A 72,089-nucleotide genomic window follows, 5' to 3' on the forward strand; every position below is an offset into this window, starting at 1 on the left:
ACGTTACTGTGGCATCGTTTCTGTTTTGCCGCCATGGTTCCCTTTCATTCGCCATGGCAACACATGATTCATATCCTTCTTGCCAGTGTTTTTCATAAAATTGCATGCATGTTGCATTCACGGCATAATATCTTTTGTTGCACGTATTTGGTAGACCGTAGGTCCATTCAATATTCTTATGTGTTAACCGACTCGAATGACGTGTAGAATCACATGCTTCACCCCTTCCATGTCTAACAACAGTTAATATTGTCGTGTACCTAACGGGAGTGAACTAAATAATTCAATTGTGGAGTTTCGTCAATATGCAACTCTTTGTATATTGAGCTTCACTTAATGTGTAGTGTTTGATTGTTGTGAAATGCCATGCCATGCCTTGCATAATTGAAATGCACATGCATCATATTAGGTTGTGCATCATATCATGCATGTGTTGTGGTGAGTGTTTCATGTTTATTCTTGTTTCTGGTTTGCTTCTTCTCGATAGAGTTCCACAAGCGTGTCAGAGTGTGAGGATCCGTTCGACTACGTTGGTTCGTCTGCTTCACAGATTCTTTCTTCTTCCAAGCAGAATCTCAGGCAAGATGACCATTTCCCTAGATACCATTACTATCAATGCCATACTAGTTGTCTCTTTTCTTTTGTTATGTCTCGTTGCCTACCACATGTTATATGTCAACCTCTCAACATTGCCATGAAACCTTCAACATTTCTACAACCTAGCAAACCACTGATTGGCTAAGTTACCGCTTGCTCAACCATTGGATAGCGTTGATAGTTGTAGGTGCAGATGCTTCCATGTGAAAACATGGGTTCCTTCTTATATCACCAAATAATTTCTACTTAATTTAATGCACCTATATACTTGGTAAAAGGTGGAGAGCCTGGCCTTCTAGCTTGGTGTTTTGTTCCACCTTTGTCGCCTTAGTTTCGGCTACCGGTGTTATGTTCCATAAATGAGCACTCCTAACACGATCGGGGTTGTTATGGGGATCCCCTTGATAATTCGTCTTAGTTTAAAGCTGGTCTGGCAAGGCCCAACTTTGGTACTATTTGCCTAATAACTAATGAACCACATAGGGAGTAATTAACCCGAGGAAACTTAATCAACCCCCGGGCTAGTGCTCCTCATGAGTGTTGGTCCAAACTAGAACATCATGCGGGGCCAACCGAGAGAAACTCAGGAGATGTCTATCAGGCCGCCGTATGCTTCGCTTATCTGCCGTGTCATGAGAACGAGATACGCGGCTCCTATCGGGTTTGTCGACACGTCGAGCGGCCTTGCTGGATTAGTTTTACCTTTGACGAAATATCTTGTTCATCAGGATTTTAGTGATGCTTTGGGCTATCTCAGAGTTGAGGTTTTCCACTAAGGAACCCGACGAGATCAGGAGTTTCGTGATCGAGGCTTTCTATGCGTCTTGTGGTAATTTGTGATGGCTAGTTGTAGCACGCGTGTAGGGTTAAATCTTTCAGAAAGCCGTGCTCGCGGTTATGTGGCAACTTGGAAACTTTGTTTAACATCCGACTCTAGATAACTTGACGTAAACTTAACTAAAACTTGCCAATTGAGTGTTTAACCGTGATTGTCTATTTCATGAGCTCTTTCTCCGATTGACGACACGGTGGGGTTATGTCTGGTGTAAGTATGTGTTCCGAATCATTAATTTGATCATCAGTAGTTCACGTCCGCTATGCGTAGATCTTCCCCCTTATTTATGAAAGGATCGATATGGTTGACTAGAGGGGGGGGGTGAATAGGCAACAACCACTTTTTAATTAAACTTAGCAAGTTAGGGTAAACAACATACGGGTTCACAAATATTACGGCAATGGGGTGAACCCTAATGAAGCTAACAACAAGAACAACTAAGACAAGTAAGAGATAGACAACAACATAAGCATACACAAAGTAAAGGTTAGAGATAACCACAAGTGGAACCGATGGAGATGAGGATGTGTTACCGAAGTTCCTTCCCTTTGACAGGAAGTACGTCTCCGTTGGAGCGGTGTGGAGGCACAATGCTCCCCAATAAGCCACTAAGGCCACCGTATTCTCCTCACGCCCTCGCACGATGCAAGGTACCGTGATTCCACTATAGGTGCCCTTGAAGGCGGCGACCGAACCTTTACAAACAAGGTTGGGGCAAACTCCACACAAAGCTTGGAGGCTCCCAACAAGACCACGAAGCTTCACCACAATGAAATATGGCTTCGAGGTGACCTCAACTGTCTAGGATGCTCAAACACCCAAGAGTAACAAGATCCACAAGGGATTGGTGGGGGAATCAACTTTTCTCTTGGTGGAAGTGTGGATCTAGGCCTTCTCAACCAATCCCTAAAGAATCAACAAGTTTGATTGGCTAGGGAGAGAGCTCGGGCACTTTTGAGCTTAAGGAGCAACAATGGAGCTTGGGAGGATAAGAGATGAGGTTCCACAGCTAGAAGAACCCTTTATATAGTGGGGGGGAAATCCAACCGTTTTCCCACTCACAGCCCGTGTCTAGCGGTACTACCGCTGGCACTCCAGCGGTACTACCGCTGGCTGCAGCGGTACTACCGCTGGGCCCGTGGTAGTGCAAGCACTACCACCGCCAAGAAAGTCTTCGCAAAAAGGTCCGTCCACGCACAACCGCTAGGCAGGCGGTACTAATCTCCTGGAGCGGTACTACCGCTGACCAGGGGCGGTACTACCGCCAGCTAGCGGTATTACCACTCGCTGCAGCGGTACTACCGCTAGCACTCGAGCGGTACTACCGCTAGGCCCAGCGGTAGTACCGCTGGGGGACCATTTGCAAAGACGAAGGAAACACAAAGGCGGGAGCCACTCCAAAGTTGCCGGCAAGGGGAAAATATGTGAAGAGTGCATGTGCAAAGATTGATTCCACCCAAACCTTTCCACTACGGTTCCCCTCTTAATAGTATGGCTTTCCTATGACTCAAATAAAGAGAATCGTAGAGAACGCCATGCTTCTGTTCCACGAATGAGGAGGCGAGTCGTCTTGTGCCGTTGACGTGTGTTATCTGAAATCTTAACACACACGGTTAGTCCTTTGCGGTACTGTCATCAATCACCAAAATTACTTAGGCATAAACTATGCCCCAACAATCTCCCCCTTTTTGGTGGATTGATGACAATACCGGATTTGCACAGAGAATAATATGAGAACAAAAAGATAGAGATATACGACAATACGGGGCATATGACTCACAGCATATGATGGAAATAAATCTCACATAAGTTCATGTCTCACAAAAGATAGCAAAATAGAAGCAAACCAAGTTCGAAGCAAAACACGAAAGATAAGCAAAGCAAAGCAAAGTTCGACTCTCAAAGCAAATCCAGCTCCTAGACTCTCTCCCCCTTTGGCACAAGACACCAAAAAGGGGCACACCTAACGCCACAGGTGGTTACTCCTCATCCTCAGCATCGCCAGACTCGTCTGTACCCTCCGGATCGTCCTGCTCCTCCTCTTCCTCCTCAGCGCCAGACCACTGGTAACCTTGAGCCTGCATCCAAGTAGCCTCTGGAGTGATGTCGTCCTCTGATCCGCTGGAGATGTCAACATTAAGAGTCCTTAGGACACACTTGTGCCTCTAACGGTTCTCCTTCTGAGCCACGTGCGTCTGGTACTGGCCCTTAGCCTGCATACAGAAGAGAGTCTTCATCTTATCCTGCAGTTTGATGGCCCAAGATGGCATGGCAGAAGAGCGGGACTGAGAGGCGGTTCCTCTATCAGCACCAGTCTCTGTGTCAGTATCCATGTGCTGAGAGGAAGTTGATGGGTTGGCCCATTTATCCTTGACGCGAAGCTTGACAGGATCGTGCACAATGTAGTCAGCCTGAATGTATAACTTCTCCTGCGGATAGGTGTCCTGCCACTTCTGACGGATATAAGCAAACAGATAGGTCCCATAGATGGGAACCTTGCGCATCATGATGCAGTTCCAGAGTTCAGTGAACATAACATCAGAAATATCAAGAGGGGAAGACTCCTTAGTCATAGCCTCCTCACAGAGTAGTAGCATCTCAGCCAGAGAGCCATGTACCTCGTCGAAGTTGCCAATGCGAGGAAAGAGGGTGTTGCGTAAGATCCGATGCATAATGTCCAGATGCCTGGGGAGCACACCTTTCTTGACATAGAGTTGCTGCAATCTGTCCTTGACGGAAGCCCTATCAGTGGTAGCTGCGGCATGAGGACGCAAGCCAAGTGGAGTGTCAGCACCTTGGAAATCAACCTTGAGGAATGCCATGAACTCATGTCAGGTACCGGTCATCCTCTGAGTCCCAGTCATCCACACCATGGAGCGTTCGTCATCAGGAGAGAAGTAACACATGACATAGAACTGGGCAACAACATTGGGGTCAAAGTCTGTCTTGAAGGAGATGATCTCCTTGATGCCCAGTTTGTCAATCAGAGAGAGAGCATCAACAAAATAGTCCATGTTCCACTGAAGATGAGCCAGGTCAATCCACTGTACGGGGACAAAATTCTTCTTGAAATTGTTGACAATATCACGGTAGATCCTGCAGTGATCCCTTGCCCAAACATGCTCAACATTCTTGATCACAGCCCGCTCTTGGAGGTAATGGTTTTGAGTGCGGAACCGCAGAAAGTCCTTAGGAAGCATTGTGCAGACATTGATCCCCTTGTCCTTGTGAGCGGTCTTCTTGAAGGCCTGCTTTTTGGGTTGCAGACCTGAAGTGGCGGAGCCCTCTAGAGCCTCTGGGTTGCGATAATGCTTTGACTGCATGTCCCGTGAGGGGTTCGAGCGGAGAGCACCACCTGTGACACAAAACACACACCGAAAAGGAGCGACAAAAAGAGTCAAGGCAATGAACTAGAAAAGGCAGAAAAGTAAACACTCATTGCCAAGCACATGAAAAGAATACACAGAGAATCCTCCTGGCGGTAGTACCGCTACCCGTGGCGGTAGTACCGCTGGGGGTCCTAGCGGTAGTACCGCTACCCCTGGCGGTAGTACCGCTGGGGTTTGATTCTGAAAGATAAAATAGACCCCATAGATATGGCTATACGAATTTTACGAGGGGCATGGGCTGTGTATGAACACTAAGAACTCCACCACATCCCTAATCACATGAGGATCACAAGTACCACCTAAATAAGCATATGCCTAGTGAAGAGAGAGCAAGTTTTAGATCTAATCCAAACATATTTCAAGTGCTTGATCTAAAACATGTAAATCCTAGGGCATGGCAAAATAAACAACAAAGATTCACAGGACCTACACTCCCCTCAAATATCTCCTTCATGCCATCCAAGAACAAGGCACAATATCAAAGACATGGATCCAAACCACCAATGCTCCTAACCCTAGAACAAGAACATCAACCAAGAGAAGAAGGGGAGGAGCTTTATCGGGGTTCATGGCACTTGGAGGAGGAAGGAGAAGTGGAGCAAACCCTCCAATCCAACGGAGAGAAGGGGCTCCACGAATAGAGATCAAAATAGGGGGATTTCGGGGTTGGGGAGGGAGGAGCCGCGAGGAAGAAGAAAGAGGCAGGAAAAAACGGGCTCCCCCTCCTTTATATAGCCCAAGGGGTACAGGCCAGCGGTAGTACCGCTGTGGTCCTGGCGGTAGTACCGCTACCTGGCGGTAGTACCGCTGGGGTCCTGGCGGTAGTACCGCTCCCCCTGGCGGTAGTACCGCTCCCCTTGAGACAGCCCTAAAAATTCCTAGTTAGGTCGTGGTAGATTGGGATCCTGGTGGTAGTACCGCTATCCCTAGCGGTAGTACCGCTGGGGTCCTGGTGGTAGTACCGCTACCCCTGGCAGTAGTACCACTGGGGTCCTGGCGGTAGTACCGCTGCAAATGTCACAACGGGACCTAGGAGACGAGAAGAGCGTGGGCAAATGACAAGTAAGTGGAACACGAGGATAGCACCAGAAATATATACTGACTTGTCATTTTATATCCTTTCTTCGATATGAGAGAGGGCGGTGGCCGAGGCCACCTATGTTTGAAACAAAGGTATGACACGGCGAAGAATTATCCTTGGGTTCATGACCAATGCTCGTCTTTGAAGCACAAGTGCCATTTGACAATGGCTAAAGTGAAAGACTAGATCGATTTATGCATAATGGGGGGAGGAAAAGTTCATTGAGAGAACAACACTCCCCCTATGTCCATGCCTACATCTAGACCAAGATAGAATGCATAGTGAGGTGCAACATGCCTAGTTTCAATACACATTACTAGAATCAATGATATTTAGCTCATGCCTTAACTCACGGAACCTTGCTTCATCTAGAGGCTTAGTGAAAACATCTGCAAGTTACTATTCAGTGTGGATGAAGTGAACCTCAATATCACCTAGCTTGATATGTTCACGAATGAAGTGATGACGAATATCAATATGCTTGGTTTTGCTATGTTGCACTGGGTTGAGGGAAATCTTGATAGCACTTTGATTGTCACATAGAAGAGGCACTTTGTCACAAGTGACACCATAATCCTTTAAAGTTTGCCTCATCCATAGAAATTGTGCACAACAACTTGCAGCTGCCACATACTCAGCTTCGGTGGATGATAAAGAGACGCAATTCTGCTTCTTTGACGACCAACTTACCAATGAGCGACCTAGGAATTGGCATCCTCCAGAAGTTGACTTCCTCTCCACACAATCTCCTGCCCAATCTGAGTCAGAATAGCCAACTAGATTGAAGTTTGCTCCTTTGGAGTACCAAAGGCCAAAGTTTGGGGTATGAGCCAAATATCGAAAGATTCGCTTAACAGCCATATAATGACTTTCTTTTGGTGTGGATTGAAACCGTGCACATATCCCTACACTCAGCATAATATCCGGTCCAGATGCACAAAGGTAAAGGAGGGATCCAATCATGGAGCGATATACCTTTTGATCCACTACTTTACCATTGGGATCACTGTCAAGCTTGCATCTTGTTGGCATGGGGAACTTGACCGGTTTGACATCTTCGAGCTCGAACCGTTTGAGCATGTCTTGAGTGTACTTGGCTTGTTTGATGAAGGTCCCTTCTAGGCCTTGTTTAATCTCGAACCCGAGGAAGAACTTCAACTCTCCCATCATGGACATCTCAAATTTCTCAATCATTAGTGCAGCAAATTTTTCATTGAAGGAAATGTTAGGAGAGCCAAAGATAATATCATCAACATATAGTTGGCATATGAACAAATCCCCTTTAACCCTCTTAGTAAAAAGAGTGGGATCTATCTTCCCAATTTCAAACCCACGATCTTGTAACAACTCAGTAAGATACTCATACCACGCATGTGGGGCTTGTTTAAGGCCATAGAGTGCCTTATTAAGTTTGTACACATGATTGGGGAGCTTGGGATGTTCGAATCCTGGGGGTTGTTTGACATAGACCAGCTCATTTAAAGGACCATTAAGAAAGGCACTTTTCACATCCATTTGTTGTAATTTGAAGTTATGATGAGAAGCAAATGCAAGCAACATGCGAATAGATTCTAGATGAGCAACAGGGGCAAAGGTTTCACCATACTCGATACCCTCGACTTGGGAGTAGCCTTGAGCCACCAATCTTGCCTTGTTTCGAATCACAATCCCATTGGCATCTTGCTTGTTCTTGAATATCCATTTGGTCCCGATGACATTATGTTCCTCCGTTGGCCTAGGCACTAAATCCCAGACTTGGTTGCGCTCGAAGTTGTTAAGTTCTTCATGCATGGCCATAAGCCAATCCTCATCATCGAGCGCTTCCTGTACCTGTTGAGGTTCACAATACGAAACAAACGCGTGATGCTCACAATAATTCCAAATCTGTTGACGGGTGGATACTCCCCTTTTCAAACTGCCAAGTACATTCTTCATAAGATGTGACTTGACTCTCAGCTTGTTCGCAATCTTGGCTGCTCGACGCTCCAAGAGTTCTTCATTAGATAACTGGGGAGCATCGACTTGTTTACTTTGCTTGCCCTTGCGTCTTGAGCCAGCTGTTGGTGCTGGAGAAGGGAATTGTGAGACAGTATCCTGATCATCTTGTCCTTCGACTTGTGCAGGTCCACTAGTTTGTTCTTGCATTTGTGGTTGCTCTTGATCTTGATCTTGTGCTTCTACTTGGTCTGGATCTCATGGTTGCACTTGATCTTGATCATGAGCAGGTTCGGAGTCTTGGGAGAGTGCCTGAATATCATGAGACACATCATCATTGTGGGCAATTTATCTTGATCTTGAGCTTGTTCATTTTGTTGAGAGTCTTCTCTTTGTTCATCGGAAGCGTGTGGGGCTTGTGGAGGTGATGGCTCCACTTGAGTAGAGCATTGTCCTTCTCCTTCGACCACAAGGGTTTCCTTAATGGGGAGTATTTGACCGATCCCCATTCTTCTTATGGCTTGGGGAGGAATTTCATCACCTACATCACAAAGACCACTTTTCTCCACTTGGGAGCCATTATTTTCATCAAACTCCACGTTACACGTCTCCTCAATGAGTCCGGTGGACTTGTTGAGGACACGGTAAGCATGAGAGTTTGTAGCATAACTAACAAAGATGCCCTCATGAGCTCTAGAATCAAATTTACCTAAACGTGCACCTTTCTTGAGAAGGAAACACTTACAACCGAATACCCGGAAGTACTTGAGATTGGGTTTGTTTCCAGTTAGAATCTCATACGGAGTCTTGTTCAAGCCTTTGCGGATATAAAGCCGATTGGATGCATGACATGCTGTGTTGATGGCCTCTGCCCAGAAGTCATATGGAGATTTGAATTCTGCCATCATTGTCCTTGCAGCGTCTATCAAAGTCCGGTTCTTCCTTTCTGCCACGCCGTTTTGTTGAGGGGTATATGGTGCAGAATATTGGTGTTTTATTCCCTCATCACCTACAAACTCATCCAAGGTGTAGTTCTTGAACTCGGTGCCGTTGTCACTTCTAATCATCAAGATCTTTGCTTCATGTTGACGTTGCGCTTCATTAGCAAAGTTGATGACAGTTTGTTGGGTTTCACTCTTCTTTTTAAAGAAATATACCCACGTATATCTTGAGTAGTCGTCAACAATAACCAAGCAATACTTTCTGCCTCCAAGACTATCAAATGATGGAGGGCCAAACAGATCCATATGGAGAAGCTCCAATGGCCTCTAGTGTAGATAAGAGTCATTGGACGATGAGCAGTTTCATGAATCTTTCCTTCAATGCACGCACTGCAAACACGATCTTTAGCGAAACTCACATTTGTTAGTCCACGAATATGGTCCCTTGTCAGAAGGCTTTGCAAAGATCTCATATTGACATGAGCTAAACGGCGATGCGAAAGCCAGCCCACATCAACTTTAGCCATTAAACATGTCGCGGTCTTAGTGGGTCGCTTTGAGAAGTTCACCACATAAAGACCATTTTCGACATATCCAACATAGGATACTTTAAGAGTCTTGCTCCTCAGGAGGACCACAGTATCAAGATTAAAGAATGTGGAAAAACCCATAATTGCAAGTTGACGAACCGAAAGTAAATTGTAGGCAAGTGACTCAACAAGCATGACCTTCTCAATAAATAACTCTTGAGAGATGACCACCTTACCAAATCTCAATACCTTTGACGAGGATGCATCGGCGAATTGGACATGGGTGGGCATAGATGGAGAAGGATGCACATCCACCAATAAGTCCTTGCTTCCGGTCATATGATTTGTTGCTCCACTATCGAGCAACCATGACACCCCACCGGAAGCAAACTCCTGCAATAGATCAAGGCTTGGTTTTAGGTACCCATTTTTAATGGGTCCTTTCATGTTAGAGACAAGGGTCTTAGGAACCCAGATAGCCCATTCAATATACTCATCATAGGAACCAACAAATCTGGCATAAACATGCCCATCACTAGCACGATATAAGACATAAGAAGAATTAAGTTTGTCGGCTGTGTTAGTAGGAATGGTTTTGTCCTTCTTGAGGTTTCCATAGTCCACCTTGTTCCTGTTCTCCTTCTGAGTCCCCTCACCCTCTTTGACAAAGATGTCCATGAGGGTAGGAGATCGATTGTTCCTGTTCCTCCTTTTACCTTTTGACTTGGAGGTAAGTCCAAGTCCCTCCTTTCCTACAACACCTTTTTGAGTGCTCAAGAGGTCGTTCAGGCTCTTCTCACCTTGTATGCATGCCACAAGGACCTTCTCAAGTTTCTCCTTCAACTTGGCATTTTCCTCCACAAGATGTACATGCTCACAACAGGGATTAGTTGCACAAGCATTATCAATTAACACAAAGGGAGGACAAGTAGAGATCTCCTTGGTAAGCTTTGCTTGGAGTTGATCATGAGACTCTTTCAAAGAGAAATGAACACCTTTCAAGGCCTTGTGGGCCTTTTCAAGTGTGTCAAACTCCTCTTTGAGTCTGTCATGGCCAACCCCAAGAGCATACTTTTCAGACTTAAGCATACGAGTAAGAACAACATCATGATCTAGTTTCTTTTGCATTTTAGCGCAGTCATCGTTATATGACTCCTCAAGAGCCAAACGAAGAGTGCACTCCTTTTCTAGAGCAAGAGATAATTCATCAATTTCATTGGCATAGTCACGACTGTGTCCCTGAAGCTCGGAGATGGTCTCCTCATGAGACTCAATGAGGTCAGTGGCCTCACCCAGTTGTTCCAAGAGAGCAACAAAGTGCTTCTTGGATTCTCCCTTAATAGTGCACAGAAACTTGTGAAGATCATGCTCATTAAGTTCCACAACATCATTATCATCAACACAGTTTAATAATGAAGGAGCAGTAGCAATGTTGGTCTTAATGATGGGAGTTACCTGATTGATACCTTTTGCCATGAGGCACTTGGTGATGTGGTTCTCGTTGGGGGCGTTGAAGAGAGACACCTTCTGGGGAGAGGTAGTGGCAATAGCAATAGTCGTCGTTGCCACTGTATCATCATCATCATCATTGGAAGGGTACACTTCAAGGGCCACCATCCCTTTTGGGTGGGGTTTCTTCACAAAGTTGTTCTTGATTGGAAATGATTTGGTTTTGTCTTTGCGAATGAGCTTGCCCCCGTTGTCTTCCCTTTTCTCATAGGGTCATTCGGACACAAAGTGACTCACGTTACCACAGTTATAACATGTCCTTACTCGTTGTTTGGGTTTGAATCCACTCGAGTTGTTCTTGGTGAAGGTGGGTCTTGAGTTCCTCTTGTTGCCCCAGAATTGCCGTGATGCAAGAGCCATGTGCTCATGATAGGCATACTTTGTGTCTTCGGGGCAGCCCTCCTCTTCCTCATCCTCTTCTTCTTCTTCAAGCATTGCTTTTTCTTTCAACGCAAGGTTGGGTGAAGTTGTCTTTGAGCGAACACGAGCAAGTGCATTGTCGACTCTTTCGTTCATGATTGACATTGCAATGAATTCATCCAACACCTCACTGGAAGACAAGGAGTGGAAGTCTGGCCGTTGACGAATGACAGATGACATGGCTTTGTTGAAAGGCATGATGGCTTTAAGAAACTTGCGCTTGACCCATGTATCATCTGCATCCTTGCTCCCATGATCCTTGAGTGCCACAGCAATCGCAGTCACCCGCCGATAGAGATCACGAGGGTCCTCGTCTTCCTTCATCACAAACTCATCGGCCTTATCAAGTATCACTTCATAGTTGGATTGTTGAATGCTTGAGCTTCCCGTGTACAACACCATAATATGCTCCCAACAATCCTTGGCCAAAGTGAAGGGACGCAAGTGAGGAAGATCTTCAGGTGACACTGCGGACTGGAGAATAAACAAAGCGAAGTGATTGTATTGATTGTCTGCATCTTCTCTTGGAGTGAGGTTGCTTGGATCATGGGGATAATATCCTTGCTCGATGATTCTCCACAAGTTTGTTGAGTTGTGAATCAAATGAGACTTAATAGAAAATACCCAGTTAGCAAAGTCACCTTTTACAAGCTTAGGAGGAGGACCAACAGGATTAAGACGTGGTGCGGGAACGGATCCTCCATAGACCATGGGGGGTGGAACTGAGGCATATGTTCCAGTCCCATCCTTTTCATGAGATGAGGAAGGTCGCATACCTTTAGCCGCTTCCTTAGAGGAGTTGGCCTCCGAATCGGTGATGGTGGGTTTAACCACTATAGCCGGTTCGGGTGGACTTTTAAATCCCTCAATTAACTCTTTAAGCATGGTCTTGACTTCGTTCGTCAAGGACGTCTTGAGGGCGACCATAGCTGTATTCAAGTCGTCCCTTGTGACCGAAGTCAAGTCCATGGCCTCGGGTTGCCCATGATTAATTCCCTCTTCGCCTTCCATACTCTTAGGGTGGTTAAACCCTTAATAAAGAGACGTGGCTCTGATACCAATTGAAAGGATCGATATGGTTGACTAGAGGGGGGGGGGGTGAATAGGCAACGGCCACTTTTTAATTAAACTTAGCAAGTTAGGGTAAACAACATACGGGTTCACAAATATTACGGCAATGGGGTGAACCCTAATGAAGCTAACAACAAGAGCAACTAAGACAAGTAAGAGATAGACAACAACATAAGCATACACAAAGTAAAGGTTAGAGATAACCACAAGTGGAACCGATGGAGACGAGGATGTGTTACCGAAGTTCCTTCCCTTTGACTGGAAGTACGTCTCCGTTGGAGCGGTGTGGAGGCACAATGCTCCCCAATAAGCCACTAAGGCCACCATATTCTCCTCACGCCCTCGCACTATGCAAGGTACCGTGATTCCACTATAGGTGCCCTTGAAGGCGGCGACCGAACCTTTACAAACAAGGTTGGGGCAAACTCCACACAAAGCTTGGAGGCTCCCAACAAGACCACGAAGCTTCACCACAATGGAATATGGCTTCGAGGTGACCTCAACCGTCTAGGATGCTCAAACACCCAAGAGTAACAAGATCCACAAGGGATTGGTGGGGGAATCAACTTTTCTCTTGGTGGAAGTGTGGATCTAGGCCTTCTCAACCAATCCCTAAAGAATCAACAAGTTTGATTGGCTAGGGAGAGAGATCGGGAACTTTTGAGCTTAGCGAGTAACAATGGAGCTTGGGAGGATAAGAGATGAGGTTCCACAGCTAGAAGAACCCTTTATATAGTGGGGGGAATCCAACCGTTTTCCCACTCACAGCCCGTGTCTAGTGGTACTACCGCTGGATGCAACGGTACTACTGCTGGCACTCCAGAGGTACTACCGCTGGCGCTCCAGCGGTACTACCGCTGGGCCCCTGGTAGTGCAAGCACTACCACCGTCAAGAAAGTCTTCGCAAAAAGGTCTGTCCACGCACAACCGCTAGGGAGGCGGTACTAAGCTCCTGGAGCGGTACTACCGCTGACCAGGGGCGGTACTACCACTAGCTAGCGGTACTACCGCTGGCTGCAGCGGTACTACCGCTAGCTGCAGCGGTACTACCCCTAGCACTCCAACGGTACTACCGCTGGGCCCAGCGGTACTACCGCTAGGCTCAGCGGTACTACCGCTGGGGGACCATTTGCAAAGACGAAGGAAACACAAAGGCGGGAGCCACTCCAAAGTTGTCGGCAAGGGAAAAATATGTGAAGAGTGCGCGTGCAAAGATTGATTCCAACCAAACCTTTCCACTAGGTTCCCCTCTTAATAGTACGGCTTTCCTATGACTCAAATAAAGAGAATCGTAGAGAACGCCGTGCTTCTCTTCCATGAATGAGGAGGCGAGTCGTCTTGTGCCGTTGACGTGTGTTATCTGAAATCTTAACACACACGGTTAGTCCTTTGCGGTACTGTCATCAATCACCAAAATTACTTAGGCATAAACTATGCCCCAACAATTTATTCTTGTACTCGTAAGTTAGCCACCTCAAATAAATGCTTAATCCCCTGCTGCAGCCTCACCACTTAACCATACCTCACCCATTAAGCTTTGCTAGTCTTGATACCTTTGGAAATGAAATTGGTGAGTCCGTGTGGCTCACAGATTACTACAACACCAGTTGCAGGTGTAGGTAAAGTGATATTATGATGTGAGCGCGATGATTGTGCTATTTGGAGTTTCTTCTTCTTCTTCTTCGATCTAAGATGGGTTCCAGGCCGACAACTTGGGATAGCAAGGATGGACGTCGTTCTTTTGTCATTTGTTTTCATCCGTAGTCGGACCCTGCTCTTCTTCATGATGATTGTTTATTTTAATATTGATGTGAACTTGTTGTAGCTTGTGGCGAGTGTAAGACAATTACATATACTCATCTCTTCACTACATGTACTTGTAACGATATCCATTCTTGCGAAAAGTCGAGATGCGCTTCTATCCCTGTCAAGGCCCTCGTGCCAAAATAAGGATATGATTGCATCTTTGGCGTTACATTATACTCCTCAACAAAATGGTGTGGTGGAAAGGAAGAACCATACGTTGATGGATCCGACAAGAACCATGATGACGGAGTTTAAAGATCCATATAACATTTGGGCCGAAGCCGTCAACACCGCATGTCATGCATCCAATCGGCTCTACCTTCTCAAAGGATTGGACAAGACTCCATATGAAATTCTTACCGGCAACAAGCCCAACCTCAAGTACTTCCGGGTGTTTGGGTGTAAGTGTTTCATTCCTAAGAAAGTTGCTCGATTGTCTGAATTTGAACCTAGAGCTCAAGAGGGCATATTGGTTATGCTACAAACTTTCACGCTTACCGTGTCCTCAACAAGTCCTCAGGACTCATTGAGGAGACATGTATCGTGGAGTTTGATGAGAATAATGGCTCCCAAGTGGAGCGAAGTGCTCTTTGTGACGAGGTGATGAAATTCCTCCCCAAACCATAAAAACAATGGGCGTGGGACACTTCCTACCCGCTAAGGAATCCCTTGTGGTTGAAGGAGAAGGACAATGTTTGATTCATGTGGAATCATCACTGATGCAAGACCCACACGCTCCCGAAGAACATTGTGAAGGCCCTCAACCCTGTTATCTTGATCAAGGAGAAGATCAACCTTAGGATGGTTCAGCTCCAAGTTTGATCAAGCTCGCCCCTCTGAGGTTGCTCAAGATCAAGAGCAAGCTCAAGATCAAGACCTAGTCTAATATCAAGAGCAAGCTCCAGAACAAAACCCAGCCCAAGAGCAAGGGCAAACTCGCAAAAATGGTAAAGGTCTCAAACAGGTTCCTCAGCTTACCCCTGAGGAAATTCAAGAAAGACGTGCGGTCAAGAATGCCAAGACACTCAAGAATAATTCTCATGTTCTGGAGAATGTTTACGACAGCTTACAAAGAGAGGTAACCACTCGTCGTCAATTATCAAACTTTAGTGCCCATAATGTGTTTGTTTCTTACATAGAACCACTAAAGGTACAAGAGGCTCTTGAAGACATGGACTGGGTTGAAGCCATGCATGAAGAACTCAACAACTTCGAGCGCAACCAAGTGTCGCAACTGGTGCCAAGACCAAACGCAAACCACATTGTCATTGGGACAAAGTGGATTTTTAAGAACAACCAAGATGCGAACAGTGTCGTCACTCATAACAAGGCAAGACTGGTAGCACAAGGCTACTCCCAAGTCGAGGGTATCGATTACGGTGAAATTTTTGCTCCTGTCGCTCGCCTTGAATCTATTCACATGTTGCTTGCATTTGCTTCTCATCATAACTTCAAATTATGCAAAATGGATTTGAACAGTGCATTTCTTAATGGTCCTCTTAAGGAGTTGGTGTATGTCAAGCAACCCCCGGGGTTCATGGATCCGAAGTTTCCTAATCATGTTTATGTTCTTGATAAGGCATTCTATGGCCTTAAGCAAGCCCCACATGTGTGGTATGAGCACCTTATCAAGATGTTACATGACCGTGGATTTGAAATTGGGAAAATCGACCCCACTCTTTCTACTAACATGGTCAAGCAGAGTTTGTTCATTCGCCAACTATATGTTGATGACATTATCTTTGGTTCCCCTAACAAAGCTTTTAATGAAGAATTTGCCGCACTCATGGCTAAAGAGTTTGAGATGTCGATGAAGGGAGAGTTGAAGTTTTTCCTTGGATTCGGAGTCAAGCAAAGAAGTCAAGGAACCTTCATAAATCAAGCAAAATATACTCAAGACATGCTCAAAAGGTTCAAGATGGATGATCTCAAACCAGCCAAGTCCAACACTCCTATGCCGCTCAACTGCCATCTTGACCTCGATCCCAATGGCAAAGCTATGGATCAAAAGGTATATCGCTCTATGATCGGCTCCCTCCTTTACCTTTGTGCATCTAGATTAGATATTATGTTGAGTGTGGGAATTTGGCACGATTTCAATCCACACCTTAGGAAAGCCACTTTGTGACGATCAAGCGAATCTTTCAATATTTGGCTCATACCCCAAACTTTGGCTTATGGTACCCCAAAGGTGCTTCATTTGATCTCATAGGATATTTTGGCTCGCATTGGGCGGGAGACCGTGTGGATAGGAAGTCAACTTCCAGAGGCTGCCAATTCCTGGGTCGCTCTCTCATAAGTTGGTCTTCGAAGAAACAAAATTGTGTTTCTCTATCGTCCACCGAGGCCAAATATGTAGCTACTGCCAGTTGCTGTGCTCACTTGGTCTGCATGAGGCAAACTCTAAAAGATTACGGTGTCACTTGTGATAAAGTGCCTCTTTATTGTGATAATATTACTGCCATCTCAATCTCCAACAACCCGGTTCAACATTGCAAGATGAAGCACATCAATATTCATCACCACTTCGTCCAGGAGCATATCAAGTGTGGGGAGATTGACCTCATTTACCTCAACAGTAATGAACAACTTGCAGATATCTTCAGGAAGCTGTTGAATGAAGCAAAATTTCGCCAGTTAAGGCACGAGCTAAATATCATTGCTTTGAGCAATGTGGATTGAAACTAGGACACCCCACCACTCTCATCATTTTATCTTGTTTAGGTGTAGGCATGGATTTAGGGGGAGTGTTGTTCTCTCAATAAACTCTCCCTCCCCCTATTATGCATAAAATGATCCAGTCATTAACATCAGTCATCTTCGATGACACTTGTGCTTCAACAACGAGTTATGGTCTTGGGCCCAAGGTTAAAACATTCGCGGTGACATACCTACTAACTCAAAGATAGGTGGCCTCAGCCACCGCCCCCTCCTTATGACACTTGTCTCACGGGAACTTCTCACGTTTGTCTCTTTCACTCCAAGTTGTTCTCTCTCTATTTTTATTTTACAAATTGTAGTAAACTCACCCACTTGACATGTCTTTATATCTTTTTCTTCATGGTGGCTTTTTTTTTCCTGATTTTTGGGCATTTTTGGGCCATCTGGAGCAGTACTACCGCTGCCGGAGCGGTACTACTGACGATAAGAGGTAGTATCACCTGTTGCAGCGGTACTTGCACTGAGCGGTACTACCGCTGGGCAGCGATACTACCGCTTATTTTTCTCCATGGGGGGGGGGGGTTATGGGGCCGGGCAAGGGCAATTTTTTATCCCCATACCCATTCATCCCCACTCCTCCTCGTGGGTGTCTCTCTCCACGCGACCCCAAGGCTCTGGGGGCCACCTCCGATCTCCGTTTTCGGCCACCCATTCACAATTTCAACCGCAAGAATCATTCTCCACCCCCTCCTCTTGCCATGGATACCAGTATTGTCCCTGTTCTTCTTCTCTTTTGGTCTCGTTTTCAGATCTAGGTCTTGGACAATATGAGATGTAACCAGGTATTTTTGGTTTTGATTTGCGGCATGTGAGGGGTGTGGATGATAGCTAGAGTTTAGATATGTTGATCTTTTAGAAATTTTGTGGTCAAGGCATCCCGGATAGTACCGGATCTGACCTATGGTGGTTTTCACCCCCAAGGTTCCAGCCCTAAGCGGTACTATCGCTCATCCAAGTCGTACTACCTCTCATTAGTGGTAGTACGACCCTCGAAACGGTACTACCGCCCTGGGCTGGCTTTTTCACAATTTTTCTTCTTGTTCATCATTTCTTTCTCACCCATCTTTGTGTCTTGCTGGCGTGTACTCATTGTTGTTCTCTCATGCTTTCGTGTGGTTGTGTTTTTTATCTCAGGAGGTTGCAGCTCCGCTCCTTTGGAGTGTAGGATGAATCCCAGCCACAGAAGGAATTCCTACCGAGAAGGTCAGTCTATCTGAGGCTGATAGCTCAAGCCAACCACGGGTGAGTTCGTCCTGAGAGTAGCATGAAGAGGTACCGTTCATCTGAGGCTGATAGCTCAAGCCAACCACACAAGGTTGTTCCTGTCGAGAAGGTAAGTTAGTCCGCTTCCAAACCCAAGGGTAAGCGCCCTGCCATCAGGCCCTTGAAGTCCCAATCCATGGCTTCTCTGAAGGCTAACGAATTTTGGATGACCCTGCAAGCTTAATCCCTATGTGGAACCTTAGGAGCCTTCGATGCTCAACCGTCCCTTCTGGACTTAGAAGAAACTGTCCATCTACAATGACTGCTCTCTCCCTCTGTGAGAATCTGGGCATCCTAGATATTATGCAGTTCAACAAAGACTTTGATGCTGAGCTTATTGCGGTGTTCTTTGCCATGGTTCACCTGGGAAGTAATGAGGCCAGGACTCTTACATGGATGACCAATGGCAGGCTGCTTTCTGCTCCTTGGAAGTCCTTTATGGATCTTCTTAACATTGAGGCTAAGGGTCTTGAGACCCCTCTGGGATTCTGTCCTCACCATGAGTATGCTGCTACCCACAAGCAAGCCATGTACAAGTTCAGAATTGAGAAGATCTCCTCTACTACAGGCAAGTCCACTTGGGTGCTGAAACCTTTCTTAGATATCATGCACCGCATATTTCGCCACACACTATTACCCTGTGTTGGCAACTTGGATCAGGTCCACTCCTACCTGGTTGACATGCTTCTGTTCTGCGAGCAACATAAGTTCAAGTTTCAGGTGGAGCCTCTCGATATCTCTCATGCTATGTGGTCTGAGCTCCGTTCTGTGGTGTCTGAGCGTAAGTGCCCCATGTATGGCTCTCTTCTGATGCATCTGATTGAGAATACTTGGGAAACAACCTTTCCCGATGAGTTGTTTGAAGCTGGGGACTTGGTTTTGCACAAGGTTGTGCAACTTCGATGGAAGGACAAGTGGGCTACTCACAATGCTCCTGAACAAGATGTGCCTGAAGACTTTGATGAAGATTCTGCTGATCATGAGGCTGATGAGGATTTTGTGGCTGACAAGGACACTACTTCCCCTGCTGCGCCCCCCATTGGAGAACCTTCTTGGGCTCAGAAGCTCAAGGAGAAGATGAATAAGCTCTTCTGTATGCAGGCCAAGGGTTAGTACTGGGCTCACGCAACCAAAAAGGCGACTATCAGTCATCACAAGGCTCTTGTGAGGAATGTTGGCTTAACGATTGAGAGTGGTTCTAAGGATATGCTCACTAATGAGGACACCTGGATTGATCGATACTGTTCTTGGGATTCCGATGCTGAGTTACCTCGCTCTCCTTCTCATCCTGGCACCGTTCAGCACATCTCTGAGTCAGTTGAGTATTGATGTGTCACTATTACCTCACCTCCTAGATCCTTGCTATTTTCGCTGCCATTTTTGGCGTCTTGCTGCCAAAGGGGGAGACTGTTGGGATTTGTGTGTCATGAATGTTCTCTCATGGCTCATATTTTCACTCATGATCTTTTTTATCGTTTTCTTTGCTTAGAAGACTAAGTTGTGTGGTGTGGAACTTATGTTGGTTTGTGTTTTAATGTGCGTGAGACTCTTGTGAGAGTATGTCATATGGTGTGAGACATATGCTACCGTAGCTTCACCATATGTCTTTATTTTCGCAAGATGCTTAAATTGTTCCATTATGATCATGCTCACTTCACTTCTTGCAGCTATATTACTCTCAGTTGTTTCTTATATGCAAGTAGTGTGTGTCTATAAAATACAGGGGAGTGTTGATCCTAGTGTGTGCACTTTGCATTCCAAAAGAATACTTAAATAGTGCACACACGTAGGGGGAGCCGGTCTGTATTTTGTACACTGTGGGTTTGCATTCTATATAATTTTATATCCTCTATACAAATCCTGTGTTGTCATCAATCCACTAAAAAGGGGCAGATTGTAAGGGCATATTTCAACCCCAGTAGTTTTGGTGATTGATGACGACACTTTTGCGGACTAATCATGTGCAATAATCCTTTGAGGTATTTCCTTGATTTGCACAAAGACGATTCTTGCCCCTCGGTGTTTTGGTGTGAAGACTATTTTCGCTCTTACGCTTCGTTGTTGGTGGACTTGAGTCATAGGAAAAGCTGTACTATTAAGAGGGGATCCGCTTTGGAAAAGGCGGGGTGGAATCATCACGCACACTTTCTTCCTCTTTGATGGAGCATTCTACCTTGCTTAACCCTGCCATGCAAATTCCAAGCGGTAGTACTACTCCCAGGAGTGGTACTACCTCTTATCACCGATAGTAGCGCTCGACCGGCGGTAGTGCTCTGCTGGTGCGTGTGGCGTGTACCACTCTCCAAAAGTGCGAACAATTTTCTGGACGGGTTTTGCGGTAGTACTGGGTGGTAGTACCGCCCGCAGAGCGGTACTACCGCTTGTGACTACCTTCCTTGGCGGTACTAGGTGCTCTGCCTCAGTTCTGGCCTGGCCTCCCTCTGCCGGAGCGGTAGTACCACTCCCCTGAGTGGTACTGCCTCTTATCATCGGTACTACCACTCCCAGGAGCGGCAGTACCGCTCTGGCTCGTGCACAGGGGGGTGGGTAAGAGGGAGATTTCTCCCAATATATAAAGGGATTCTTCTTCCCTGAGAACCTTACGTTTTGCCCCCTAAGCTCCATTGTTGCTGGAAGTTCCATTTTAGCCCGATCTCTCTGCCTAGTCAACAAAACTTGTTGATGTTCTAGGGTTTGGTTGCGAGGGCCTCGATCTACACTTCCACCAAGAGAAATTTGATTCCCCCCACTAATCCCTCATGGATCTTGTTACTCCTGGGTGTTTGAGCACCCTAGACCAGTGAGGTCACATCGAAGCCATATTCCATTGTGGTGAAGTTTCGTGGTCTTGTCGGGGGCCTCCAATTAAGTTGTGGAGATTACCCCAACCTTGTTTGTAAAGGTTTGGTCACCATCTTTAAGGGCACAACTTAGTGGAATCACGACACCTTGCATTGTGTGGGGCATGAGGATAATACGGTGTCCTTAGTGGTATCTTGGAGAGCATTGTGCCTGCACACTACTCCAACGGAGACGTACTTCCCCTCAAAGGGGAGGAACTTCAGAAACACATCGTCGTCTTCATCGGTTCCACTTGTGATTATTTCTTACCTTTACTTGTATTTACTTCTTGCTTATTATTGTTGTTGTTAGCATCATATAGGTTGCTCACGTAGTTGCATATCTAGGCAACCTATTTGTTGCTAAATCTAATTTGTTTAAAGAAAATTTTAAAATTTGTTAGTGGCCCATTCACCCCCTCTAGTCAACCATATCGATCCTTCCACTATGTGTTCAATATCTCTCTCACTCTCATGTATTCTTGAGATGGCATGATCTTGATGTATCACATGCCTTGTTAATCTAGTTGGATCATATGATGTTATTCCCTTTCTACCTTGTTGTGATGAATTGAATCTTTCCCTTTAAGATCTCGTTATGTTGGATTGAATATTTTTATTTGAGAACACTTGATGTATGTCTTGCATGTGGATACACGTAGTGACATTGGGGTGTTAAAGTGATTCACTTGATATATGTTATGAAATCAACTTACAGATTCAAGTGACCTTGGGGATCTATGCATAGCGGTTGATTGCACGTTTTCATACTATGTTCTCCGATAGAAATCTTAGGATGCTCCTCAAAGTTATTTGTGTTGTATTGAATATGATAGATCTCAAGTTGTTTGATGCACGTCACATAGTTTACCCATGGATACTTGAGGTGACATTGGAGTATCTAGGTGACATTAGGGTTGATTGATATGTATCATGGGTGTTATTCTAGTACGAACTCTAGGGTTGTTTGCGGCGCTTATAGGAATAGCTCAAAAATTGATCAGAAAGAATAACTTTGAGGTGGTTCTACTACCTACACCAATTTCATCTTATTGTTCTCCGCTAGATAGGAACTTTGGAGTGATTCTTTGTTGCACGTTGAGGGATGATCATATGATTCTACCATGTTAGCATTGTCGAGAGATTGCACTAGTGAAAGTATGAACCCTAGGCCTTATTACCAAGCATTTATACAACATTTTGCTCAATGTTTTACACCTGCTATGTTGCTATTTTTATATTTTCAGATAACAAAAACCTATATCTATTATCCATACTACACTTGTATCACCATCTCTTCGCCGAACTAGTGCACCTATACAATTTTTCATTCTATCGGGTGTGCTCGGGACACAAGAGTTTTTTTATTTGATTGCTGGGTTGCTTGAGAGAGACCATATTCATGCTACACCTCCCACGGATTGATAAACATTAGGTCGTGCACTTGAGGGAAATTTGTTGATGTCCTACAAAACTATGCACACTCGAGAACAATGAATAATGAAAGGTTGAGCCAATGATGAAAAATAATAATTAGAAGTAGTCTTGAAAAGCAATATGGCTGATGAAAATCATTCTTACGTCATAATTGAAAAGAACTTTAGATCTCTCGAAAAGATTAAAAGATCCAGGTAAGATCCTGGGGAAGAACATGTGGGTTATGGGCCCACTCAAAGAAAAACAGAGTTGAAACAATTGCTTAGGAAGAGAGATATTGCATCGGTATAAATTAAAAACTTGATGAGGTTAAAACCTCGAAATAACAGAAAGGATTTCGAAAGAAAACGCGAATCTTCATGATATTACTTTAGCACTGCAGATAGAATAGAGAGGTGAATAAACAATAGAGGCTTGGAGAAGAATTTCAAACACATGAAAACAATTAATGAATGAAAAGGATATGATGAACACTGAAAGCTTGAGTTTAATCCACCGGGAAAGAAAGCAAGCACGAAGAATGATGAACTTAGCACTTGAGCATCTTCATAATGAATCGCCAGATACAATACGCAAGAAAAGATAGCGGAAACACATGTGAAAAGAAAAGCACTTGGAAGATAACTTAATCATTAAATAAAAAGGACATGAGGGTGGTGAAACACAAAGAAAACTTAGGATAGATGAAAAGAACTCCGGACAGAAATATGAGGATTGATCTTGCAAATATTGGAAATGGTTGAATTATCTTAAAGAGAAGCATTCTAGATGAAAAGAATTGGCATGCCAATTTGATTGAGGAAAAATATTAGCACTCCATGGAAATATGAGAACACCACTTATGAAACATACGAAATCACCACTTGACATCGAAGGAACTCGAATTTCTATACTCCAACAAAACAAACTATGAGGCTTGCAAATTAAGCTAGAAACAAATACATAACCCATTATGCACTTATTGAAAGGATAATCATAGATAACTCCTTGAATTCCCACCTGAGAACTCTTGAAATATTCCGTTTATGCAATCTGGTCCAACGGATAAATGAAGCAATTACTGAATAAATCACTCAACTCCTAGAAATAATACTAGACCTCCAGTGTATCACATCCGTCAAGACATAACTAGAGAAACCTCAGAAACTCATCAACCTCACACCCTCGTAATCACAACAATACTAATCATGGCAGTACATGTGGATATACTCCCCAATACTGGGTGATGCCAAACTCCTCTCGCCACAAATAGTATTGAACCAATTTCGAGCATTCGCATCATGAGATACTAAGGAAACTGAATGATAACGTGTGTGACAAGAATCCCCTGGAGCTCATCTCCCTGGGATACTTCTACCCCAAATTTACAAGAGCCACCAGAAATAAAATCCCGTTCACAATAACATCATAGAGGTTCCAAAATACCCGCGTGATGCTAAAAGATTTTGAGTAAGAAAAGGGGTAGAACTAAAATTCATACCTTAGGATTCCTCACTAGAGCATATAAGAGGAGTAAAACGAATCCTACTCGTTAATATATAACTAGACTCAAAATATATTTTTCTAGACTCAACTCGGCCAAGTTCGGTCAATCAAGGGGGCTCCTAGGTTGGTATTACTCTCATACCAACTTCTAACACCCAAGATGCAGTACTATCTTCATCCAGGCTCGAGGGCCTTGATAGGGATAGAAGCGCATCTTGTCGTTTCGCAAGAATGGATATCATTACAAGTACATGTAAAGAGGAGATGAGTATCTGGAATTGGATTACACTCGCCACGAGCTAAATCATGACCATCTCAATAAAATCATCCATTGCAATCATCATACATAAAAGAAGGGTCTGACGATGGATGAAGTCAAACAATAAAACAACATCCATCCTTCCTAATCCCAGGTTGCCTTCCTGGAACCCATCCTATGATCGATGAAGAAGAGGAAGAAGAACTCCAAATCAAACAAGCATCACTCTCAAGTCAAAGTATCGCATTACCTGTACCTGCAACTGTTGTTGTATTAATTTGTGAGTCACGGGGACTTAGCAATCTTGTTTCCAAGGGTATTAAGACTACCAAGCTTAATGAGTGAGGCTTGGTTAAGTGGTGAGGCTGCATCAAGCACTAAGCATTATTTGAGTCGCAAAATTACGAGTACGAGAATAAGAAGAGTGATCTACGCATAAACGTACGTGAACTAGAAATGATCAATAAGTGATCCTGAACACCTACTTACGAGTCAAACATAACCCCACCATGTTCCCTTCTTTGTTAAAACCTCACAATAAGAGACAGTCATGGTTATGCACACGGTTAGTGTATTTTAGTTAAGTTTACTTCAAGTTTGCTATGACCGAGTGTTAAAAAAATTTCCAAGTTGCCACATAACCGCGAACAGGGTTCTCAGAAAGACTTAACCCTGCACGTGTGCTCCAACTCATCCATCACAAACTAGCCACAAGCTGCGTTGGAAAAACTCAACCTCGAGATAGCCCAAGGTATCCTCGAAGTCCAAGTGCACAAGATGTTCGAGAAAGGTAAAACAAATCCAGCAAGGCCGCCCGGCATGCCGACAATCCTGATAGGAGCAGCGTATCTTGTTTGAGGGCACGACCGGAAGGGAAAGACGTCGGGTTGGCTAAAACCTTAGGTGACCATGGGGCGCGGGACATTGCTCGTTTTGGACTAGCACCATCAGCATTGGCCCACCCTGTATCATGTTGAACTAATCCGCGGGTAGCGCTAACTCTGTATGCATTACTAACGGTGTTCAGTATTATTATGTTTAGCAAATATAGTACCAATGTTGGGTCTTGTCGAAAGAGTTTTAACCCAAAACAAAAAACAAGGGGGTCCCCACAACAACCCCAAGCATGTTAGGAGCGCTCAATATGGAACATAACACCAGTACACAAGTAACGAGGGTGGCAAAGGTGGAATAAAACACCAAGAAAAAGGACAAGCCTTCCACCTTTTACCAAGTATAATGTGCATTAAATTAATAGCAAGAATATTGTGATATCCCAAAGATATCCATGTTGTTAGATGGAAACAACCTGCACCTGCAACTAACAATGCTATAAGAGGGGCTGAGCAAGCGGTAACTTAGCCAAACAGTGGTTTGCTGAGAAGGTGGACGGATTAGAGGCTTTTCATGGCATTGTTGGGAGGCTTGACATTCAACTGGTAGGCATCGAGACATAACGATAGGAACGAGACAACTAGCATGCCAACGATAGTAGTGGTATCGAGGGAAATGGTCATTTTGCGTGAGACAAACGGGCGTAGTCAAACGAATCCTCACACTCCAAATCGGTTTCAGAAATCTATTGAGAAGAAACAAACCAGAAACAAAGAATCGACGCCTGATAAACACCACAACATATTCATTATTTTATGCACAATTAAATATGATGCATGTCCACTTAATTATGCATGTCATGGCAAAGCACAACATCAAATTCTACATATTAAGTGAAGCTTGCATATTGATGAAACTCCACAATCGATTTATTTAGTGTACTCCTATTTATTCGACTCATCAATATTAAATGATGTTAAACATGGATAGTCATGGCATAAGGTGAAGATGGAATTAAGCAATTTAAATGGAGAAGGAGAGCATACACATAACAAATCATAACTCTCCATATCAAGAGAAATGCAATTAATGTTGTTTTAACTAAACAAACATTTTAAATGTTTTTAAACATGCAAAGAGGTGAAGTATAAGAAACTACATTATCTAGGCATTTTAAATGAGGCCGGAAGCAACATATATCATTTCCGAAGCGGCCCCATATGTAAAGTATGAATTTGGTCCAGATATGTTCTAAACATATTTTACATTTATTAAACAGAAAAATAAAGGGCACCATGTTATTCTATACATTTTTCTAGTCAAGTTACATATGTGAAACTTTTTAGTCGGAGCGATGGTTATTTAGTTATGAAATGCATCATTTTATCATGACAATTATGCAAATTAATGCAACCAACAAGTTTAAACATTTTAATCATGTGCGAAATTTTGAAAATTATTAATCTACACAAAATTCTGATCATTTTACATATATAAAGTTTTTACATGCGATGCACGGTTTGAGAGTTTTTATATGCATGAAGTTCGAATGGTTCTCAGCAAATGTGCAATTTCTGGTTAATTGGGCAAATTGCAAGAGCTGAAAAAATAATATGGACTAAATCTGGAACTGAGTGTGGGCAAATTAACTAAGCTACGGCTGGGGCGACCTACAGGAGCACGAGGACGGGCAGCGGTTGTGCTCATCATGAGCTTCAGCCCGGTCGATCGAGCACGCTTGAGGAGGAGGCTTGATGGGCTAGCACCCGAGCGAGATGGGCCTTGGTCATGTTGGTCCTGGCTCGGCAAGACGAAAGGTGAAGCCCAAGCGGAGGCGAGCGAGCGGGTAGGTGCTGGGTTCGGCCCAGCAGCGGGTAACGCAAGTGAGGCGCTCCCGACCTGGTGCGCCGTCAACGACGCGCTGTCTCCAAGGATCGAAGAAAAAGAAATGAGATCCATGGGCACTAGCACCCATGGACTTATATTTATAGAAGAATCCCACCCAGGTGAGCACCACAAATCCGAACCTGACGGGGTTCGAACCGTGACCGTAGGGTGAGCCACTGCCCACCCTTGCCACCAGGCTACAACCTAGTCCTCCCCAGGATCGAAGAAGAATGAAGCGGCGGACGAACTTGGCGTGCTCCCGACGAGGCGAAGGAGAGGCGGTCGGGGGCGAGGAACGGGTGCAGCACGACGAGGAACCGTCAAATCTGGAGACCTCTGGCCCGATCTGGTGGTGAGCGCGATCGGAACTAAGCTTTGAGTTCCCATGGCGACGAGCTCCCAAAGAAGAAACATGGAGAGAGGGAGACATGAGTGCGAGAGGAGAGAACTAGAGGAGGAGAGGGATGTGGGGTCGGTGAGGTGGCCTTGGGCTACGACACTCCTATGAGGCCGCGGTGGCCGGCGGGGTTGAGGACAGTAGGCTAGCCAGCTCAATAATCCAGGGTGGTCCAGTAGTAAAATTTTTATTTATATTTAATTATACATATTAAATTTTACTCATTTTTGCTATAATATATAGGCTGTAGATAAATTTTAGGGTGGTCCATGGACCACCCAGACCCCCCTAGCTACGCCACTCGTTGAGGAGGAAGAAGGGCCACGGGGGAGATCGGGAGCCTCGGCTCCATCACACGGCAGGAGGGAGCGCGGGCTCCCTCGCGGCTGCGGGCGGCGGCGCAACTCTGGAGCAGGCCTCCACATGGGCTTTGTGAGCCCACAACATTGTAGGTGGAAGGAGACACGGGCTAGGTGGCGTCTGGCTATTGGGATGGCGTGTATTTTGAGGAGGCTAGGCTAGGGTTCCAAAAATGACACGTCGAGGTGGCTTAAATAGGAAAGAGGGTTTGAGTTTTTTTGAGGTGGGGGGGGGGTCGATCTACGAGCACGATCCGATGGCTTTAGTTGGATGGGGCTAAGCTGGGCTAATTAGCTGTCTATAGGGGGTTGGGCCAAGAAGAAACAGAGCTTTGATGACCCGTGACAGGTTTTAGAAATACTAAAACATGTGCGATTTGACTGGCTATAGTGCCGCTATAGTTATTCATTGGGGTATCAAATGACCTTCGAATGCGACGAAATTTGGCACACGGTCTACCTACAATAAAAAAAGAACCTGCACCAATTTTCAACTCATTCTGAGAAAGTTTTATACACACTTTTAAAAACAATACTTTAATGATGTCGTGGGTGCGTGCGTGTGTAGTTGGTCATGAAACGACCAACAACAAGAACGAAGAGAACCGACAACTATGAACAGATGCAAGTTACAAAAAATGATGTAAATGGAGTGCCAATGCAATGAGAATGATGCGATGATGAATGCGACAACCAAATAAATCACACTGCAACACTCGAAATAAATGGAAGGCGCCTGGAGCATCGGTCTCAGGCTGTTACAGTAGGTGCGTTGTGGTGTACTCCAAAAGCTATCAAATTGTATATTTTGTCACCTATAGGTATTCCTGTCAGAATCAAGGAAGGTATTGTTGATCTGGAATTCCCTGGCGCTGAAGACAAGAGCAATGCTAGTCCGAATTATCGTAGACTTGTAAGCATAGGCGTAGGATTCATAACTTGTGTGCGGCGAAAAATGTTGAATTCATATTGCAGACCTATTCTGTTGGTGGCAGAACAAGCTTGGGGCATTTTTTGGCACCATCTCTCGTGCCCTATTGCGAGCCATGACAATATTATCACCATTGTCGTTATTCGATGGCATAGAAGGCACAAGAGATAGAGCATTGGCATCGCCATCAGTAGTTGGTGGTTCTAGACATGCAAAGTATCATCAACAACAATGTCTTCAGCTGCTTTGGCTTTGATCTCAGGTTGTTCACGAGCAACATCTTCAAGCATGAGAAATACATCAACTGATGCAACCGGAGTCACATGCACTTCATCTTCAGGAATTCTTTGCATCGAATATTTGGCTCGCCTTGGTCCTTTGCGAAGCCTTTTGAGAGGAGTCACATGTTTAGTTGTTTCAACATCCATGGGAACAAATGGAGATTTAGGAGATCTTGTCACTCGAGTTGGGAACAGACAAGGCGGAGTTCTTGGGTTGTCTTCACACATAATTGGCCTTGATGGGGTGCCAATATCCACATATTCACTGCCTTCATGCAATGGCGATGAAACCAATGGTGCGTCAAGTTGAGGCACGTCATCTGTTTCTCTTTCAACATTGTCTTTGGCAGACGCAATGTTTTCAGTAGAGTTAGCAGCATTGTCTTCAGCCGTCGTAGTTTCAGCAACAAGTACATCTTCTGTTGTGTGAGTCTCTATGGTAGCAGACTCATGCAGAAAAACTTGCCTCTCAACATTTTTTGAGGCAGGAGGATCCATGGAGATAGGCGTCACAAGCAGGAGCTCCTCACGTGTAGGTGGTGTAGCAGACGAAACTTGAGGGGACTTAGGCACTCGGGTCGAACCCGAAGATTTTGTCTTCTTTGTCTTCAGCCTCTTGATAGGCTGAGCTTCAGCTTCAGAAGCATGTGCAGACTTGCGTATCCTATCTTCAGCCTAAGCTTCTTGGCCTTCTTGTTGGTTACAGTAGAGGAAGGAGGGGGTGTTCTTGTGCTATAAAAGCTAGTTGGGAAGACAATGCATGGCATGTGTTACTGTGTAGATGCAGGCTGACTCAAAGACAAAAAGCCTTACCTTGACCGTTCAATCATTCCGGGGTCAAGAGTAGGTTGTCTAACCATTTTTCTCTTTAGAATCTTGTTGTGAGCTTGTACCATTTACGCGGATTTCTTGTTGAGGCACTCAAGGGTGCCTTTGACACCTTCAAAGCTCTTCTCAAATTCAGCCTTCAAATCTTTCATAGAGAGCTGATATCCTTGAATCTATGTGGCTGTGAGCTTGTGTACATTGCTCTTAGAGAGAATTCTCATGGAAAATCTTCTCACGCTGCTGCACAACCTTTTGAGCAACAGTGAGTTCTTCGTTCACCCGCCCTTGCAACATGACGCCCACTCCAATTGGAATTTGTAGGGCATCGATGCTGAGAGAGGGGTCTGCAAACCATTCGTCGATGAATTTGTTGATGATGTTTTCATCAGTATTGCAAGTCTTAGAGATGTTCGGCCTCTTCCTCCTTTTACTGAATTAGCTTTTCCATGGCTTCATCATCAAACTCATCATGAGAGAGTTCAATCATATTAGCAACATCCTTCAAGGAGACTGATGGCTTCGGTCCACGGGCAACAACATGTTTTTGGTTCAGTCTCCTATTGATGCGAGACTCATCCTCAGTTGTACCTTATTCAGCTAGTTTGGATCTTGAGGCTTGTAGTGAAGCTCTTGGACTTGAAGCCTTTGAAGCCTTAGGCCTTGAAGCCTATGTTTTTTCTTCCATTGGCTTCAGATCTGCAACAGGAGGCTGATCTTCTTCATCAGATGTGTCATCTCCCATAGTGCAACCACGAATACTTGACTGATCAGGTTAGTGTGGCATTGGAGGCCGTACCATGCACGGGAAGAAGCAAATCTTGATGGCTTCGACCTTTCTCTTTGGATGCATATTTTTATAGATGATGTCAGTCCATGGAGCCTTGTGAGCATTCTTCTTGGTGTACTCATGTGTGATGAAGCAATAGTTGAACCATTCTTCAACCCAATATCTTCAGATCCATTGGATCCGGTTCTTGCGCTATTGGTAACTCTCATCGGGATGAGACTTGTATCTACCACATAGGTCGGGTGGAAGATCTTTGGCTGTATTCAGACATCTTTGTCTTCCACCTTTATTTGGAGTCTTATCTCTAGCCATAGTCTTCAACTTGGTCAAATGCTTCACAGGTTGATTCAGGTGAGAGCTCGCTCCTGGTGAGTCGAGATGTATCTCCAAGTAGTGTGCAAACGAATACACACTACGGGATCCAAGTGATTCTGCCGTGGACATGTACATGTGAAAGAATTAGAGATACTAGGGAATAGACGAGGTCGTATGCATTCTCAAGAGATTTTTGAATATAAAACATGGTCTGAAGATATTGACCTCATTCATCGAAGGCTTTCACTTTTTCTCAGTGATACTTGTGATATATGTTGGGTTTTCTATGAAGAGGAACGGATAATTGCAGCACAATACGGTAAGTATTTCCCTCAGTTAAGAAACCAAGGTTTGTCGAACTAATAGGAATAACAATCCTCAACCGCCTTCAACGGCTGCACACAAAAGAGCAAACAACTTGCACCCAACGCAGACATGAGGGGTGTCAATATCTTTGATCTCGTTATTTGCAAGGGAATGAGGTGTGTAGACAATTGTAGAGAATTGTAAATTAGAAAATAAAAAAAAGACAAATAAGAACAGCGAGTTAAAGATAATTTTTGTGAATATATAAGTGAATAGACCCGGGGCCATAGTGTCCTCTAGTGGCACCTCTCATGAAAGCAACATACGGCAGGTAAACAAATTACTGTTGGTCAATTGACACAAAATCGGATAGTTATACGATTTTCACGGCAATTATCATGTGTATATAGTCATTGTTGGAAATATGCCCTAGAGGCAATGATAAATAGTTATTATTGTTAGGGAACGTTGCATGGGAATCAAAAAAATTCCTACGCACACGAAGACCAATCATGGTGATGTCCATCTACGAGAGGACATTTGGATCTACGTACCCTTGTAGATTGCACAGCAGGAAGCGTTAAGAAACACGGTTGATGCAGTGGAACATCCTCACGTCCCTCGATCTGCCCCACGATCCGTCCCACGATCCATTCCGATCTAGTGCCGAACGGACGGCACCTCCGCGTTCAGCACACGTACAGCTCGACAATGATCTTGGCCTTCTTGATCCAACAAGCAAGACGGGGAAGTAGATGAGTTCTCCGGCAGCGTGACGGCGCTCCGGTGGTGGTGATGATCTACTCCTGTAGGGCTCCTGTAACAACCCAGATATGTCCCTTTCCATATTTGTACTCCTTTCCTATTTTGTGGAGACATGGTTGAATCATGTGTGGATGTTAAATAGAGGTTATCATTTCATGTGGCTTCATTTTATGTCATCATCTTGCATCATGACATTCATTTGCATTAATGGCAATCCTATTCTTATGTTGCTAGTGTTTGATCCATCATGGGAGTGCTAGTGATTATAAGTGTGTGGGTTGTATGTGGTATTTTCAAAACAATGCTATTCAAAACAGTGCAAAAACCCTCACCCCCATTAATTATTTAACTTGTGTGTTATACTTGGCTTGAACCTGTTATAAAGATGTTAATTCTTTAGAGGATATATTTGTGGATGAGGGGGTAGTTCTCACTGTTAGTTTGGAGTTTGATTGGTGAGAGTTTTAAAAACAAAACAACATTTAAATTCCTGTTTTAGGTGTATTTTATTTTGTCCTAAAAATCTCGTTTATATTTTTGTTAAATAGGGCATATTTCCCTCATGCCCTATCTATTTTTAATTATTTTCAAGTCCCTTTGCTTGCCTCTGTTTGAATTGTTTAGGTTTGAAACTTATTTAAAAAGAAAACCAATTCTTTTCCCTGTCTTAACCGTGCGCTAGAGAGGGCCAGGTGAGCTGGCTCCCTCCTCTCCTCCTGGGCCCGTCGGCCTCTGTCGCCAGCGAAGGCCCGCAACGCGTCCCTCTCTTCTTCCTCGGGACGTCATGCTGTACGACGTAGTTGCAGCCACCGATCTCCTCTCCTCTCCGATCCAGTGGCCGAAGCGCGCGCCCCCAAGTCCATTTAAGCAGCCGGCGTCCCCCCTGCACCCTAGGGTTTCCGTTTTTCCCCTCCTCTCACTCTCTGGCACCGTCGGGGGCGATCCCGAGCTGCCCCGTGGCCATGGCCGACACCTAGTAAGCTCGGCGCTGGCGGATCGACGCCATCTCTTCTTCCCCGATCGGACCAGGCGCAAGCGGAGCACGGCGGGGTTCCATTCCCGTGGTCAGCTTGCGGAGAGACCGCTTCCGGCGCCCTCCTCAACGTCGACGCCCTTCTCGGCTTCTCGCGTCCTGTGCATCGACAGGCGTTCTCCTCCGCTCCGGCTAATCCACCTCGTCTCTGCGTGGGTGAGCATGCCTTCTCTCCCCCTTCTTCTCGTGTCCCCGCTTGCCGTGGTTGTCGGCAGGGCGTCCCTGCGTATGGAACTCCGGCTGTAGTTGCAGCGCAGCGGCAGGTGGTAGCAGGCAATAGCAGGGTAGTAGTAGCAGCGGTGCAGTGCCGTAGCAGCCGTAGCAGGGCTTGCGTTAGTATGGTGGTAGCAGCAGCAGTTGGGCTTGAAGCGTGTGGCCTCCCCTGCGTAGTTTACGCGCAAGCATGCGAGCGTGCTCCGGCGAGCCGCGTCGTCGCCGGCGCCTCTCTATCAAACAAAGAGGGTGCCTCCTTTTGACTTTGAGTGGGGTGCGATCTCGCTTGTTTCAAATCCACCCTCGTATCTCACGTGGTTTGTTCTCTGTGCTGTGACTGGGAGGTCAAGGGTTCGAGACTCCTAACGTCCTTTTATTTTCTTTTGTATTAGCTTCGGTAGATTTAGTCAACACAATTATATACGTCGCTAGCATCTCTCATCTTAGAGCATGGTTAATAGTACAGCCAACTGCTCGCTATAAGCCATCTTATAGCTCATCTTATAGCTAGCTTGTACAATAGTTAGCGACAAAAGAGTACAATTTTTCTCTATCATCCAACTAAGCAAAAATATAGTATTTTAATTCTTACAGCCTGCTGACTGTACCTTATTGTACTTGCTCTTAGCAGGGTACCGCAGCCTACCGCAGTGGCAACACATCCACAGTTTGTGCCTGAGGTAGTGGGTTCGACCCCCAGTGGGCCCCTGCCTACCGCAGTGGCAACACATCCACAGTTTGTGTCCGAGGTAGTGGGTTCGACCCCCCACCACCCCCTTTTATTTTCTGTGTTAATTGTGTAACTGTGCCCACATGTCATGCATGCACGAGGACCCTCGTATCTAAGACCAGTGGGCCCCTGTCTGTTAGGTTAGTTAATAATTGCATTTTCTTTTATTCCTTATTTCTGTGATGTGATAAATTCCATCTGTGGAATAATTCCAAATATGGAATGTGCCTATTCTGTAATATGCCAAACAGGGGAGGCTCAGGAACAACTCCTGTTCTTGACTAAGGTAGTTTGATTATGTGCTACTTTTATTTTGCTGTTGTGGTGTTTTTCTACATACAAAGTTGGCACTATGATATATGGTTTTGGGGTAGAATCATCCCAGGTAGTGGGTTCGACCCCCCACCACCCCCTTTTATTTTCTGTGTTAATTGTGTAACTGTGCCCACATGTCATGCATGCACGAGGACCCTCGTATCTATGACCAGCGGGCCCCTGTCTGTTAGGTTAGTTAATAATTGCATTTTCTTTTATTCCTTATTTCTGTGATGTGATAAATTCCATCTGTGGAATAATTCCAAATATGGAATGTGCCTATTGTGTAATATGCCAAACAGGGGAGGCTCACGAACAACTCTCGTTCTCGACTAAGGTAGTTTGATTATGTGCTACTTTTATTTTGCTGTTGTGGTGTTTTTCTACATACAAAGTTGGCACTATGATATATGGTTTTGGGGTAGAATCATCCCAGGTAGTGGGTTCGACCCCCCACCACCCCCTTTATTTTCTATGTTAATTGTGTAACTGTGCCCACATGTCATGCATGCACGAGGACCCTGGTATCTAAGACCAGTGGGCCCCTGTCTGTTAGGTTAGTTAATAATTGCATTTTCTTTTATTCCTTATTTCTGTGATGTGATAAATTCCATCTGTGGAATAATTACAAATATGGAATGTGCCTATTCTGTAATATGCCAAACAGGGGAGGCTCAGGAACAACTCCTGTTCTTGACTAAGGTAGTTTGATTATGTGCTACTTTTATTTTGTTGTTGTGGTGTTTTTCTACATACAAAGTTGGCACTATGATATATGGTTTTGGGGTAGAATCATCCCACGTAGTGGGTTCGACCCCCCACCACCCCCTTTTATTTTCTGTGTTAATTGTGTAACTGTGCCCACATGTCATGCATGCACGAGGACCCTGGTATCTATGATCAGTGGGCCCCTGTCTGTTAGGTTAGTTAATAATTGCATTTTCATTTATTCCTTATTTCTATGATGTGATAAATTCCATCTGTGGGATAATTCCAAATATGGAATGTGCCTATTCTGAAATATGCCGAACAGGGGAGGCTCAGGAACAACTCTTGTTCTTGACTAAGTTAGTTTGATTATGTGCTACTTTTATTTTGCTGTTGTGATGTTTTCTACATACAAAGTTGGCACTATGATGTATGGTTTTGGGGTAGAATCATCCCAAGTAGTGGGTTCGACCCCCCACCACCCCCTTTTATTTTCTGTGTTAATTGTGTAACTGTGCCCACATGTCATGCATGCACGAGGACCCTCGTATCTATGACCAGTGGCCCCCTGTTTGTTAGGTTAGTTAATAATTGCATTTTCTTTTATTCCTTATTTCTATGATGTGATAAATTCCATATGTGGAATAATTCCAAATATGGAATGTGCGTATTCTGTAATATGCCAAACAGGGGAGGCTCAGGAACAACTCCTGTTCTTGACTAAGGTCGTTTGATTATGTGCTACTTTTATTTTGCTGTTGTGGTGTTTTTATACATACAAACTTGGCACTATGATATATGGTTTTGGGGTAGAATCATCCCAGGTAGTGGGTTCGACCCCCCACCACCCCCTTTTATTTTCTGTGTTAATTGTGTAACTGTGCCCACATGTCATGCATGCACGAGGACCCTGGTATCTATGACCAGTGGGCCCCTGTCTGTTAGGTTAGTTAATAATTGCATTTTCTTTTATTCCTTATTTCTGTGATGTGATAAATTCCATCTGTGAAATAATTCCAAATATGGAATGTGCCTATTCTGTAATATGCCAAACAGGGGAGGCTCAGGAACAACTCTTGTTCTTGACTAAGGTAGTTTGATTATGTGCTACTTTTATTTTGCTGTTGTGGTGTTTTTCTACATACAAAGTTGGCACTATGATATATGGTTTTGGGGTAGAATCATCCCAGGTAGTGGGTTCGACCCCCCACCACCCCCTTTTATTTTCTGTGTTAATTGTGTAACTGTGCCCACATGTCATGCATGCACGAGGACCCTGGTATCTATGACCAGCGGGCCCCTGTCTGTTAGGTTAGTTAATAATTGCATTTTCTTTTATTCCTTATTTCTGTGATGTGATAAATTCCATCTGTGGAATAATTCCAAATATGGAATGTGCCTATTGTGTAATATGCCAAACAGGGGAGGCTCAGGAACAACTCCTGTTCTTGACTAAGGTAGTTTGATTATGTGCTACTTTTATTTTGCTGTTGTGGTGTTTTTCTACATACAAAGTTGGCACTATGATATATGGTTTTGGGGTAGAATCATCCCACGTAGTGGGTTCGACCCCCCACCACCCCCTTTTATTTTCTGTGTTAATTGTGTAACTGTGCCCACATGTCATGCATGCACGAGGACCCTGGTATCTATGACCAGTGGGCCCCTGTCTGTTAGGTTAGTTAATAATTGCATTTTCTTTTATTCCTTATTTCTATGATGTGATAAATTCCATCTGTGGAATAATTCCAAATATGGAATGTGCCTATTCTGAAATATGCCAAACAGGGGAGGCTCACGAACAACTCTTGTTCTCGACTAAGGTAGTTTGATTATGTGCTACTTTTATTTTGCTGTTGTGGTGTTTTTCTACATACAAAGTTGGCACTATGATATATGGTTTTGGGGTAGAATCATCCCAGGTAGTGGGTTCAACCCCCCACCACCCCCTTTTATTTTCTGTGTTAATTGTGTAACTGTGCCCACATGTCATGCATGCACGAGGACCCTCGTATCTAAGACCAGTGGGCCCCTGTCTGTTAGGTTAGTTAATAATTGCATTTTCTTTTATTCCTTATTTCTGTGATGTGATAAATTCCATCTGTGGAATAATTCCAAATATGGAATGTGCCTATTCTGTAATATGCCAAACAGGGGAGGCTCAGGAACAACTCCTGTTCTTGACTAAGGTAGTTTGATTATGTGCTACTTTTATTTTGCTGTTGTGGTGTTTTTCTACATACAAAGTTGGCACTATGATATATGGTTTTGGGGTAGAATCATCCCAGGTAGTGGGTTCGACCCCCCACCACCCCCTTTTATTTTCTGTGTTAATTGTGTAACTGTGCCCACATGTCATGCATGCACGAGGACCCTGGTATCTATGACCAGCGGGCCCCTGTCTGTTAGGTTAGTTAATAATTGCATTTTCTTTTATTCCTTATTTCTGTGATGTGATAAATTCCATCTGTGGAATAATTCCAAATATGGAATGTGCCTATTGTGTAATATGCCAAACAGGGGAGGCTCAGGAACAACTCCTGTTCTTGACTAAGGTAGTTTGATTATGTGCTACTTTTATTTTGCTGTTGTGGTGTTTTTCTACATACAAAGTTGGCACTATGATATATGGTTTTGGGGTAGAATCATCCCACGTAGTGGGTTCGACCCCCCACCACCCCCTTTTATTTTCTGTGTTAATTGTGTAACTGTGCCCACATGTCATGCATGCACGAGGACCCTGGTATCTATGACCAGTGGGCCCCTGTCTGTTAGGTTAGTTAATAATTGCATTTTCTTTTATTCCTTATTTCTATGATGTGATAAATTCCATCTGTGGAATAATTCCAAATATGGAATGTGCCTATTTTGAAATATGCCAAACAGGGGAGGCTCACGAACAACTCTTGTTCTCGACTAAGGTAGTTTGATTATGTGCTACTTTTATTTTGCTGTTGTGGTGTTTTTCTACATACAAAGTTGGCACTATGATATATGGTTTTGGGGTAGAATCATCCCAGGTAGTGGGTTCGACCCCCCACCACCCCCTTTTATTTTCTGTGTTAATTGTGTAACTGTGCCCACATGTCATGCATGCACGAGGACCCTCGTATCTATGACCAGTGGGCCCCTGTCTGTTAGGTTAGTTAATAATTGCATTTTCTTTTATTCCTTATTTCTGTGATGTGATAAATTCCATCTGTGGAATAATTCCAAATATGGAATGTGCCTATTCTGTAATATGCCAAACAGGGGAGGCTCAGGAACAACTCCTGTTCTTGACTAAGGTAGTTTGATTATGTGCTACTTTTATTTTGCTGTTGTGGTGTTTTTCTACATACAAAGTTGGCACTATGATATATGGTTTTGGGGTAGAATCATCACAGGTAGTGGGTTCGACCCCCCACCACCCCCTTTTATTTTCTGTGTTAATTGTGTAACTGTGCCCACATGTCATGCATGCACGAGGACCCTCGTATCTATGACCAGCGGGCCCCTGTCTGTTAGGTTAGTTAATAATTGCATTTTCTTTTATTCCTTATTTCTGTGATGTGATAAATTCCATCTGTGGAATAATTCCAAATATGGAATGTGCCTATTCTGTAATATGCCAAACAGGGGAGGCTCAGGAACAACTCCTGTTCTTGACTAAGGTAGTTTGATTATGTGCTACTTTTATTTTGCTGTTGTGGTGTTTTTCTACATACAAAGTTGGCACTATGATATATGGTTTTGGGGTAGAATCATCCCAGGTAGTGGGTTCGACCCCCCACCACCCCCTTTTATTTTCTGTGTTAATTGTGTAACTGTGCCCACATGTCATGCATGCACGAGGACCCTGGTATCTATGACCAGCGGGCCCCTGTCTGTTAGGTTAGTTAATAATTGCATTTTCTTTTATTCCTTATTTCTGTGATGTGATAAATTCCATCTGTGGAATAATTCCAAATATGGAATGTGCCTATTGTGTAATATGCCAAACAGGGGAGGCTCAGGAACAACTCCTGTTCTTGACTAAGGTAGTTTGATTATGTGCTACTTTTATTTTGCTGTTGTGGTGTTTTTGTACATACAAAATTGGCACTATGATATATGGTTTTGGGGTAGAATCATCCCAGGTAGTGGGTTCGACCCCCCACCACCCCCTTTTATTTTCTGTGTTAATTGTGTAAATGTGCCCACATGTCATGCATGCACGAGGACCCTGGTATCTATGACCAGGGGGCCCCTGTCTGTTAGGTTAGTTAATAATTGCATTTTCTTTTATTCCTTATTTCTGTGATGTGATAAATTCCATCTGTGGAATAATTCCAAATATGGAATTTGCCTATTCTGTAATATGCCAAACAGGGGAGGCTCAGGAACAACTCCTGTTCTTGACTAAGGTAGTTTGATTATGTGCTACTTTTATTTTTCTGTTGTGGTGTTTTTCTACATACAAACTTGGCACTATGATATATGGATTTGGGGTAGAATCATCCCAGGTAGTGGGTTCGACCCCCCACCACCCCCTTTTATTTTCCGTGTTAATTGTGTAACTGTGCCCACATGTCATGCATGCACGAGGACCCTGGTATCTATGACCAGTGGGCCCCTGTCTGTTAGGTTAGTTAATAATTGCATTTTATTTTATTCATTATTTCTGTGATGTGATAAATTCCATCTGTGGAATAATTCCAAATATGGAATGTGCCTATTCTGTAATATGCCAAACAGGGGAGGCTCAGGAACAACTCCTGTTCTTGACTAAGGTAGTTTGATTATGTGCTACTTTTATTTTGATGTTGTGGTGTTTTTCTACATACAAAGTTGGCACTATGATATATGGTTTTGGGGTAGAATCTCCCAGGAATCCATTGGTGCCATCAGATTCTACTTTAGAGCAACTTCATAAAACTGTTATTTTCTGATGTGATGCCATGTTTAGAGCTTTACATTAGGTGGAGCTTTGGTCCTTTGTGGATGATTCCTTGATGGAATGGTAGTGGGTGAACCCCTGTACAACATAGGACATTCATTTTGTTCTTAGGTTTTTGTGTGCACCTATTGTGCCCTGTCAAAGTGGACACTTGGCTGAATCTGTCAGATTTGTGAAACCGTGAGAATTTTCACTAAGTCTGGGAGTCTGGAGTTATTTTCTTCCCTTGTTGTCTTGTGTGAATTTGTTCCTGTGTTGGCAATTAGCCCATGCAACAAACTAATGTTTGTTAGCTTTTATGTTTGTCTAGCTCCCTGTAAAATTTCATGCTTAGAAACCTCATGTAGATATCACTTTGGAGGCTGTCAACATGCTTCAGAGGATAAACAGCTGGTGAAAATCTGTAATTTTCACTAAGTCCCAATCTGTGCTATTTTGTCCAAGTTAGTGGATATAGATCTTCTCATGGATGATTCCTTTTCCTTAGCTTTTTGTCCAGGGTTGTAATGCTTTTGGATGGCTTCAGTTTCATGCCTTGTTTGATTTATTTAGAGGGCTGTAGCTACTGTATTTCTTGTAGACAAACTATTATGTTGTTGTTGAAAACAGATTGTATGCTTATGTGGTTTTAGAGCTTGTGTGGGTATTGGTTGGTGGTGTGGTGTGATCCCAAGCACCATTCACTTGTATTTTGTTGCTTGATCTTGTGGCAACCTGGTTACACCAGTGAGGGCCCATATGTTTGTGTTTGTGGTTGTTTTGAACCATAGGTTTTCGAAACTTGTCTTGTAGTTTCCGGTTGATCCGTGACTCCGTTCATTATGTTCTTTATATGTTTTTGCATCATTTTCTCGTGATGCATATGTTCATGCCATGTTCATGGATGTCAAGATAACTAAATATGAGGTTCTGTCCAGAATTCAATTAACTCAACTAATGCATATGAAAGTGACTAGAATAGTGATGCATGCTTCCTTCTTCACACATGCATCATATTGGTTGTTGCATTATGTTTTGCCGGTGTTCATTGGCTGTTATCTTATCTTGGGTAGCATCAGGAATGGAGAGTGAGTCCGTGGGTTCTGGAGAGTACGTGTAGGAAGAACAAGAGCAGTTCCATGCTGAAGAAATCACAAGCAAGATGACTGATGGGGTCATAGTCCTAGGGTAGGGTCATAGGCCTACCCTACATGTCCTACCCAAGGACTACCCCACATAAAGGACAGGACCTTAAGTCAACCCCGACTGAATTAAGGAGTCCCCATCATCCAGTCGATAACATGCCTAGAATCATCCAGTCGGAGGCTAGCATTCAGAAGGCACCAGGCCAACCGACTGGATACACTCGGTACGTCGTAACCTCTCTGGAGGGAAACTGCCGTACATTTCCAGGTGCGTTTATTAGCATTTAGAGCATACGTTACCTGTAACGTATGCATTTAATCGCCACTACTCCACCCCTGAGTCAGAACCGTTGTGGAGGGCAGCACACTCTATATAAGCCGCCCTCCCCCACTGGTCAGGGGGTTAGCAAATCACTGTATTCCATATTACACTCGGTAACAAGCTCCGAGAGCACTAAGACGTAGGGCTGTTACCTCCACCGCAGAAGGGCCTGAACTCATACAACCTCGCCGTAGCTAGCACTCTGCCCATCTCATTCGTACCCTACACATCTACTGTCAGGCTTATACCCACGACAGTTGGCGCCCACCTTGGGGCAGGCGTCTAAGCGACTTCCGGCGGGTTTGCGACTACTTCCTTTTGTCATGTCGTCTCGTGGAGATTCGAGCATGGGTCGCTAGATCCTCTTCGGCGTTCTCTCCTTCACCATCGACGACTCGGCGTGGCTTCGGGAGGCGCCTCTCGGCGTCGAGACGCTTCCCCGTCGCGGGGCCACGCACTTCCGTGCTGGCGCTCGCGGCGTTCTCCTTCTCGAACAATCGACTCCATTATCGACTTGCACCTCCGTCATGCGCCACAGCAAGCGGTCTCGCAGTCCACGTCTCGAACGATGGGTACAACATGCCCGAGCGCGTCAGATCGCGTCCTCCCAGGTGGCAGTTCTGGAGTCTGTTGTGGTTGCCCCGCGTTCCCAGTGCTCGGGCTCGGTTCTGACTGAGCTCCCTTGCGAGTATGCGGGTCGTGGGCCTGCAGCAGAAGTACACATGGCCAACTCCCACGAAGATCCCCGTCAAGCCGGCCGTGACGAAATTGGCGAAGCATCCGGTGCACGCCGTCCGCCTCGTCGTTCCGCCAGTCGGCACACTTGGCGGAGCAACGTGGAGTTGTTCCGCACACCTCTCCTCAACTTGGTTGCGGCTGCCCAGATTGCCGATTCCCTCCAGCCGACTGATTCAGAGGCAGGAAGGGGAATCGAGCAGATCCGAGCCCTGTTGCGCATGGCGCAGCAGCACAATTCGGCAGTCTCCCAGTCACACAATCGGATCCACAATAGTTCCGTCCATGCAAACACGCATCGGTCGGTTCACAGCCCTGGTTCTCATCAGCATCGCCGCCGCTCACGCACTCATCCGCGGGGTGGGCCATATGGGTCCCGACATCATGATGATCGGCGTTCGGTCGACGACACTTACGACCCGAGACCCGACGCGAGAGGGCGAATCGCACAGCGAAGAGTCGACAGAGGTCGAGCCCACCGCGATGGTCGCGATATTGATCGTCCGAGTGGAAGCAGGACCATCGTGTCCGGCCCCGAGTGTTTTAGTCGAGCCATCCGCTCGGCTGACATCCCACCCAACTTCCGATTAGCAGCGGGAATCGGTAAATTTACGGGGGAGTCCAAGCCTGAAACATGGCTAGACGATTACTGAGTGGCAGTCCAGATTGGAGGAGGGGACGACCATGTCGCTATGAAGCACCTCCCTCTGATGCTCGACGGCTCGGCGCGAGCCTGGTTGAACCAGTTGGCTCCCTCCAGCATTTACAGTTGGGCAGATCTGGCCCGAGTGTTCATCAGGACCTTCGAAGGGACCTGCAAACGCCCTGCAGATCTTGTGGAGCTTCAACACTGTGTCCAGAAGCCGAACGAGCCCTTGCGCGACTTCATCCAGCGATGGACAACTCTCTACCACACGGTGGAGAACGTCACCGAACATCAAGCGGTCTGCGCGTTCAAGGCAGGCGTACGATACAGGGAGTTGTACCTAAAGTTCGGCCGGACAGGCGACATCTCCATGAGCAAGATGATGGAGATAGCAGCTCGCTATGCAAATGGCGAGGAAGAAGACCGCATTCGGAGTGGCAAACACAAGACAGTCGGAGATGCCGACGGAGGTAACACTCGGAAGCAAAAACAGAAAGTTCCGCCCACACCGCAGGCAGAAGCTGCAGCTGTCACCAGCACCAAGTTCAAGGGTAAAGGGAAAGCGCAGTCTGCTCCCAAGAAGAAGCCGTTCAACAATCCCATCCTGGACCAGCCTTGTCCGGTTCACACGAAGATGGACGAAGAAGGCAACCCCATATATGCGAAGCACACCACTCGGCAATGCCGTCTCCTGATCCAGGGGTTCAGCGAAGGGCAACCGAGTGAGAAGAATCCTGAACAAGATGAGGAGGATAAAGAGGATCCGTTCCCCCAAGTCCATGCAACCCTCATGATTTTTGCTGACGTCGAAAGCAAGAGTCGACTGAAGTTGGTGAACAGAGAGGTCAACATGGCCGTTCTGACTGCTCCCAAGTTCCTTAAATGGTCCCAGACTGCGATCACCTTCGGATCATCCAACGCATATCCCCACCCCAGATCATCCAAGTTGGTGAACAGAGAGGTCAACAGATCATCCAACGCATGTCCCCACCCCAGGAAGACAGGCTCTGGTCGTCGACCCGGTGGTGGAAGGAGTCCGACTGCGCAAAGTCCTCATGGACGGTGGTAGCGGACTGAACATCATGTACGCTGACACTCTCAAGGGAATGGGCATTCCGATGTCCAGACTCAGCGAGAGCAGTATACAGTTTCACGGAGTCGTCCCTGGACGGAAGGCCAGGTCACTCGGCCAGATCGCGTTGGACGTCACCTTCGGCTCCGACAAAAACTTTCGCAAGGAGAAACTCACATTTGAGGTGGTGGATTTCCAGAGCGCTTACCATGCAATTCTGGGTCGCCCGGCATACGTGAGCTTCATGGCACGTCCATGCTATGTGTACTTGAAGTTGAAGATGAAAGGCGTTATCACCATCACCGGCAACCGCCAGCGAGCCGAGGAGTGTCTGCAAGAGGGATCAAGAATCGCTGACCATCAGATGGCGGTACCCGAGCTCGACAAATACAAGAAGACAGTCGACCCTGCCGACCTGATGCGCTCGGAGAAACCAGCTTCTGAGTCCGCATTCCAGTCGGCGGGGGAGACGAAGAAGGTCAGCATCCACCCGACGTACGACTCAGCCGCCCCGACGAACATATCCACCACCCTCGATCCTAAATAGGAAGCCGAGCTCACCCAATTCCTCCGTGAGAACTGGGACATCTTCGCATGGAAACCATCTGACATGCCGGGTGTGCCCAGGGAGTTGGCTGAGCACCGACTGCATGTGGATCCCGCCGCTCGGCCTGTCCGAGAGGGCCTGCGCTGGTCCGGCGCGACAAGAGGAAGGCAATCGGAGAAGAGGTGGCCAAGCTATTTGCTGCCAACTTCATTCGTGAGGTTCACCACTCCGAGTGGCTCGCCAATGTTGTCATGGTGCCCAAGAAGGACAAGTCACTCCGACTGTGCATTGACTTCAAGCATCTCAATAAGGTCTGCGCGAAAGACCATTTTCCGCTCCCCCGCATAGATCAAATTGTCGATTCCACTGCGGGATGCGAACGGTTGTCATTTCTCGATGCCTATTCGGGCTATCATCAGATCCGTCTGTATGGTCCCGACGAGTTAAAAACAGCCTTCATGACCCCGTTTGGGTGCTTCTGCTACATCACTATGCCTTTCGGTCTGAAGAATGCAGGAGCCACCTTTATGCACATGATCCAGAAATGTCTCCTCGACCAGATCGGTCGCAACGTGGAGGCATACATGGATGATATCGTAGTCAAGTCACGCAAAGGTTCCGACCTGCGGACTGACTTGGCAGAAACATTCGCCAACCTTCGTAGGTACGATATCAAGCTCAACCTAGCCAAGTATTCATTCGGCGTTCCCAGCGGAAAGTTACTCCGTTTCTTTGTTTCTGAGCGAGGGATCGATGTTAACCCCGAAAAGATCGGGACCATCGTCCGAATGGAGAGGCCGGTCAGAATACATGATGTTCAACGGCTCACAGGTTGCCTAGCGGCTTTGAGCAGGTTCATCAGTCGACTCGGCGAAAAAGCACTTCCTCTGTACCGACTCATGAAGAAGTCAGATACCTTCGAGTGGACAGACGAAGCCCAAGTCGCATTCGACGACCTCAAAGTCCTGCTTTCCACCCAGCCGGTTCTTACTCCTCCGCTCAGTAAAGAGCCCCTTCTTCTGTACATCGCGGCTACAAATCAAGTCGTCGGTACTGTTCTTACAGTCGAGCGAGAAGAAGAAGGCAAAGCGTATAAAGTTCAGCGGCCAGTGTACTACGTCTCCGAAGTCCTGACCCCTTCCAAGCAGAGATATCCCCATTATCAGAAACTTATCTATGGGATTTATATGACTGCGAAGAAGGTGGCCCATTATTTCCAAGACCACTCGGTATCTGTCGTGTCGGATGCTTCGTTGTCGGAAATTCTCCACAATCGTGACGCATCAGGCCGAGTGGCGAAGTGGGCAATGGAGATGTTGTACTGCGACATCAAGTTCGAGGCCAAGAAAGCTATTAAGTCTCAAGCCCTGGCTGACTTTTTAGCAGAATGGGTAGAACAATAGCAACCGACCCACATCTACTCGGCTCATTGGACAATGTTCTTTGATGGGTCTAAGATGTTGAATGGCTCCGGCGCTGGCGTTGTGATCATATCACCCAAAGGCGACAAGCTCAAATACGTGCTTCAAATACACTTCAATTCCTCCAACAACGAGGCAGAGTATGAGGCCCTCCTCTACGGATTGCGCATGGCCATCTCACTCGGCGTCCGTCGCCTGATGGTCTACGGCAATTCAGATTTCATGGTCAATCAAGTGATGAAAGAGAGGGACGTAAGGAACCCCACCATGACAGTGTACTGCAATGCAGTGAAGAAGCTGGAGAAGAAGTTTGAAGGTCTAGAGCTCCATCATGTTCCGAGACTGAAGATCCAAGCAGCTGATGAGTTGGCGAAACTCGGATCCACTCGGAGACCAGTCCTGAGTGACGTCTTCCTCGAGCACCTCCATCTTCCCTCAGTCAAAGAAGATCCCTTCACTGAAGAACCGATACAACCCAAGAGCACAACAGATCCGACTGAAGTCAATGTACCTGCTGTGGTTGATTTGGTCACGGAGATTCTGGTTGTCACTCCCGATTGGACTGTGACGATCATCGCATATATCCTAAGGCAAGAACTTCCAGAAGATGAAGTCCAAGCCAGGCAAATAGTTCGCAGGTCGAAGGCATTCACTGTCATTGACGGTCAATTATACAAGGAGAGTGTTTCGGGCGTTCTTCAACGCTGCATTACCCCTGAGGAAGGGCAGTTGATCTTAGAAGAAATTCACTCGGGAACCTGCGGTCATCACGCTTCTTCAAGAGCGATTGTCGCCAAGGCATTCAGAGCCGGTTTCTTTTGGCTGCAGGCCAACGAGATGGCTAAAGATATGGTCGACCGATGTGAAGGCTGTCAGTTCTACTCCAACAAGTCTCACAAGCCATCATCTGCTCTAAAAATGATCCCGCTTGTGTGGCCATTTGTAGTCTGGGGATTAGACATAGTCGGACCGTTCAAGACAGGCCAAGGGGGCTACACACATCTGTTAGTGGCAGTCGACAAGTTTACAAAATGGATAGAAGCCAAGCCCATCAAGAAACTCGACGCCTCGACAACTCTCAAGTTTGTCAGGGACATCATCTCCAGATTCGGGGTACCTCACAACATAATCACGGACAATGGGACAAACATCGACTCGGATAGATTCAAAGGCTTCTGTGCGAGTCTGGGTATCCGAGTGGATTTCGCTTCCGTAGCACATCCTCAATCCAATGGGCAAGCTGAGCGAGCGAATGGGCTTATTCTTCAAGGTTTGAAGCCCCGACTCCTGCGAGAGGTAGGACACGCTGCTGGCGCTTGGGCCACTGAGTTACCTTCAGTGCTTTGGGGCCTCCGCACCACTCCGAATAGATCAACGGCGCTATCATCGTTCTTCCTCGTTTATGGAGCAGAAGCGGTCCTTCCGAGTGACCTGCTTCACAATGCCCCGTGAGTCGAACTCTTCTCCGAAGCCGAAGCAGAACAAGCAAGGCAAGATGGAGTCGATCTTCTAGAGGAGGAGCGCGAGATAGCACTTACTCGCTCAACAATTTACCAGCAAGATCTGCGACACTTTCATGCGCGACACGTCAGGAGCCGTACATTCCAAGCAGGCGACTTAGTGCTCCGAGTGGACCAACAAAGATCCCACAAGTTGGCTCCGGCCTGGGAAGGACCTTTCATCATTTCCAAGGTGCTGAACAACGGAGCATACAGACTCTACAATATTCAGGGGGAGACAGACGAGCCACGCGCATGGAAGGGAGATCTTCTCAAGCGTTTTTATACGTGATCGTCGACTGAAGCAGTGTAACGAACAAGTTTTGAAGAAATAATACATTCAGCAGATTCAGTGTTGTGCAGAGTCAGAGTTCTCCCACACACACACAAAAAAAAACTTAGCTGCGGTCCTGCATCGCCTAAGTACTAACCTCCTCCGAGTGTGCACTATACGTCGCACTCGGGGACTTAGCTGCGATCCTGAATCGCCTAAGTACTAACCTCCTCCGAGTGTGCACTATACGTCGCACTCGGGGACTTAGCTGCGATCCTGAATCGCCTAAGTATTAACCTCCTTCGAGTGTGCACTATACGTCGCACTCGGGGACTTAGCTGTGATCAAGAATCAACTAAGTACTAACCTCCTCCGAGTGTGCACTATACGTCACACTCGGGGACTTAGCTGCGATCCTGAATCGCCTAAGTAATAACTTCCTCCGAGTGTGCACTATACGTCGCACTCGGGGACTTAGCTGCGATCCTGAATCGCCTAAGTATTAACCTCCTTCGAGTGTGCACTATACGTCGCACTCGGGGACTTAGATGTGATCAAGAATCACCTAAGTACTAACCTCCTTCGAGTATGCACTATACATCGCACTCGGGGACTTAGCCGCGATCCTGAATCGCCTAAGTATTAACCTCCTCCGAGTGTGCTCTATACGTCGCACTCGGGGACATAGCTGCGATCCTGAATCGCCTAAGTATTAACCTCCTTCGAGTGTGCACTATACGTCGCACTTGGGGACTTAGCTGTGATCAAGAATCACCTAAGTACTAACCTCCTTCGAGTATGCGCTATACGTCGCACTCGGGGACTTAGCCGCGATCCTGAATCGCCTAAGTATTAACTTCCTCCGAGTGTGCTCTATACGTCGCACTCGGGGACTTAGCTGCGATCCAGAATCACCGAAGTATTAACCTCTTTCGAATGTGCACTATACGTCGCACTCGGGGACTTAGCTGTGATCAAGAATCACCTAAGTAATAACTTCCACCGAGTGTGAACTATACATCGCACTCGGAGACTTAGCTGCGATCCTGAATCGCCTAAGCCTTAATCTCCTCCGAGTGTGCACTACAAGTCGCACTCGGGGACTTGGACGTGACCAAGAATCACCTAAGTCTTAATCTTATCCGAGTACGCACTAAGTGTTGCACTCGAAACAGCAGTCACACAAAAGACTAAATGTTTTCATTCCGACAACATAAGTCCAAAAACGATAGCTGACTCAGTGCGGATCAAGATTACCCGCACCGATTTAAAAGTATGACGGCCAACAGAAGTGGCCAGAGTATCTTACAGGTAAACACTCGGCATACCGAGGATAAAGTTTGATCACACGTCAGCTGGTCCGGCGTCAGGACTGGAAGGCTCCACAAAAGTGTCCAAGTCGATTCCATCAGCGATGCGGGTAGTAGTCTCAAGGAACGTCTCCATGAAGTCTTCGAATCGAAGCTTCTTTGTGTTGGCGACCTTCAATGCTTTCAGCTTATCTTCCCGCACCTCCCTGCAATGGACTCGGACCAAGGACAACGCAACATCAGCACCGCAACGCGCTGCCGATTTCTTCCAGGATTGCACTCGGTTCGGAATCTCCTCCAGTCGCGCCATCAAGGTCTCCATCTCCTGCCGCGACTCGTCTTCTGGCCAAAGTTCCTTGTCAATTCGGCCGACGACGTCTCCCAGTCGACCGATGAAAGGACCTACTTTACCTACGCGGATATGTGCCCGGAGCAGATCCCGGTTGGCGTCCTCGCTGAGTGGAACATTCTCCTTAATAGACCGCTCCACAGCCGCCGCTTCAGCTTCAGCGTCGCTGCAAAAATCTGCAACAAACGGACAAGCAGACAGTAAAAACCGAGTGTACGACACAGGGTACAAGCACTCGGCAGAACATATGACTTACGAGCCAGACGAGTCATCATCTGCACAGCCCAGTCGTTGTCATACTTCTCCTGAGCTATGTTTCGTCTGTTCTGAATAGCCAGTTGATTGTGCAGCTCAGTCCTCTGTTTCTTCAGCTTCTCCACCTCGCCCGTCAATATCCTGTTTGCCTCCAGAGCCTCCTCCAAGGACTTCTCTCGTACTTCCAGAGCGTCCTTCATGCCGGCCATGGCGAGCATTGCAGCTTCCAGTTCACCAGCATACCGGTTCCTTTCCGCTCTCAGAGCTTCATAAGCAGTTCCCATTTCACAAGTTTTCTGCACCAACAAACAAAGGGGAATCAGCAAGTTTATCAGTTCACAGGCTAAGTTCTTCAGACCCCTGCCGACGCAAGCAGTCGACAGCGGTCTCGGGGACTACACCCAGTGGGTTCACAAAGAGTGACCCCACTGGCATGCACCTCAAACAGGCCCGCCCTATTGAGGTGCACGTTTTCACCCACGCCTCCGAGGCCAATACTACTTGACCTACGTGCAACTTACTCTCGGGGACTCTTACCACAAGAATGCTCCGACTGCAATAAGTACTCGCACTCGGAAGTCCTGTCTACGGACACAACCAAGCTAAAGACAAAATGTATAAAGACAACTGTCGGTGCAAGCACTCGACAGAAGTCTCGGGGACTACACCCACTGGGTTCACTCGGAGTGAACCCATTGCAACAATCAATAACACCCAGTGGGTTACACAAGAAAAGTAAGTACTTACTAGACTACTTACTCGGATGTCATCGCGCAGCTCCCAGCTCTGCTGGTACAAAGCCGCAACGGAGTCATAAGCCCTCTTGGCCTCTCCAGCCATCAGCTCCGCCTGGACCATGGCCCCCTTGGCCGCCCCCACCTGCTCCTCCAGAAGACACCGGATGCTAAATTCAGCATTCGACGAACCGGGAATCGTCGGAGGTTCCTGGGGCATCCTAAGGTCCACCCCAGTCGGCTCCTTTCCCACCAGCACCGGGTCAGTCGGTGGCGGCGCTTCGGTCGGCGGAGCGTCGACAACAGGTGTGACGGCAGGAGGAGCAGCTTCAAGGACATGCTCCAGGACAGGCTCCACGGCGGGGTCGGCTCTCCCCTGGTCGCCCTCGTCCAAGCAGATCGCCCCTGACAAGCCGAATAACATGGCGCCTCAGAAAAAGAAAAGGATGGCACAGTCTGTGGGAACAAAACACCCGACTCTCCTACAACATACCTGGCTGGGACGAGACGACATTGTAAGTGTCCATGGGGTCATCCCCTTGGCGGGCCGGAGAGGTTGCAGAAGTGGCGACCCTGTCGAGTGAAGTCCATTCGACTTGTAAAGCGGGAGTTCACTCGGATAACATAAAGAGCCAAAAGTTAGATTCAGTTACGTGGATGTGACGTGGATGGCAACCCTCATGCGCGGCAGAGCCTTCCGAGGTTTGGGCCCACTCGGTTTGGGCGCCCTGGAAGACTGGCCTGCGGGCTCAGCGGCTGCGTCCCTGGACCTTTTCGTGCCTCGAGCACTCGGAGCCACCGGAGCAGCAGGCGGAGCACTCGACGACGCAGGAGGAGCCGAAGGGACGGCGGGCTCGTGTCGACGCTTACTCCGATGCTCTGGTCGTGGAGGTGGCGAGTCGCGTTCTTCGTCCTCTTCCTCTTCCTCGCTGTCCTCCTCCGACGACTCCCCGCTGTCAGAGACGTATTCGGTACTCTCCACGCTCCCCTCCTGGCTGCCTTCCTCCTCTTCCTCCTCTGGATCCCCATTCGAGACGGGGGAGAACCAGTTGGTCCACTCCTGCATGAGGTTTAGTCGGAAACGTTAAGCATCACACGGAGACATAAATAAACGACTGGAATCAAGACAGTTCAATGCACTCGGCTAATGCTACTCACCTGATTTGGTGGAGGGTTGTCCGCGCTGTAAGGCGTCACTCGGCGGGCTCCTTTGGGGTTCTCACAGGGACCCGTGATTTGGAGCACCCACGAGGTCACCTTCTCCTCGAGTATGCCCACCACGTTGGTCCGAGTGGAATCCTCGGGCCCTGTGTAGTGCCACATAGCGTGGTCGCGGGCCTGTAGAGGCTGGATTCGCCGACCGATGAAGACTTCCAGCAGGTCAATACCGGTGACCCCCTCCTGACAACATCCATGAGTGCCTCGACCAAAGGCTGGATATCGTTCTTCTCGGCTTTCGAGAGCGCGAGTTGCTTGGGCGGAGCAGGACGGTCTAGACTAAACGGAGGCAGCCCAGTCGACGCATTCGGACAAGCTATGTCCTGGCAGTAGAACCACGTCGATTGCCAGTTCCTAACCGACTCGGTCAACTGGAGAGCAGGGTAGCTGCTCCGACTCTTCTTCTGGAACCCTAAACCCCCACAGAGCTGGAGGAGATGCGTCTTGTCGTCCGACTGACTAAGACGTTTTATGGCTTGGGAGCGGGCGGAGAAGATATGTTTGAATAAACCCCAATGGGGAGGGCAACCAATAAAACACTCGCACAAAACGATGAAGGCAGAAAGATGGGCGATAGCATTCGGAGGAAAGTGATGGAGTTGAGCACCAAAATGATTCATGATGCCTTTGAAGAAGGGATGCGGGGGCAGAGAAAAACCTCTGTGAACATGGCTGAGGAGCAGGACGCGCTCCCCCTCCCGAGGCGCCGGCTCGAACTCGTCGTCTGCCGGCAGCCTCCAGGATTTGTGCACGAGCATCCCGTGCTCTACCACCTCCAGTAGGTCCCCCTCCGTCACCGTGGAGGGGAGGAAATCTCCTTGGATCCACCCCGCCGGCAGCGGCCGCTGCCGCCGTTGAGCAGGCGCCGCCTTGTTCTTCTTCTTCCTCGCCTCCATCTTGCTGGTCTGACCCTTGGTCATGGAGGCGACGGCGAGTCCTCGAGGAGGAGGAGGAAGAAGGAGCGTAGGTGCACAGCGGGTGGCGAGGAAGACGGAGCAGGCGGGAGCGAATGTCTCGGCGAGCGTAACCAAGGAGTCTCGCCGCCCAGAAGTGAAATAGAGCGCCGACTGGGTCACTAGCGAATGGGCCCGAAATCTTATCTACCCGACCAGCCGCGGCGATATCAGTGGATGAGTTAAAGGCGCGAGGATCGAGGAGTCAGGCGCTACTCGAGCGCGCTGACGTCGTCTCCGCTGAGCGCGCGGAACCCGAAATTTGAGATCCCGGAAAATCCGCCATTGTCAGTTGACCAGTCGCGTCAAAAGATGCCGCGGAAGCACTCAGTACCCGACAGTCTGTTTCGCAAGCACCTCCACTCGGAGCACTGGTCAAGAGGGGTAAAATGGATAGAGGCAAGCAACGTCCAAGCCGAACCTAGTCCTGTCGGACCCGAACCTCAAGCACTGCTTCGACGTTTCAACCCCAATCCATTCGGGGACTAATGATTGGGTCATAGTCCTAGGGTAGGATCATAGGCCTACCCTACATGTCCTACCCAAGGACTACCCCACATAAAGGACAGGACCTTAAGTCAACCCCGACTGAATTAAGGAGTCCCCATCATCCAGTCGGTAACATGCCCAGAATCATCCAGTCGGAGGCTAGCATTCCGAAGGCACCAGGCCAACTGACTGGATACACTCGGTACGTCGTAACCTCTCTGGAGGGAAACTGTCGTACTTTTCCAGGTGCGTTTATTAGCATTTAGAGGTAACGTATGCATTGAATCGCCACTACTCCACCCCTGAGTCAGAACCGTTGTGGAGGGCAGCGCACTCTATATAAGCCGCCCTCCCCCACTGGTCAGGGGGTTAGCAAATCACTTTATTCCATATTACACTCGGTAACAAGCTCCGAGAGCACTGAGACGTAGGGCTGTTACCTCCACCGCAGATGGGCCTGAACTCATACAACCTCGTCGTAGCTAGGACTGTGCCCATCTCATTCGTACCCTACACATCTACTGTCAGGCTTATACCCACGACAATGACCGTGACCTTGACACCGTTTCAAGCTTTATTATGCTTAGAGTCACATTCCTTCGTTACATGCTCGCTGCCTACCACATGATAAAATTGCCAATTGTCTTTGCCATGAGCCCCAAACACTTTCCCTGTCCTAGCAAATATTGTTTGGTTACGTAGGCTTGCTCAACCTCTAATGGATAGCTTTACTAGTTGCAGGTGCCAGTTGGTCCATGCGATAACATGGGCATTTTGATATCATTATATTTAATGTTATTTAATTAATTCACCTATGTACTTGGTAAATAACTGAAGGCCTAGCCTTAAGCCAGGTGATTTGTTCCGTTGTTGCCGCCTTAGTTTCGGCTACCAGTGTTTGATTCCATAACTGATCGCTCCTAACACGTTTGGGGTTGTTACGGGGACCCCTTTGATAAATCGTGTAGTGTTAAGGCTCGTCTGGCAGGACTCCACTTTGGTTTTAATCTGCTAATAACCTAATAATTAAATGCATAGGGAATAGCTACCCCGAGGAATTAATCAACAACCCGGGCCAATGCTCCTCATGAGTGTTGGTCCAAACTAGAGTCGTGTGCGGGGCCAACCCAGGGCAACTCAGGAGATTTCTATCACGCCACTGTATGCTGTGCTCATCCGTCGTGTCCTGAGACTGAGATACGTGGCTCTTACCGGGATCGTCGACACACCGGGAGGTTCTGCTAGATTTGTCTTGCCTTAGCGATATATCTTGCGCATTGGGATTCCGGTGAAACTTTGGGTCTCCTCAAAGTTGAGGTTTTCCTCTTAGGAATGCGACGAGATCACGAGTTTCGTGATAGAGGATTACTACGCGGCCTGTGGTAATTTGTAATAGACTAGTTGGAGTACCCGTGCAGGGTTTAATCTTTCGGAAAGCCGTGCCCGCGGTTATGTGGCAAATATGGATATTTTGTTAACATTCGGTTCTAAACAACTTAAAGTAACTCTAATAAAACTGCCAACTATGTGCGTAACCGTGACTGTCTCTTTCGGAGATCGTTCTCTGATCGAGAACAGGGTGGGGTTATGCCTGATGTAAGTAGGTGTTCAGGATCACTTAGTGATCAATCTAGTGTTCGACCGACTTGCGTAGGCCACCATACATTTACTCTGATCCCCGTAAGGTAGCCACCATATATGCTTAGGGTGCTGCAAACTCATACACTTAACCTTCTTCACCCATTAACTAGGCTAGACTTGATACCAAGGTCATTCGATTGCCGAGTCCCCGTGGCTCACAGATTACTACAAACCCCAACAGGTACAGGTACGACTGACGCAGGAAATCCTGATGACAGTCAGCTGAAGTGGGTGTTCGATGAGGACACTGGCAGACTATACGTGAACTACCCGGAGGACTGAGGCCGTGGTCGTGATCGTGGGACCAGCATGCGGGATTTCATAGTTTTACTTTATTCAAGTTGTTCGTAGCTGGACTAAACTATGCTCTGAGTAATGTGTGTTTGTAAGCTATATGCTATACCCTTATCAGGTGGCAAGTGTATGCCCTACTTGTCAATCTTTCAGTTATGTAATGTTATGATTATCTCGCTTGCGAAACATTTAGATGTGCCCCTTTCCCTTTTGAGGCCTTGCCCTTAAAGTAGGAAAGGGCCGCATCTTAGTCGTTACAAGTTGGTAATCAGAGCATTACGACCATAGGAGCCTTTGTGTGATCGAACTTGGCCGAGTTGAGTCTAGTAAAATGATTTGAGTCTTAGTTATATGGGAGAGTAGGTTACTTTTTCTCCTCTTGTTTGCTCTGGTGAGGTTCACGACTTAGGAAATCTTAATTCTACTCCTCTTCTCCCTCAATTTTTTTTTAGGATCACGCGAATATTTTGAAATCTATATGATGCCGATGTGATGGAGTTCTGTCTTGGTGCCTCCTGTCTGACTTGATTTCTTCCGAGGAGTTGAGCTCCAAGGGATTCTTGTGCACATCGCTATCATTCAGATTTCTTGGTATCTCAGGATGGAGGATGTTCATAATTTCTTCAATACTAGTAGTGACGAGAGGAGTCCGGCTTCCCCAGTACTGGTGCAGAGAGTTCCGGATGTATCGCCACGCTTTGTATCGTTGTGATTACGAGGGTCTGTGTTAGATGAAGGTTCGAGATTCTGGTTATGTGTTGACGGATGTGATACACTGGACGGGTTAGTATAGGAGGTGTGTGACATATTACTCCTTGTATCCGTGGACCAGATTGCATGACCAGATATTTCGGGAATTCATAGGTGGGATATCAGGTAGTGACTTATAGGGAAATCTTCCTACACATGCATGATGTGAGGTTGGGATTCGACATTGAGTGGGTACGTTTGTTCACAGTCGTCTTACAGCGGTTCTCGTTGTGTCTTAAAGAGTCCTTGTAGCTTGCTACGACTCGAGGACACTTCATAAGTCGTGTGCACTTCCTTGCACATGATGTCTACTGTAAATTCGAGCCCGTACGATCATATCCACGAAGATATTGGGTGGAATCTCTGTCATACGTTTGTTCCGAGCAGTTCTTGCTCATACTTGGTTTGCAAGTGGTCTTTAGTCAGATGTTGTCGACAGTCACTTTGAGGAAGCATTGTTACTATTTGTTCGAGTGCAGTTGCTAAATATTCTTGTTCAGATATTTCTGCCTATTGATTCAACTTTACCTTGAATGTTTTTCTCTAGGCTAATGTGTTGTCGGTCTTCAGGATGGCGCCACCATCTCGCCAGAATCCGGGTCGCGAGGTTGCTGATGCTTCGCCACCTCCTCCTCTGCCGCCTCGTCCTGCAGAGGCTTGGCAAGCGGCGATGGCTGCAACAAATGCTAACACCCAGATGTTAATTCAGCTGTTGCAAGAGAGGACCAATCAGCAACAGGGCAATTTCAACCATGGTGCTCATCAATTTGCATCTCTGAATCAATTCCTGGCGAACCAGCCGAGGTCCTTCACGTATTGTGACCAGCCGTTTGATGCCGAGAACTTGATTCGGGACATGATCAAACACTTTGAGTGCAGCAATATCCATCTAGAGGACTTCGTCAAGTTTGCAACGTTTCAGCTCAAGGGGCAGGCAGCAGTTTGGTGGGAACAGTTGACGGACTCCACGGGAGGCAGAATGATCAGCTGGGACGATTTCTGCAAAGATTTCAGGTCTCACTATATCCCGTCTAGCTTTGTGGAAGAGATGCGTGAGAAGTTCAGACGCTTGAAGCAATGAGGATCCTCTGTGTACAAGTCCAACGTCGAGTTCCACGAGTTGGCTCGATATGCCTTGCAGGACATTCCAGATCAGAAGAGCAAGATCTATCAGTTCAGAGGTGGTCTGAGAGAGCACTTGCAGCTGGCCCTTGCCTTGCACGATCCCGATGAGTTTGATAAGTTCTATAACTTGGCTCTCAGGGCTGAGGCATCTTTGATCAGAGTGGAGAAATTCGAGGAAGCGTTTCAGAGATTCCAGCTCATCGCCCTCAACTCAGGTGGTCTAGAAGCAGCATAAATATTGGGTGTCTCCTCCTCCTCGTCGGTAGACTCAGCAGTTCAAGAAATCAGGTGGTCGTGGTTCTTCCCACCCACCCAACCCACCTTTCCAGCAGAGGTTTCATCAGTAGAAGCAAGGGAATCCTCAGGTGCAGTTCCGTCCGCTGTCAGATGTTACTTGTCACAAGTGTGGGTAGAAGGGTCACTACTCCAACAAGAGCACCTCTCAGCTACATCTTCTGCCTCCTCCTCTAGGGAAGCCTCCAAGCAATGCTATGGTAAAGTTCAACCTCAGGTCTGCGAGAGTCAATATGGTGAATGCAGCTAAAGCAGATAACTCCCCAGACGTGATTATGGGTAATCTCCTAGTTAATGACATTCCTGCTAAGGTTTTATTTGATTCTGGTGCATCACATTGCTTCATGTCCCTTCCATTCTTTGCAAAGCATGATTTTGTTTGTGAAGATTTGCTTAAGCATGTCTCAGTAGTTTCCCCTGGAAGGTTGATGAATTCCAATTGTTTGGTTCCGGATGTCTCTGTCAAGATGGGTGATTATGCCTTTCTGGCTTCTCCTATTGTCCTTGGCAACTCTGATATTTGATTTGATCCTTGGGATGGATTGGTTGGCTATGGAAAAGGCGTCTATTGATTGTGAAGCTAAAGAAGTGAAGCTAAATCATTCTTCAAAGGACGTGATTATCTTCACGGTGCGTGATGACATGGTTCGTCTGTTTTCCTTGAATGAGAAGGGTGAGATCTCTCCAATTTCTCAAGTCCCAGTGGTCTGCGAGTATGAAGATGTTTTTCCGAAAGAACTGCCAAGAATGCCTCCGCATCGAGAAGTTGAGTTCGTAATTGAGCTTGAACCGGGTACTAAGCCAGTGTGCAAGCGGCCGTACAAACTGGGTCCAGAAGAGCTGAAGGAGATGAAGAAACAACTTGATGAGCAAGAGCGTCTAGGTCTTATCAGACCAAGCTCATTCCTTGGGGTTGTGGAGTGCTTTTCGTCAAGAAGAAGGATGGCACGAAACAACTCTGTGTCGATTACCGTCCATTGAATAAGAAGACGATCAAAAACAAGTATCCACTGCCCAATATCAACGAGTTGTTTGAGCAATTGAAAGGGGATAAGATCTTCTCGAAGCTTCATCTCAGGATGGGTTATCATCAGATTCGCATTCCCGAAGAGGACATTCCAAAGACTGCATTCAGAACAAGCTTTGGCTCGTATGAGTACACAATGATGTCTTTCGGTCTGGCCAATGCTCCACCGACCTTCTGTCGTATGATGAATTGTATCTTCTCCCCATTCAAGAATGAATTTGTCTTGTTTTATCTTGATGACATTCTGGTCTTTTCAGAATCTGAGGAAGAGCATGAAGAACATCTCAGGCTTGTGTTTGATAAGCTAAGAAAGCATAAGTTCTATGCTAAGTTTTCCAAATGTGAATTCTGGTTGAAGGAAGTTGTGTACCTTGGGCACATCATCTCTGCCGAGGGCATAAAAGTTGATCCGTCGAAGGTGCAGACCATTGTTGAGTGGGAACCTCCGCAGAATGTGAAGCAACTTCGAAGCTTTCCCGGGCTTGCAAGCTATTGCAGAAGATCCATTGAGAATTTCTCCAAGATTGCTAAGCCTCTCTCAAGTCTTCTTCAGAAGGGTGCAAAGTATGTCTGGTCTCGAGAGTGTTAGTTGGCCTTCGACACACTCAAAGAAAAGCTCACTTCTAATCCAGTCATGGGTCCTCCTGATGATTCCAAACCTTATCAAGTGTTGTGCGATGCCTCTCTTCAGGGTCTTGGTGCAGTTCTGATGCAAGACAAGAAGGTGATAGCTTATACCTCAAGGCAATTGAATCCAAGTGAGAAGAATTACCCCACTCATGATCTTGAGTTGGCGGCAGTGGTACATGCTCTGATGACTTGGAGACACCTCTTGTTGGAAAGAAAGGTTGAAATATTCACCGATCACAAGAGTCTCAAATACATCTTCACCCAGCCTAACCTCAACCTTCGGCAAACTCATCGGGTGGAAATGCTCCAAGATTTTAATCCGAGCGTTGAGTACACTCCAGGAAAAGCTAATGTCGTTGTAGATTCTTTGAGGAGAAAGGCTTACTGCAACAGTCTCATTCTGAAGCCTATCCAGCCTGATCTTTGTGATTCTTTCAGAAAACTCAACCTTCAGTTAGTACCTTAGGGATTTCTTGCTAATCTTCAGATTTCTCCTACCTTGGAAGACCAAGTCTGACAAGCTCAACTTCTTGATGCAATGGTGAAGAAAGTTAAGATTGGCTTGGCAAAGAGCATTCCCAAATATAAGTGCTTCAGTGTTGATGAGAGAGATACAGTGTTCTTTGAGGATCGCCTTGTCGTTCCGAAAGGGGATCTCGGGAAGGTTATCATGGAAGAAGCTCATAACTCTCTCCTCTCGAAACATCCAGGAAGTTCCAAGATGTATCAGGATCTGAAATAGACCTTCTGGTGGACTCGCATGAAGCGTGAAATTGCTCAGTTCATAAATGAATGTGATGTCTGTCGAAGAGTGAAAGCAGAGCATCAACGTCCAGCAGGTCTTTTGCTTCCCTTGCCCATTCCCGAGTGGAAATTCGACCATGTTGAGATGGATTTCGTCATCGGGTTTCCGAAGTCCAAGAAAAGTTATGATGCCATCTTCGTCGTCATCGACAAGTTGAGCAAAGTAGCTCATTTCCTTCCAGTCAAGGAGTCTATCTCATCAGCTCAGCTTGCAGAGATGTATACGTCAAGGATAGTCTTATTGCATGGTGTTCCAATGCTAATTTCTTCGGATTGAGGAAGCATATTTACTTCCAAGTTCTGGGATTCATTTCAGTCTGTGATGGGTACTAAGATTCGGTTCAGTACAACCTTCCATCCTCAGACTAGTGAGCAAGTTGAGAGAGTCAATCGGGTCCTCGAGGATATGCTAAGAGCCTGTGTCATTTCCTTTGTCATGAAGTGGGAAGACTGCCTACCTTATGCCGAGTTTTCATATAACAACATCTATCAGGCAAGTTCAGGCAAAGCTCCGTTTGAGATTCTTTATGGCAGGAAGTGTCGTACCCCGCTCAATTGGTCAGGGACTGGTGAGTGTCAGATTCTTGGGTATGACATGAGTAATGAAGCAGAAGAAATGTGTCGTGTCATTCGGGATAATCTCAAAGCAGCGCAGTCCCGTCAAAAGAGCTACTACGATACCAAGCATCATGACATGACTTATCAGCTCAATGATTTCGTCTATCTTAAAGTGTCTCCCATGAAGGGCACTCAACGTTTCGGCATCAAAGGAAAGCTTTCTCCTCATTTTGTTGGGCCTTTCAAAATTGTTGGCAAGAGAGGCGACCTTGCTTATCAATTAGAGCTCCCTTCAAACTTCTCAAATGTGCATGACGTGTTCCATGTCTCTCAGCTCCTAAGATGCTTCTAGACTCCCGAGCGCACAATTGATCTTCACGATATCGACCTCCAACTCAACCTATCCTACTGTGAGCATCCAGTTGCAGTTCTTGAAGCGACTGAGCGCAAGACCTGCAATAAGTAAATCAATTTTCTCAAGGTGCAATGGTCACATCATTCTGATAAAGAGGCCACTTGCGAGCGCGAGGATCACCTCCGTTCCGAATTTCCCAGAGTTCTTTCAGTCCTACATCTTGGGTCGAGATCTTCTTGTAGTGTGGGAGAGTTGTAACAGCCCAGATGTGTCCCTTTCCATGTTTGTACTCCTTTCCTATTTTGTGGAGACATGGTTGAATCATGTGTGGATGTTAAATAGAGGTTATCATTTCATGTGGCTTCATTTTATGTCATCATCTTGCAACATGACATTCATTTGCATTCATGGCAATCCCATTCTTGTGTTGCTAGTGTTTGATCCATCATGGGAGTGCTAGTGATTATAAGTGTGTGGGTTGTATGTGGTATTTTCAAAACAATGCTATTCAAAACAATGCAAAAACGCTCACCCCCATCAATTATTTAACTTGTGTGTTATACTTGGCTTGAACCTGTTATAAAAATGTTAATTCTTTAGAGGATATATTTGTGGATGAGGTGGTAGTTCTCACTATTAGTTTGGAGTTTGATTGGTGAGAGCTTTAAAAAAAACAGCATTTAAATTCCTGTTTTAGGTGTATTTTATTTTGTCCTAAAAATCTGGTTTATATTTTTGTTAAATAGGGCATATTTCCTTCATCCTTATCTATTTTTATTTTTTTCAAATCCCTTTGCTTGCCTCTATTTGAATTGTTTAGGTTTGAAACTTATTTAAAAAGAAAACCAATTGTTTTCCCTGTGTTAACGGTGCGCTAGAGAGGGCCACGTGGGCCAGCTCCCTCCTCTCCACCTGGGCCCATCGGCCTTTGTCGCCAGCGATGGCCCGCAGTGCGTCCCACTCTTCTTCCTCGGGACGTCATGCTGTACGATGTAGTTGCAGTTGCCGATCTCCTCTCCTCTCCGATCCAGTGGCCGAAGCGCGCGCCCCCAAGTCCATTTAAGCAGCCGGTGTCCCCCCTGCACCATAGGGTTTCTGTTTTCCCCCTCCTCTCACTCTCTGGCGCCGTCGGGGGCGATCCTGAGCAGCCCCGTGTCCATGGACGACACCTGGTAAGCTCGACGCCGGCGGATCAACGCCATCTCTTTTTCCATTATCGGACCAGGCGCAAGCGGAGCACGACGGGGTTCCATTCCCGTGGTCAGCTCACGGAGAGACCGCTTCCGGCGCCCTCCTCGACGTCGACGCCCTTCTGGGCTTCTCACGTCCTCTGCATCGATAGGCGTTCTCCTCTGCTCTGGCTACTCCACCTCGTCTCTGCGTGGGTGAGCATGCCTTCTTCCCCCCTTCTTCTCATGTCCCCGCTTGCCGTGGCCGTCGGCAGGGCGTCCCCGCGCGTGGAACTCCGGCTGTAGTTGCAGCGCAGCGGCACGTGGTAGCAGGCAGTAGTAGCAGCGGTGTAGTGCAGTAGCAGCCGTAGCAGGGCTTGCGTTAGTATGGTGGCAGCAACATCAGTTGGGCTTGAAGCGCATGGCCTCCCCTGCGTAGTGTAGGCGCAAGCATGCTAGCGTGCTCCGGCGAGCCGCGTCGTCGCCGGTGCCTCTTTGTCAAACAAAGAGGGCGCCTCCTTTTGAATTTGACTCTGGTGAGATCCCCCTTGTATCAGATCCACCCTCGTATCTCACCTGGTTTGTTCTCTATGCTTTGACCAAGAGGTCAAAGGTTTGAGACCCCGAGCGCCCCTTTTTTATTTTCTTGTGTATTAGCTTGTATATGTTGTTAGCAACTCTACTCTTGTATATGTTGTTAGCAAGTCTACTCTTAGCAGCGCACCGCAGCCTACCGCAGTGGCAACACAACCACAACTTGCTCCCGAGGTAGTGGGTTTGACCCCCCACTACCTACTTTTATTTTTGTGTTAATTGTGTAGCTGTGCCACTAACAAGTCGGCCCAGGGCCCACATGTCATGCACTAGGACCCTCGTATCTATGACCAGTGGGCCCTGTCTATTAGGTTAGTAAATAATTGCATTTTCTTTTATTCCTTATTTATGTGATGTGATAAATTCCATCTATGGAATAATTCTAAATATGGAATGTGCCTATTCTGGAATATGCCAAATAGGGCAAGCTCAGGAACAACTCCTGTTCTTGACTAAAGGTAGTTTGATTCTGTGCTACTTTTCTTTGTCTGCTGTGGTGTTTTTCTGCATACAAATTTGGCACTATGATATATGGTTTTGGGGTAGAATCATCCCAGGAATCCATTGGTGCCATCAGATTCCAGTTTAGAGCAACTTCATAAAACTGTTATTTTCTGATGTGATGCCATGTTTAGAGATTTACATTAGGTGGAGCTTTGGTCCTTTGTGAATGATTCCTTGATGGAATGGTAGTGGGTGAACCCCTCTACAACATGGGACATTCATTTTGTTCTTAGGTTTTTGTAGGCACCTATTGTGCCCTATCAAAGTGGACACTTGGCTGAATCTGTCAGATTTGTGAAACCCTAAGAATTTTCACTAAGTCTCGGAGAGTGGAGTTATTTTCTTCCCCTGTTGTCTTGTGTGAATTTGCTCCTGTGTTGGGAATTAGCCCATGCAACAAACTAATGTTTGTTAGCTTTTATGTTTGTCAAGCTCCCTGTAAAATTTCATGCTTACAAACCTTTTGTATATATCTGCCAAAATGCTTCAGAGCATAAGCAGCTGGTGAAAATCTTTAATTTTCACTAAGTCCCAATCTGTGCTATTTTGTCCAAGTTAGTGGCTATAGATCTGGTCATGGATGATTCCTTTGCCTTAGATTTTTGTCCAGGGTTGTAATGCTTTTGGATGGCTTCAGTTTCATGCCTTGTTTGATTTATTTAGAGGGTTGTAGCTACTGTAGTTCTTGTAGACAAACTGCTATGTTGCTGTTCAAAATAGATTGTATGCTTATGTGGTTTTAGAGCTTGTGTGGTTATTGGTTGTTGGTGTGGTGTGATCCCAAGCACCATTCACTTGTATTTTGTTGCTTGATCTTGTGGCAACCTGGTTACACCAGTGAGTGCCCATATGTTTGTGTTTGTGGCTGTTTTGAACCGTAGGCCTTCGGAACTTGTCTTGTAGTTTCCGGTTGACCCGTGACTCCGTTCATTATGTTCTTTATATGTTTTTGCATCGTTTTCTCGTGATGCACATGTTCATGCCATGTTCATGCATGTAAATATAAGTTGATATGAGGTTCTATCCAGAATTCAATTAACTCAACTAATGCATATGAAAGTGACTAGAATAGTGATGCATGCTTCCTTCTTCACACATGCATCATATTGGTTGTTGCATTATGTTTTGCCAGTGTTCATTGGCTGTTATCTTATCTTGGGTAGCATCGGGAACGGAGAGCGAGTGCTTGGATTCTGGAGAGTACGTGCAGGAAGACCAAGAGCAGTTCGAGGCTGAAGAAATCACACGCAAGATGACCGTGACCTTGACACCGTTTCTAGCTTTGTTATGCTTAGAGTCATGTTTTCTTCGTTACATGCTCGCTGCCTACCACATGATAAAGTTGCCAACTATCTTTGCCACGAACCGCAAACACTTTCCCTGTCCTAGCAAATGTTGTTTGGCTACGCAGGCTTGCTCAACCTCCGATGGATAGCTTTGCTAGTTGCAGGTGCCAATTGGTCCATGTGATAACATGTGCATTTTGATATCATTATATTTAATGTTATTTAATTAATGCACCTATATACTTGGTAAATAATGGAAGGCCTAGCCTTATGCCGGGTGATTTGTTCCGTTGTTGCCGCCTTAGTTTCCGCTACCGGTTTTTGATTCCATTACTGATCGCTCCTAACACGTTCAGGGTTGTTATGGGGACCCCCTTGATAAATCGTGTAGTGTTAAGGCTCGTCTGGCAGGACCCCACTTTGGTTTCAATCTACTAATAACCTAATAATTAAATGCATAGGGCATAGCTACCCCGATGAATTAATCAACAACCTGGGCCAGTGGTCCTCATGAGTGTTGGTCCAAACTAGAGTCGTGTGCGGGGTCAACCCAGGGCAACTCGGGAGATTTATATCAGGCCACCGTACGCTGTGATCATCCGTCGTGTCCTGAAACTGATATACACGGCTCTTATCGGGGTCGTCGACACGTCGAGAGGTTCTGCTAGATTTGTCTTGCCTTAGCGATATATCTTGCGCATTGGGATTCCGGTGAAACTTTGGGTCTCCTCAAATTTGAGGTTTTCCTCTTAGGAATCCGTTGAGATCACGAGTTTTGTGATAGAGGATTAGTATGTGGCCGGTGATAATTTGTAATGGACTAGTTGGAGCACCCCTGCAGGGTTTAATCTTTCGGAAAGCCGTGCCCACGGTTATGTGGCAAATATGGATATTTTTTTAACATCCGGTTCTAGAAAACTTAAAGTAACTCTAATAAAACTGCCAACTGTGTGTGTAACCGTGACTGTCTCTTTTGGAGATCGTTATCTGATCGAGAACACGGTGGGGTTATGCCTGACGTAAGTAGGTGTTCAGGATCACTTAGTGATCAATCTGGTGTTCGACCGACTTGTGTAGGCCACCATACGTTTACTCTGATCCCCGTAAGGTAGCCACCATATATGCTTAGGGTGTTGCAAACTCATACACTTAACCTTCCTGACTCATTAACTAGTCTAGACTCGATACCAAGGTCATTCGATTGCTTAATCCCCATGGCTCACAAATTACTACAAAACCCAACACGTACAGGTAAGACTGACGCAGGAGATCCTGATGACAGTGAGCTGAAGTGGGAGTTCGATGAGGACTCTTGCAGTCTATATGTGAACTACCCGGAGGACTAAGGCCGTGATCGTGATCGTGGGACCAGCATGCGGGATTTCATAGTTTTACTTGTTTCATATAAAAACAGTAGAGCTATAGCGCAAGCTACATCATAATTCGCAAAGACCATTAGACTATGTTCACGATAATTAGTTTAATTAATCAAATTACTTAAGAACTCCCACTCAAAAAGTACATCTCTCTAGTCATTTGAGTGATACATGATCCAAATCCACTAACTCAAGTCCGATCATCACGTGAGTTGAGAATAGTTTCAATGGTAAGCATCTTTATGCTAATCATATCAACTATACAATTCATGCTCGACCTTTCGGTCTCATGTGTTCCGAGGCCATATCTGCACATTCTAGGCTCATCAAGCTTAACCCGAGTGTTCCGCGTGTCCAATTATATTGCACCCGTTGTATGTGAACGTTGAGTCTATCACACCCGATCATCACGTGGTGTCTCGAAACGACGAACTGTCGCCACGGTGCACAGTCGGGGAGAACACAATTTCGTCTTGAAATTTTAGTGAGAGATCACCTCATAATGCTATCCTAGTTCTAAGCAAAATAAGGTGCATAAAAGGATTAACATCATATGCAATTCATAAGTGACATGATATGGCCATCATCATGTGCTTCTTGATCTCCATCACCAAAGCACCGGCATGATCTTCTTGTCACCGGTGCCACACCATGATCTCCATCATCATGATCTCCATCAACGTGTCGCCATCGGGGTTGTCGTATACTTATGCTATTACTACTAAAGCTACGTCCTAGCAATATAGTAAACGCATCTGCAAACACAAACGTTAGATTAAAGACAACCCTATGGCTCCTGCCGGTTGCCGTACCATCGACGTGCAAGTCGATATTAACTATTATAACATTATCATCTCATACATCCAATATATCACATCACGTCATTGGCCATATCATATCACAAGCAGACCCTGCAAAAACAAGTTAGACGTCCTCTAATTTGTTATTGCATGTTTTACGTGGCTGTTATGGGTATCTAGTATGATCGCATCTTACTTACGCAAAAACCACAACGGAGATGTGCAAATTACTATTTAACCTCTCGAAGGCCCGCCTCGGTCAAAACCAATTCAACTAAAGTTGAAGAAACCGACACCCGCCAGTCATCTTTATGCAACGAGGTTGCATGTCAATCGATGAAACCAGTCTTTCATAAGCGTACGAATAATGTTGGTCCGGTCCGCTTCAATCCAACAATACCGACGAATCAAGAAACGTCTAAGGAGGACAGAAAATCAAACATCATCGTCCACAAAAACCTTTGTGTTCTACTCGAGATAACACTTACGCATGAAGCTAGCTCTGATACCACTGTTGGGGAACGTTGGATGGGAAACACAAATTTGCCTACGCACACGAAGACCTATCATGGTGATGTCCATCTACGAGAGGAGATTTGGATCTACGTATCATTGTAGATCGCACAGCAGGAAGCGTTAAGAAATGCGGTTGATGTAGTGGAACGCCCTCACGTCCCTCGATCCGCCCCACGACCCGTCCCACGAACCGTCCCACGATCCATTGCGATCTAGTGCCGAACGGACGACACCTCCGCGTTCAGCACATGTACAACTCGACGATGATCTCGACCTTCTTGATCCAGCAAGAAAGATGGAGAAGTAGATGAGTTCTCCGGCAGAGTGACGACACTCTGGTGGTGGTGACGATTTACTCCTGTATGGCTCTGCCCGAGCTCCACAGAAATACGATCTAGAGGAAGAACTATGTGGTCTAGGGTTGAGTTGCACGTGGCAAAAGTTGTCTCAAATCAGCCCTAAATCACCACTATATACACGAGGGAGGGGAAGGAGACTTGCCTTGAGGGCCAAGCCCTCAAGGGTGCGCCGGCCAAGGGAGAGGAGGAGTCCTACTCCAGCTAGGATTGGAAAGTGGAGTCCTTCTCTTCCTTCACACCTCCCCCTTTTTTTCTTTTTCTTTGGATTTCTTTCCTTGGCGCTAAGGCCCTCTTGGGTTGTCCGACCAGCCCACTAAGGGCTGGTGCGCCACCCCTAGGACCATTGGGCTTCCCCCGGGTGGGTTGCCCCCCTCCCGGTGAACTTCTGAAACCCATTCGTCATTCCAGGCACAATCCATGCTATAATTGTATTGAATGAAAACATAGATACATGTGTGGATATATAGACAAAACAATGTCCCTAGGAAGCCTCTAGTTGGCTAGCCAGTTGATCAATGATAGTCAAGGTTTTCTAGCTATATGCAAGTGTTGTCACTTGATAACTGGATCACAACATTAGGAGAATCATGTGATGGACTAGACCCAAATTATGAACGTAGCATATTGATCGTGTCGTTTTATTGCTATTGTTTTCTGCGTGTCAAGTATTTGTTCCTATGACCATGAGATCATATAACTCACTGGCACCAGAGGTATACCTTGTGTGCATCAAACGTCACAACGTAACTGGGTGACTATAAAGGTGCTCTGCAGGTATCTCCGAAGGTGTCCATGGAGTTAGTATGGATCAAGACTGGGATTTGTCACTCCGTGTGACGGAGAAGTATCTCGGGGCCCACTCAGTAATACAACATCACACACAAGCCTTGCAAGCAATGTGACTAAGTGTCAGTCACGGGATCTTGTATTACGGAACGAGTAAAGAGACTTGCCGGTAACGAGATTGAAATAGGTATGCGGATACCAACGATCGAATCTCGGGCAAGTAACATACCGAAGGAAAAAGGGAATGACATACGGGATTATATGAATCCTTGACACTGAGGTTCAACTGATAAGATCTTCAGAGAATATGTAGGATCCAATATGGGCATCCAGGTCCCTCTATTGGATATTGACCGAGGAGTGTCTCGGGGCATGTCTGCATAGTTCTCGAACCCGCAGGGTCTGCACACTTAAGGTTCGATGATGTTTTAGTATAGTTGAGTTATATGTGTGGTTACTGAATGTTGTTCGGAGTCCCGGATGAGATTACGGACGTCACGAGGGTTTACGGAATGGTCCGGAAATAATGATTGATATATAGGATGGTTTCATTTGGTCACCGGAAAGTTTCGAGCAATTTCGGCAATGTACGAGGAGTGACGAATGGGTTCCGGGAGTTTACCGGGAGGGGCCCACCCACCCGAGAGTGAGCCCAAGGCACTAGGGTGGCGCCACAAGTCCTTCGTGGGTTGGTGGAGTCAGCCCAAGGGACCCATGGCGCCACATCAGAAAATACCAAAGGAAAACAAAAGAAAAAAGGGAAAGAGGGAGGTGGGAAGGAAGAGGAGGACTCCTCCTTCCCAAACCGAATTGGAGAGGGAGTCCTCCTCCTCCCCTTGGCCAGGGCACCTTGAGGGCTTGTCCCTCAAGGCTAGCCCTCCCCTTCCCTCCTATATATAGTGGTGTTTTAGGGCTGATTTGAGACAACTTTTGCCATGTGCAACTCAACCCTAGACCACACAGTTCTACCTCTATATTGAATTTCTGCGGAGCTCGGGCTAAGCCATGCAGGAGTAGATCATCACCACCACCGGAGCATCGTCACACTGCTGGAGAACTCATCTACTTCTCCGTCTTGCTTGCTAGATCAAGAAGGCCGAGATCATCGTCGAGCTGTACGTGTGCTGAACGCGGAGGTGCCTTCCGTTTGGCGCTAGATCGGAACGGATCATGGGACGGATCGCGGGACGGTTCGTGGGATGGTTCGAGGGACATGAAAACGTTCCACTACATCAACTGCGTTTCTTAATGCTTCGTGTTGTGCGATCTACAAGGGTACGTAGATCCAAATCTCCTCTCATAGATGGACATCACCATGATAGGTCTTCGTGTGCGTAGGAATTTTTTTGTTTCCCATGCAACGTTAGCCAACAGTGTTATCAGAGCTAGGTTCATGCGTAGATTTTATCTCGAGTAGAACACAAAAGTTTTTGTGGACGGTGATGTTCGATTTGCTGCCCTCCTTAGTCTTTTCTCGATTCGGCGGTATTGTTGGATTGAAGCGGCCCAGACCGACATAACTCGTACGCTTACGAGAGACTGGTTTCGTCGATTGACATGCAACCTTGTTGCATATAGATGATTGACGGGTGTCGGTTTCTTCAACTTTAGTAGAATTGGTTTTGACCGAGGCGATCATTGGAGAGGCTAAATAGCAATTTGCACATCTCCGTTGTGGTTTTAGCGTAAGTAAGATGTGATCATACTAGATACCCATACGAGCTACGTAAAACATGCAACAACAAATTAGAGGACGTCTAACTTGTTTTTGCAGGGTATGCTAGTGATATGATATGGCCAATGACATGATGTGATATATTGGATGTATGAGATGATCATGTTGTAATAGTTAATATCGACTTGCACGTCGATGCTACGGCAACCGACAGGAGCCATAGGTTTGTCTTTAAACTACAGTTTGTGTTTGCAAATGTGTTTACTATATTGCTATGACGTAGCTTTAGTAGTAATAGCATAAGTAGCACGACAACCTCGATGGCGACACGTTGATGGAGATCATGATGATGGAGATCATGGTGTGGCGCCGGTGACAAGAAGATCGTGCTGGTGCTTTGGTGATGGAGATCAAGAAGCACAAGATGATGGCCATATCATGTCACTTATGAATTGCATGTGATGTTAATCCTTTTACGCACCTTATTTTTCTTAGAACGACGGTAGCATTATGAGGTGATCTCTCACTAAAATATCAAGATGAAATTGTGTTCTCTCCGATTGTGCACTGTTGCTATAGTTCGTCGTTTCGAGACACCACGTGATGATCGGGTGTGATAGACTCAACGTTCACATACAATGGGTGCACACGCGGAACACTCGGGTTAAGCTTGACGAGCCTAGCATGTGCAGACATGGCCTCGGAACACATGAGACCGAAAGGTCGAGCATGAATCGTATAGTTGATATGATTAGCATAGAGATGCTTACCACTGAAACTATTCCCAACTCACGTGATGATCGGACTAGAGTTAGTGAATTTCGATCCTGAACCACTTAAATGACTAGAGAGATGTACTTTTTGAGTGGGAGTTTAGCAAGTAATTTGATTAGTTGAACTCTAATTATCTTGAACATAGTCTAATTCCACTTTGAAATATTTGTGTTGTAGATCAATGGCTCACGCGACAGTCACCCTGAATTTTTATACGTTCCTAGAGAAAGCTAAGTTGAAAGATGACGGAAGCAACTTCAGCTCATAATCTTAAGTTGCTCCTACAAGATGGGAAGAAGGATTATGTCCTTAATGCTGCGCTAGGAGATGAACCACCCGCTGTGGCTGAGCAAGATGTTCAGAACGCTTGGTTTACACGTAAGGAGGACTACTCAGTAGTTCAATGTGTAGTCTTGTTTGGCTTAGAACTGGGACTTCAACGTTTCCTTGAGCATCATGGAGCATTTGACATGTTCCAGGAGTTGAAGTTTATCTTTCAGAAGAACGCCTAGATCGAGAGGTATGAGACCTCCGATAAATCCTATGCTTGCAAGATGGAGGAGAATTCGTTTGCCAGTGAACATGTGCTCAAAATGTCTGGATACTCAAACCGTCTAGTTGAGCTGGGGATTGAACTCCCGCAAGAGGCTATCACTAACAGAATTATTCAATCACTGCCACCAAGCTACAAGAGATCTGTGTTGAAGTATAACATGCAAGGGATGAACAAGTCATCCGGCGAGTTATTCGCGATGCTTAAAGTCACAGAGTCAGAACTCCATAAAGAGCATCAAGTGTTGATGGTGAATAAGACCACTAGTTTCAAGGGAAACGACAAAGGCAAGGAGGTTAATTCCAAGAAGAGCGGCAAGCCTATTGCCAATCCGACGAAGAAACCCAAGGCTAGACCTAAGCCTGAAACGGAGTGTTATTATTGCAACGGACTGGGTCACTAGAAGCGCAACTGCCCCAAGTATCTAGCTGATAAGAAGGTGGCCAAGGAAAAATTTGGTATATTTGATATACATGTTATTGATGTGTACTTAACCAACTCTCGTAGTAGTGCCTGGGTATTCGATACCGATTCTGTGGCTCATATTTGCAACTCGAAACAGGAACTGCAGAGTAAACGAAGGCTGGCGAAAGATGACGTGACGTTGCGCGTGGGAAGTGGTTCCAAGGTTGATGCAATCGCCGTCGGCACAATTTCACTTCAGTTACCATCAGGATTAGTTATGAACTTAAATAATTGTTATTTAGTGCCTGCGTTAAGCATGAACATTATATCCGGATCTTGTTTATTGCGAGACGGTTACTCGTTTAAGTTAGAGAATAATGGTTGTTCTATTTCTATGAGTAATATCTTTTATGGTCATGCACCCAATGTGAGAGGATTGTTCTTATTGAATCTTGATAGAGATGATACACATATACATAACATTGAGACCAAAAGAGTAAGAGTTAACAATGAGAGCGCCATGTTTTTGTGGCACTGCCGCTTAGGTCATATTGGTGTAAAGCGCATGAAGAAACTCCATTCGGATGGACTTTTGGAGTCACTTGACTTTGATTCACTTGACACGTGCAAACCATGCCTCATGGACAATATGACTAAGACTCCGTTCTTTGGAACAATGGAGCGTGCAAGTGACTTGTTGGAAATCATACATATCGATGCGTGCAGTCCGATGAGTGTGGAGGCATGCGGCGGATATCATTATTTTCCCACCTTCACTGAGGATTTGAGTAGATATGGTTATGTCTATTTGATGAAGCACAAGTCTGAAACGTTAGAGAAGTTCAAGCAATTTCAGAGTGAAGTTGAAAATCATTATAACGAGAAGATCAAGTTCCCACGGTCTGATCGTGGGGGTGAATATCTGAGTTTCGAGTTTGGTGCTCACTTAAGACAATGTGGAATTGTTTCACAATTGACACCGCCTGGAACACCACCGCGTAACGGTGTGTCCGAACGTCGTAATCGTACTTTATTAGAGATGGTGCGATCTATGATGTCTCTTACCGATTTTCCGTTATTGTTTTGGGGTTATGCATTAGAGACAGCTGCATTCACTTTAAATAGGGCACCATCAAAATC

Source organism: Hordeum vulgare, chromosome 3H (genome assembly GCF_904849725.1).
Source record: "Hordeum vulgare subsp. vulgare chromosome 3H, MorexV3_pseudomolecules_assembly, whole genome shotgun sequence".
Lineage (NCBI taxonomy): Eukaryota > Viridiplantae > Streptophyta > Magnoliopsida > Poales > Poaceae > Hordeum > Hordeum vulgare.